This window comes from Pipra filicauda, unplaced genomic scaffold (assembly GCF_003945595.2).
Source record: "Pipra filicauda isolate LSUMZ 115617 unplaced genomic scaffold, ASM394559v2 scaffold22_size4397567_pilon, whole genome shotgun sequence".
Classification (NCBI taxonomy): domain Eukaryota; kingdom Metazoa; phylum Chordata; class Aves; order Passeriformes; family Pipridae; genus Pipra; species Pipra filicauda.
The window spans coordinates 2,872,123-2,944,211 of NW_024104343.1; the positions used below are offsets into that span (position 1 = coordinate 2,872,123).

At 38.4% G+C, this 72,089-nt stretch overlaps 2 protein-coding genes across 6 annotated transcripts; one reads left to right on the plus strand and one right to left on the minus strand.

The window, feature by feature from the left end:
* Window positions 1-2,529: 2,529 nt before the first annotated feature.
* TMEM144 (transmembrane protein 144) lies at window positions 2,530-17,968 on the minus strand. Of its 4 annotated transcripts, none has more exons than XM_039381534.1 (14): window positions 17,640-17,968; window positions 15,674-15,759; window positions 14,648-14,708; window positions 14,363-14,572; window positions 13,093-13,215; window positions 12,604-12,703; window positions 11,746-11,826; window positions 9,723-9,804; window positions 8,939-9,012; window positions 7,943-8,061; window positions 6,521-6,640; window positions 5,950-6,047; window positions 3,985-4,038; window positions 2,530-2,862 (listed from the first exon to the last, which is right to left on the minus strand). In XM_039381534.1, exons 4-14 carry the CDS (start codon window positions 14,499-14,501, stop codon window positions 2,779-2,781), a joined length of 1,074 nt encoding a protein of 357 aa, XP_039237468.1. In that variant the 5' UTR covers window positions 14,502-14,572; window positions 14,648-14,708; window positions 15,674-15,759; window positions 17,640-17,968; the 3' UTR covers window positions 2,530-2,778. The 4 variants fall into 4 exon arrangements, with proteins under 4 accessions (XP_039237468.1, XP_039237469.1, XP_027595345.1 ...); XM_039381535.1 differs by having other exon boundaries at window positions 14,363-14,559; window positions 14,644-14,708; XM_027739544.2 differs by having other exon boundaries at window positions 14,363-14,559; window positions 17,640-17,967.
* Window positions 17,969-19,151: 1,183 nt separating this feature from the next.
* GASK1B (golgi associated kinase 1B) lies at window positions 19,152-37,041 on the plus strand. Of its 2 annotated transcripts, none has more exons than XM_027739537.2 (5): window positions 19,152-22,368; window positions 22,964-24,242; window positions 31,203-31,417; window positions 35,215-35,441; window positions 35,732-37,041. In XM_027739537.2, exons 2-5 carry the CDS (start codon window positions 23,246-23,248, stop codon window positions 35,937-35,939), a joined length of 1,647 nt encoding a protein of 548 aa, XP_027595338.2. In that variant the 5' UTR covers window positions 19,152-22,368; window positions 22,964-23,245; the 3' UTR covers window positions 35,940-37,041. The 2 variants fall into 2 exon arrangements, with proteins under 2 accessions (XP_027595338.2, XP_039237484.1); XM_039381550.1 differs by having other exon boundaries at window positions 19,152-20,054; window positions 23,437-24,242.
* Window positions 37,042-72,089: the final 35,048 nt, after the last annotated feature.

Consider the following 72,089-nt stretch of genomic DNA (forward strand, 5'->3'; position numbering starts at 1 on the left):
AAGTGTTCATGGCCAGGTTGGGGCCTGAGCAACTCGGTCTACTGAAAGGTGTCTCTGTCCATGGCAGAGTGGTTGGAATTAGACAATCTTTAAGGTCCTTTCCAACCCAAACCATTCTACTATCAGGAAAGAAAGAGAAGTTTTAAGCATGTTACAAACAAAGGAAGACTGCAGGAGCTTGGGTTGTCTCATATACTGAAGAAAAGACTAAGGAGTCTAAGTCTTGCAGGAACTCAGGGAAAAAAAGAGGGTTTATCACATTTGCAAAAAAGGACAGGCAACTCAGGAAATGTTTAAGGATGTTGTTAGGTCATGCAGGAAGAAAATTAGAGAGGTGAGGGACAAGGAAAACCTCCTTTATTGGATGCAGGGGGAAATACAGTTACCAAATACAAGGAAAAGGCTGAGGTACTTAACACCCTCTTTGCCTCAGTTTTCAACAATAAGACAGGTCATCCCCAGGACAACTGGCCTCTGGAGCTGGTAGACAGGGACGGGGAGCCGAATAGCCCCCCCTGTAATTCAAGAGGAAGCAGTCAGTGACCTGCTGAGCCACTTGGATCCTCAGAAGTCTATGGGACCAGATGGGATCCATCCTAGGGTGATGATGGAGCTGGCAGAAGAGCTCCCCAAGCCGCTCTCCACCATTTATTGTCAGTCCTGGCTCACTGGGAGGTCCAAGATGACTGAAGTTGGCCAATGTGATGCTCACCCAAAAAAAGGGCTGGAAGGAGGATCCAGAAAACTACAGGCCTGTCAGCCTGACCTCGGTGCCTGGCAAGGTTATGGAACAGATCATCTTGGGTGCGGTAACACAGCACACCTACAGGACAGATGGGGGGTCAGACCCAGCCAGCATGGGTTTAGGAAGGGCAGGTCCTGTCTGACCAAGCTGATCTCCTTTTATGACCAGGTGACCCACTTGGGGTGGATGAGGGGAAGGCTGTGGATGTGTCTATCTGGGCTTCAGCAAAACCTTTGACACCGTCTCCCACAGCATACTCCCGGAAAAGCTGGCAGGCCACGGCTTGGACAGGGGCACTCTCTGCTGGGTTAGGAACTGGCTGGAGGGCCAAGCCCAGAGAGTGGTGGTGAACGGTGCTGCACCCAGTTGGCGGCCGGTCACTAGTGGTGTCCCCCAGGGATCAGTGTTGGGCCCAGTCCTGTTTAATATCTTTACTGATGATCTGGATAAGGGGATCGAGTGTACCATTAGCAAATTTGCAGATGACACCAAGTTGGGGGGGTGTGTTGATCTGCTGGAAGGCAGGAGGGCTCTTCAGAAGGACCTGGACAACCTGGAGAGATGGTCTGATTCCAACGGGATGAGGTTCAACAAGGCCAAGTGCTGGGTCTTGCACTTTGGCCACACCAACCCCACGCAGCGCTACAGGCTGGGGGCAGAGTGGCTGGAGAGCGGCCAAGCAGAAAGGGACCTGGGGGTACTGACTGACAGCAGCTGAACATGAGCCAGCAGTGGGCCCAAGCGGCCAAGAAGGCCAATGGCATCTTGACCTTATTAGGAATAGCGCAGCTAGCAGGACCAGGGAAGTGATTCTTCCCCTGAACTTGGCACTGGTGAGGCTGCACCTCGAGTACTGTGTCCAGTTCTGGGCCTCTCAATTTAGGAAGGATGTTGAGGTGCTGGAGAGCATCCAAAGAAGGTCAACAAGGCTGGTGAAGGGACTGTGGCACAAGTCCTATGACAAGCAGCTTAGGAAGCTGGGGGTGTTTTTTAGCCTGGAGAGGAAGAGGCTTGGGGGGACCTCATCACTCTCTACAACTCCCTGAAAGGAGGTTGTAGCCAGGTGGGCACTGGTCTCTTCTCTCAGGCAACCAGCAGTAGGACAAGAGGGCACAGTCTTAAGCTGCGTTGGGGAGGTTTAGGTTGGATATTAGGAAGAAGTTCTTCACAGAAAGAGTGATTTGGCATTGGAATGGGCTGCCCAGGGAGGTGGTGGAGTTACCGTCTCTGGAGGTGTTTAAGAACAGACTGGATGTAGCACTTAGTGCCATGGTCTAGTTGACAAGGGGGTTCGGTCGTAGGTTGGACTCAATGATCTCAGAGGTGTTTTCCAACCTGTCTGATCCTGTGATTCTGTAAGGAGAGGTTCAGACAACATGCTTTGCATACATAAAGGTTAGCTGCCACAAGTAAGAAAATAAACTGTTTTCCATGATAGTGGTGGTTATGGAAAATGTTGTGAAACAAAAGTAATTTATTTTCAAGCTCCTTCTATCTCCTCCACAATTCTAAACTGACTGGAAGACAACATTTTTACATAAACTGATGACTTTAAAGATTAATGCTTCTAAATAAAAGCTTTGTTAGCTTCATGTGTATGAGTTCCATAAAGAATATTTCAAGACATATTTTATATTTCAGTTAGTAGGACAAAATGTCAAAATGAATCAGCTTGCAAATACATACAGTATTACAGACTATGAATTAAACTCCCTTTATCCACCAACCTAACATTAAACTGCAATTTATAATGACATGAAGTTTAGTACCAGAAAAAACAATAATTTGTAATTATAAAATCATTTAGCTTTATTTAATAAAATCTTCTGATATTCTTACTATTCCAAGAAATGAAGAAACAAACATTTCCACATTTTCTTTCATACCAAATGGTTTTAATCTTCACTCGCCTGAAGCAAGTTAGGGTAAATGTTGGACATACGTGTTGAAAATTATTATGTATTGCAATCTACCAACATTGTCTTTCTATCTGTGTTAAACATTAGCACCATCTACTGGTCCAGAAGGTCCTTTCAAACTTTAGAAAAAGCTGTGGAAAGTGATCCAGCCAAAATGATGCAAAACGATATTGACAGTAACACGAAGTTTTTCAGTCCCTGTATAGGAAAAGGGAGAAAAAAAGAAAAATATCATCTTGTCATAATTGATACCCCTTAAAAAGTAAAATAAAGAACTTTTATGCTCATTTTATGACAAAATTAATAACTCTACTATATGACATGGTAAATTTTATACCATTTTATTTCATATATTTGTAACATTTGCTGCTGAGAAGTTTATTACAAGCAATCTACGATCCTATACACTTAGTAAAATATTCACAAAATTAATTCAGCAATTTTTGGAGGTATTTTTAAAGGTCTTTGTCTATTTTTCAGATTATTTACAGTAAGCACTTATGCAGAGACTATTCAAAAATGTGTGAAAGGAATGGAAGATTTAGAGAGTTACAAAGATTTAGATAATGAGCATGATGATCTTCTCATGTGGTGCAACACTAATCTGCAGTGGAAGGCACAGAACTTCTAGCTGTAGTTCCAATGAGGCCTAACTCTTTTTACACAGTCACCGAAAACACTGGGAAAGATGATCTCTAACAGCAAGTTAGGTACCCATGGATCCTGGATAGATTAGCTAAGAGAACCTGATATTACACTGCTAGCATTCAGTGCTTGAAATTCCACTAGCAAAATAACTTCTGTCCTGTATGTTAGTACCTAGCAGAGTAAATCAGCTTGTTCTAGGCAATCACTGCCATATCAGTTTAGGATCTTTACGTTATACTGTAATTATTAAGACCAACTAACCTCTGTTGTATTTTTTAGTCTTTTGTTGAGCCTGACTCTAAAAGTCTACTCTACCTGTCTACATGATTATTAGGACAACTGCTCATTCGCCCACCTCCACTGAAAGAATTGACTCAAGTGAAAACTGTCTCAGGCTGTGCCTGGCATCCTGCCTCCTGGTTACACTACAGTCCTCACATACATCCACTGCTGCTCATACAGTTATGGAATTAAAATCTTCATTCCCATAAAAACTGTTCACAGTTTTTCATGTTTATTGGAAAACTTAAGCAGTGCATGATAGGACTTTCAGCTTCATAGCACAATACTTGTAAGGAGGAGAAATCTGAGATACAGCTGTATACCAAGTCATACTATTTCCAGAACTAGAGACAAGCAAGAGAGATTGGGCAAGAGACTCAATAACATTACCTTGATTTCCTTAAATACAAGGACTCCCCACATTGCAGCAACCAGGCCAGGCCCCTAAAAAACAGGATTCATTTGTACATTACAGCACTTCATTGAAATTTACTGCCTTCTCATTACTGCTCTCAGGGTGGTTGAATTTTGTCTGGATAACACATTTAGGCCTTTCCATTTCATCTAAGTAAAGCACTCATGACTAAAGCATAAACATCACTGAAATCTTTACTAAGTAAGACACAGTAAAATCTTCAGAAAGGACTAAAGAGGCAAGAGATTGCCTTTTTTTTTGGAGTAGGCACAATTTCTTTTTAAATTACACTGTGGAGTCTGCCCTGGCTGTTCCATGTTCTTTCAGTGGGCTAAATAATATGCCTCACTTTAGTCCAAACTTCAGTTCACTATGTTATCTTGTTTCAGAAGACTTTTCAGGTTTATTGGCAACTACCATGGATATTCCTAACATTTCCTTTATTAGCATGACTAACTATTTGGACAAAGTTTGATTTTATCACTCACAAAGCCAGCCACAGAGACAGGTCAGAAAAACTACTGATTATTGGTGATGATGCTGTACAGATTTCCTGGCTAACAGCAAACAATGATACACAATGGCAACTTGCAGGCGCTCTTTTTTCACACTATTTTCCACACACTTTTTCTCCTGAGGGAGCAAGGATCTGAATTTTCACGTCTGTTGAGAAAATATCTGAATATGAAGCAAAACCTGGCTCTGTTAATGCTTCCCATTAGAGCTGCTCTGAGGAACACTTGACGGATGTTTGGACAAGGACCTTCTCTCCATCCTCAGTGCAGCTGATGGGACACAGATATAGACCAGCAGGAAATGGTGTCTCATGCTGAATGTATGGGTGGGTGCTGTTTTCTAGTGAAATTTGAGGTGTTATTTCACTTCCTAGGTAATGTACACTGCAAGAGGAATGCATTTTTAAAAATGAAACAAATTGTTAAACGGCTGTGATGAATAGCTCTTGAAATTCTCTCCAGGGTGAAGTAAAGCAGCAGTTCTGAACCTGTGGTCCAGATAGGCAGTTTCTCATCACTGCTGTCCTTATGTTTTTCATTTTGTGATTTTATATCTTTGCCCTTTAGGCATACTGATAACTGAGTTACTAAAGCTGCTTTCCATTAATCCTTCAATTTCTAATTAGAACGATCCCAAGTCTTTTTTTTTCCATTGCATACTGCAAAGTTTATTCGGATTTACTGCATCTTGAGGCAAAGTTTAATCCCTATTAAAGATGTTTCATTAGCTTGATTCCAAAATACTGTTGTTGAGCAAAACTTTGGTTTTGGTATTTATTAACTCATTTGCCACCTTTGCATCACCAACTAGCACACTGGCAAGAGAGTGAAGGCAAAGTTTACTTTTACCTGGTGATAAAATTTATGCTTTAAAGGTACAGTGTCATAAATAAGAATAAAACAGGCAGAACAGGCCAACCTATTTTCCTCTCATTTGCATAAGAACATTATTTTCAGCAGTACATAATCTGTTCTGTTTGTTCAAGAATGGCAAAAAGAAAAAATATCTGACTTAATTAAGTAAAATGACTGCTAGGGGATAAAACTCACAAATTAAAACATCCAGATCAAAATGTACTCCCTGGGATGAAAACATAAAATATTTCTTCCTTTAATCACTTTGGTTAAATAGTTAATGTTGATATAATTCTGGTTCCAGAGATTTGGCTTTTATGTAACCTAAAGATTCACACTCTTAATTCTTCTGCTTTTTCTTATGCTTGGCATTGACCAGGATAGTGCTTGTCATAGTCATTTATGTTCCTAAAAATCCAAAGACTAGCACAGACAAGCAGAAAGGTAATATATACTCTTGATTAAAAATGTTCTAGATCCATCATAATTTCAACTTAATTTCACAAAGAGAAGGGTAAAAAAAAATTCACTTTTCATTCTAGTTACATATTTTATTTTTTATATACTTACTGCAGTAATTATTGGAAAGCTGACGACAGCACTGAGATAGTGATTGGCTATGAACCAGCAGCAATTGGCTATCGCCCAAAGCACACCAGAAAGAAACCCTAGAAAAATAAATCCTAATCAAAAACATGCATAGCAAGGTATAGACTGCAATTTGTGGAAAATTTATACTTATAGCATAATACAGAAATTGTAGGTATGTATTTGAGTACGCTAACTCCTTTAACAAGCTGGTTCTGGTAATCTAAACCAAAGCTCAAAGGATAAAAATCAGCTACTCTGAAGCAGCAAATTAATTAAAGTTCACAATTTTTGGGGCAATGTGCTCTCCATTTTGGCAGTCCATTTTTTAAAATCTGCAATGTCATTTTGTTCTAGCATTAGATTAGAATAAAATTTATCATTGTTAATTAATTAACCTAATAGGAATGCTCTTTGTCTCAAAAGAGACAAAAAGTCAAATGGAGTCACTTGAAAGGCAAACTACAATTCCAACACATAGCTTGGACTAATTACTGCAAAATGGTCAGAAGTAGTAATTGAAATGCTTTGCTGATTTAAAAAACAGTCATACCTGGCAATATGGCTTGGGGATAAACATTAGGTTTATTTTTCCTGACTGCACAGTAGATCAAAAAGTAGATGGTACTAGTAAGAAATATTCCACTGAAGTGTGCAAAAACATAATCTAAATCTGAAAGAGAAATTACAAAATTATGTTAGTATAAAACATCAGTTATTAATTTTAACAAAATTAATTTCACTGATAGCATTCATATAGACAAAAATGCATAAGGTGCTACTCCTAATAACTCAAAATTCAAATCTGAATGTGATGAACTCAGCTGCCAGTCAGACTGGATATGGTCAATGACACATATTAAACATGAACTAACTGCCGTGTTGACTCCAGCATTTATTACAGGTTTTTATGCATTTCTGTGAGTTGTTATTTTTGGAACTCTACTATATATTACTGCATTCATTTAATAAAACCTTGGAAAAATCCTCAAGTAAGGCTACGAAACTTGGCTGGGAATTTTACATAATTACATCCTTTCCTGATCATCTACAATGTGTTCCTGTATATAGCCTTGTTTCTTTTCTGTACTTTTAAGGGCAAGAAAACTGCACATACTATGTAAGCTAAACATGGCTCAGTTTTGCCCCTTTTTAATCTAAAGGATGTATCAAAATTTTGATTACCATAATCACTAACAATAATAAATTTGTATGGACTTTGTATATACTAAAAAGAGTATTTCCAACATGGCAAAGCAGAAGCATGTAACAAGGCGATCCCTGTCTCCCTGGAGCTGTAAATTCTCAACAGGAAAGGCAGCTATATTAATGACAACATCTGTTTTGCCTAGGTGGGGAATATACAAACTGCAGTATTCAAGAGAAATTGTATGTGACAATGGCAACATTATGCACTCTCAGCAATACTTTGCTCGTAAGCTGCTGCTGGTATTACCTGACAGAGTACAATCTAAACCTTAAGGAAAATGTTTTCGGAGAAATGTTGTTTCAAATTGGCAATTAGGCTTGCATTAAAAGGTTTCAATTAAAAAACCTACACGGTTTTAATTACTTATGTTGTTATATTCTGCTCCACTCATAGCTTATTATCAACCTTCTCTTCCTTGATTGGTGTACTAATTTGGCAATTGGCAAGCTTGTGCCCTTCTTCACCTCATCCTCCATGCATATGAACTTCATATTTTGAGAGTGCTACTATTTAATGCCTTCTGGAACATAGCTATGAGTTAAGTGTGGTAGCCTTTGGGATGTTTCTCACTGGTTTTGATGGATTAGTTCACCTCTGAGAAAAAGGGAGTGCTAGAACTATGATTATGACAACATATAATGTAATGCAGAACCAATAAATTGTCATGGTATATTTTCAGGCATATGAAGAATTCCACCCTATGCCTTTAAAAAAGCAGGAAAACACAATGATTAAATAAAGTAGAAATGATCTATTAGCCTTTACCAAACTGACTTGCTCCTGTGTATATAGTTTCATTTCTTCTTCCATGGTCCTTGATGTAAAGTACTGGTACAAAACTGGAACCGTACAGTATTCCAGCTACTACAGCCAGGCTACAGCCTCTTTAAAAAGAGCAAATATTGGAGAACATAGCCTAGCATAAATTAATGAAGTAGACAACACACTTAAGCACCCAGTATTGCACTTAAACACTGTGTATCATGTGAAAATTGCTAGGTATAAAGATAATGCATTTTGGTACATGTTTATTTGCAGTGTAGTGTAGAAATGGTTCATTGAGTTTCCTTATACTTTGTGGCCAAGTAACATGGAAAATTCTTGCCCCAAAAGCGAGCAGTCTAGATTAATGACATGGGAAATTAACTAACTACAATTTCCTAAAAGGGAAAACCAAACAAATATGTAATTAAAAATGCTCACACCCTCAGCTTCATTGTTGCAGTCTATTCATTCTTTTATCACTATTCCCAGACTCATTGCTCTTTAGTCCCCTTCTTTATCTCTAGATCGTTGAGCTCTTGGCAGTCTCCCCTTGCTTGCTTCCACTTTGGAGCACTTCTACTGTCTCCTTACCATACTGCCATGCCTTCTCCAGATGTATTTAACCAGAAATCACACCTGGAAGCACATCATTAGCACAGGTTTCTTCTATGCTGGAGTGCTAATCAACCAGGTGACAAAAACCAGCTCTGTAATTAGTTGATATTGCTATTTAGTTTGCCAGTTTTTTCGTAGTAGTATCTAATACTTAATTGGTAAGGTTAAGCACACTCAACAGTGTCAAAGAAATAATCTAAATATTTGTGCAATTATTCATATATAGATTTGCACACTATACTAGTATACAAACCCCTGTTATTTATTATTGTGTGACTTCGCTAGGAAAACCACAGGACACAAATTCTGCTCTTATGCTGTGTTCAACTACTTTCTCTGGCTATTTGGTCTGTACCAGTAAAAGAACTGTTAATAACCTACATGAGTCTCTTTTTTGCTGGCGAAAGTCTGTTCACCCACGAGTCATCAGAGGTATCTTCAGAAACATTAATAGACTGCAAAAAAACAAGAGTTCTTCATGCAAGTTTAGTTTAGTTTGATTTCTTAAAATCTGTAATCAGACTGCCTTCTAAGATTTAATCTGGTAGACTGGAACCTCTAGTGTGCATTGAGCATAGTTAGAGAACTCGGGGTTCAGGTGGCAACTGAGCACTGACCTCTAAGAGTAAGATACAACAGTAGTAGGAGCCTATTGTTCTCTAGCTGTTGTTGAACACTTTGGGCTCCCAAAGGAGCGACAGCCAATCTGGCAGCCACCAACCCGTGCCATAGTTGATGATGAGATGACAGTCAGCAACTCTTGACAGTCTCCTGGCTCTGTAATGTGGCAAAAATCTGACCCTTCATCTAAGCACCCTCACAGCTTTATGGTTAACATTTAATGGAAATTGCTTCCTCTTCTCACGTAGGAAAGCAATACACTGTGTCTTTTATATCTCCATCATAATGAAAAAGGACTTTCTAAGCTATTTAAAGCTGACAATCAAGAAAGAACACTTGGGAAGAAACTCTTCTGTTGCTAATATTTAACTCGATATACAAGATCCACGAATTAAGATACAATCAATGATACAATCAATACATATTTATGTTGTTTCATGTAGTCTACCATAAATCCTAGCAAACCTGAGTAACAAACACAGTTTTTGTTTTTAAACGGATCTGTACTTTCACTGCTGTAAAATAACAACTGTAGAGGACTTACACTTTCTCTCAGTAAAGGTGTGCTTTCTAATGAAGCTGAAGAACTCTGGACTTCAGTTTTTATAAAAAGAAATATGACAGCACTCAGAAGAGAAAAATACACCAATAAATATCATGTCAGCTCATAAGGACGTAACATTTAGTAACAAAAGTTATAACTGGAGGCACTGCTTTCATTATTACCCTAGAGTCGCTTCAATATATTTAAAAAATGCAATTGCTTTAAACAGTCATAACTTATGATTATATATACACATTAAACATATATAACACATATATAAAATACAATAATTATAATTTATTAATTTAACTTAACTAACAAACAACCTAAGTAAGTAAATAAATCAGGTTTTGTATCACTTTATAGATCTCTCTTCTTATGCAATGGGATTGAAATGTCTCCTTTTTACAGTGTGTAGTTACAGCCACATTAACAACAGATGCCTTAGTTAAGAGTGCCCTTTTGTACCAAACCACAGATCCAATGGAACACTTGTTATTCTATATGGAACAGCTTAAACCTGCACAGAACTGGCTCTACGCTTAAGGAAAAATGTTAGTTTTTAGTCTTCTATTATATGTGAGGGATTGAATACTGCTGCTACCAGGCCTCACGCATATGTAGAAGGAGAAGAGGTATTGCTCAGAGGGGCTCCAGTGCACTAAGTGAATAAAATGATACATTACTACTTGTACCCCCAGCTCTAGGAAATGAGGTAAATACATGCAATCAGAACTGGAAGGATCTGTTTTTTATTTTTATGAAAAACATTTTAATGATTTAGGAATTTTTTCTCCAAACTCCAAACAGAATGTCTACATTTGAAGAACTGTTCATGCCTTACTGAATAAGTATAAAAGAATGTCAGCTTCCTCCAGAAGGACTTGACAAACATATACAGGTTCCACTCAGAAGGCTAAAATGAACTCGGCAGAGCAACTAACACAGGCTTTGTGCAGTTTGCCAGGAAAACATGTCTGGTCACAATCTTTTTCCCTGTTGATCTTTCCCCCGTGATATATCAGAAACAGGCAGGAAGCAAGTGGTGAGCTGCATGAATTCATCAGGAATGAATAGCAGTACGACTACTATTTTCTCAGTACCTCCCAAACTCATGTGCCCCACGTAACAGTAATGGGTACAAAGCTGCAGACTCTTAGGAAAGAGGGAAAGTGGAAACAAACATCATGAATCTAAGGCAGCAGCTCTCTCCTAGCAATCAAAAATGGTCCCTTATCTCCATGTTCTTAATTACCTTCATTTCTGAAAGGCATTATGTCCACCTGCTGCTTACTACACTTGTGGAACGCCCTTAGGATTTAGGGCTGCCTTCCGGGCAACCCAGCTGGAAAGCAAGATCACTGCTACTTAAGAAGGATCCTCTTTCCTCCATGTTTGGACCAAAGTGTATGCACTCATGCAAATAATAACCAACCAAAAAATAAAGAATAAAGCCCTTCTCAAGATCCCAAAGGAGGATACTGTTTGGAAATTTAAAGTGTGGCTTAAGAATTACAAGACAGGGAGTTATTACGGACAGGATAACATGCAAAGCCTCTTGCTTTTCATGGACCCCAAAGTATCAGGGAAAGGGTTCTGTGGCATTTCAGTGGTTTTTACCCTTGACTGAGTGAAATCAGATCATAAATCTGAGGTTTTCTCAACAAGATTCTTCTAGTCAGATTTGTCCTCTCTCACAGGATTTGCAGAAGTGAAACATTTCAACAACCTAGCTAGGGAGGCAATCAGGAAATCCCTGCTTTGCCTTGAACGTGCATACCAGCATAAAAATATATTTCTGTGTTTATGGATAACCATGCCACCACTGTACTGGGTATCATGTATGTTCCTACTCTGAAATACAGCACTGACCAGCTAGGTATGGATATGTCATGATTTTGGCACTAAACTGATTTGCAAAAAATATTTCAATACATTCACTCGCTAGTTAAATTGTCCTTGTGGTTGATTATTAAATATATATTTTACATTACAGAAATTCATTATAAGAATAAATTGTTACCTTAACAGTGAAAGTCCAGCTCCAATATAATTTAAGATCGGTCTTGATACCTCTTCTGGGTCAATTCCAAACCAACCAAACCTGGAACATTCAACCAGTTTCACTTAGTTGCACTGACGTTATATGAATAGTTAAGTTATAATCTAGTCTTTGAAATCTTGACTCATGTAAATAAACCTCTCAGATTAGCTCAGCTGGTTAGAGCATGGTGCTAATGATGCCAAGGTTGTAGGTCTGATCTTTACAAAGGCCATTAACCTAAGAGTTGGACTCAATAATCCTTGTGGGTCCCTTCCAACTCAGAATATTCTGTGACTTTTTATCTTATCTTAGAATTCTGTTTAAGTATATATTTGCGGCATTATATCAGTGCTTCAGTTGGCTTGCAAAAAGCTATGTCTACTCTACAAAAATAATCTTTACACTAATTTACTGTATATTGATTTTTTAAATCTGTTAAAATTCACTTAAAATTGAAGTTAACTTATTTTATCAGACCATGTTGCAAAAGAAAAAATACAGTGTGCTAGGTTTACACTAACAAATACATTATTTATCGACTCAAGATAATGACCATCATTAGGCACTCTTCTTGCTATTGAGACAAAGGAAATATAAAAAGGTAAAATAATTAACCTGAGTACTTTCCACTAAGAGGGAATAAGTCTTAATATATGTGATAAACTCTCTTTAGAGGTAGACTTGGTAGTGTTAGGTTAATGGCTAGACTTGATGATCTTAAAGGTCTTTTCCAGACTAAATGATTCTATGTTTCCACAGGTGATAGCTTTCGCTGCAGTTATTAACGAAGAATTGGCAACATTAATTATGTATGACTTAAGACTTAAGCATACTTACCTTGAACTTGCCCAACCTGTCAGCAAATTAAAAGAAGCCCATATCAAAAGGCCAAGAGCTAAGCCAATAGTTTTAACAATAGGAACAACTGTAATATTGCCTGAAATACAAAAAACAAAACTGAAATCAGTTAAAAAATAGAATGTGGTCTTGTATACATTTGCTTTAGATTTTGTGCCTGTTCAGAAGACAAAGAAATTTAGGAAACCACAAGGTGGGAAGAAGCAATGTTTTAAAAAATAAATACACTGAACATGGACTTTGCCTCCATACGATTTTAAAAGTTACTTCTAGTGTGAATTTGCCTCTTATAAAATAAGCATAATAAAATAACATTTACTGTAATGGTACAGCTCCATTAATCCCGAGACTTTAAAAAACCAAATAACTACTAAATTACTACCTTACATATGGAAAAGGTTTTATCACCTTTTTATGAAGCAAGAGGATTACTTTGTGTTTCAAGATATGAAATCTCTTTATCCTCACCTGTAGCCCACACAAAACCTCCAACCATAGCCAGAGGCCAAAACCGGGGACAATTCTGGATCAAATTGACCACCAAAGAAACCATCCATATGGAGGCACAGAGAATCCATTGGAAGAACATGCCTGTGGAAAAATCATGTGCACACAATAGAAAACTTGTAGAATACTGGATGTGTGAATCTCTTAACATAATAAGTAGCTCAGAAAAAATTCAAAAAGGTGTCCACCTCCTTTGTGAATTTCAGGGACCATGTTACAATATATTCAAAAGATAATTTTTTAAGGTGGGTTATAATTCTGTTAACTTTTCCTTATCATGCATTCGTTATACACAGCTGCAAAAGATACTTCGCTGCACAAAATTTACACAAGCCCTGATTCTCAAACACATGAAAATTTTGACAGAATTCTGACAAAGAGGGTATTCAGTTGCTGCAAACTTTTCCCACAACCCTAGGAGCTGCTAACATAGATGACTGCACAGGGAAACACTCCTTCAAAGCTCAAGCTTTTCCACTAATCCAGGACACTGATGATGGTCAGTGACACATTCCTTCTACCTCTGTAGATTCTAGAAGGGTCAACGCGGCAGACTGGTTAACTTTATGTCAGCTATGCTCAGACTTTCACTTTAAAGCCTCGCCTTGTCTTGTTAGGGCCATATATGTCATGAAGAGGAGAGGTTATATCCAGCCTGCAATGCAGACACCATGATTGCAATAACAGCTATTCATCTAGGGATCTTGTAATTCATTACATTTAATATAAACATGGAAATATAACATAAACCTACTAGAGTGATGAAATTCCAAGCATGAAATAGGAAGGTTCATTTCCTCTTACCAACTCACCAAATAAACGTATTAAAATCTCAATTTTTCTATTGTTTTTATGTTAGGTCCACAAATGAAAGGCAACTTCTCTGAAGTCCAACAACTTTAACCTCATAAATAACATTGTAGGTATCTGAGAATCCCCACAAGGATAGAAGAAAGGACATTTCATTTTCCATTGTGAAATGCTCATGAAATGTACAACATCACTGTTAGAGTGCACAACAACAGTTAAGAAAGCTCTTCTAAAGATCTGTCACATCCTGAAGCAGTACTACTGCTTTTTACCCTAACAACAGCAAAGAAAATTAAACACACTCTATTGGATTAAAACTGTGATGATATTTACAACTCTAGCACAGAAACTCTTGTATTTGCTGGTAAAATATTATTCCTATTAGCAAAAACAGAAAACCAGACAAAATAAGAAAGTTTACCATCACCAGTATCAAACTTCTTAACAGGGACAAAATTTGTCCCAAACAGAAGGACAGCTACTGCAGAAGAAGTAAAGCCAATAGTTAGATCTGTTCCATTGCTGGTGTTAGTAGCACTGTAAGCTTTTCCGATATTCATCTTTGTTCTCTAGGTGCCTCTTTTTGTGGAGTTGTTTTGCTGCAGGTCCTGACAGATTCTGAAATAAAAGACTGGAATTAAATATGGGGAGTATTAAATAATACCAGTGTAGTTCAGCAATCTGAAACTTAAAGGACCTTACTTACTAATCTCTCAAAAGCTGGAATGAACTGCAAAGTATACTGTAGAATCTCATGAGATGCGAAGCTGACATAAAATATGAATAAAGTGATTTAAGAACAGATGCACTACTGTTTCATAACCAGCTTCAGACAGAAAAACATGTCTGAACACATAAAAAGAAAACGTAGAGGTGCACTCAAAGGTTATGAGGACTTCAATCCATGGGAAGCCTGATGCTTTAGTGAGATGTTCTATCAGACTATTCCTTATTCCTGTAGCCAAAGGGCAGGCCATATCGGGATGTATAAAAAAGCAGGGGTTAGACAAAATCTTAATTGGCAGAAGAAGCTATAGCAATCTGCAGACCCACTCTCTAGAAGTTGCGAACAGCTAAAGAGATTCTATATATGTCACAGTGGGATCAATACAAGATCATAAAGCAACCAAAGGGATTGCTCTAGCTGATAAAAACCATGAAAGGTTCATTTTTTCTCTGGGGAACAAGGTTTCTTCATTCATTCCACATAACTATAATAAGAAAAGCAAAGATATTTTTAATCCCATAATACCTCTCTTTTTTTTTAAGTGGGAGATTCATCTTGAGGTTACACTCAACAGATGTGCCATACTTTTGATATGGATTATGATATAGATTATAACTTTGGTAGAATGATTGTCTCTGAGGACGATCATAATTATGTGAACTTTGCAAACATAATCTTACCACTACACTTGAAAGACTACAGGTAGGAAAAGTGTTTGGAAATTTAACTTGAAATGGTAACAGGATACTTAATATGTTGCTATAGCGATATTCATCCAATTCTCTTGTCAAAGTAATGCTATTTGTATTGAATCAAATGACATCCCAATACAGTTTGCCATTCCCCAGTGTAGGTGGACTAGCTACTGCCTGGAGAAAAAAAGCTGAATTAGGATGGTGGAAATTTTGCCAAGTCTTGTAAGAGATGTTGTGACTACACTCTCTGCACAAAATAAGAGCTGAGCTGCTGAACATTCTTTCATATTATTTCACCCTCCAGTCTTACCTTCTCCACAGTCCTTAGGACACCAAGAACTGTATCTCCTGAGGTTATGCTTTTATCTGCATCTTCAACAGGGTCATCAGTGCTTGCTGAAATTAATTATCTGTATTAGCAGATGAAAAACTCAATTCCACAACTATATAACCATTTAATTTCTGTAATTTTTCCCCTCAAAAGATATCAGTATAGCTCTAACTTAAGAAAAACACAGATAACACTTAAAAGACACATCATGAAAGTACAATGGCTGTTTCAATTTATATTGACTTTTCTGTCCCTCCTCATCTTTCTTTCCTGCTTAGCATATAAGCTTCTCCAGGAACTTTTCACTGTATTTAAGACTCTTCTACAAAGTGTGTTTTACCCAGGACCTGTAGACACTGATCAGTGCAAATAATAATTCTGAGATTTCTTAAAAAACTCGACTTCACAGGATACACTGTGACATGACAAGAAAAGATCAATATAGATAAAGGCTGGCATCAGCTACCTTCATTCCATTAACCTCAACTCACTAAGTGAATACATTTATTCATTTAGTGCACAACTAAGACACAAGAGCTGGGTTTTGCACATTAAGAACACCATGCTGTTAAGGACACAGAATTAAAGCTGATTACACTGCACCTCTCTGAATGCAAGAATCACACCTTTTGCCTTTAAATAAATGAGTCATTATGCAGGTAAGATACTATGAACCTTTCAAATTTGAAGTAGCTTATCTGTCTTTTGGTTTTGTACAGAAAATTGTTACTTTAAAAATATATCAGTTTTGTATCTACTAAGAGAAAATCTGTGCTGCAGGGCAATACACTCTTCTGCTTGCTTCGTATCTTCCAAACATCTCTGTATTGTACACATTGAAGACTGTTGCACAGTTGGAGAACCAGAATCGTAATACCCAAACCAGAAAGACAACTCTACTTAACTAAGGAAAAGTGTCCTTCATTCAGACTGCTTAAAACTCTGTTACTTTCCAAAGTTTGTGACACTTTGTTCCAACTTTGGCTAAATTTCAGACTCAGCTTTCAACTCCATTTTAAGTCCTTCAAGAGAAAGCTCAACTAGACAAGGCCTGGAGCAACATTCTCTAACTTCAACGGCAGCACTGCTTTAAGCAGGGAGTTGAACCAGATGATCTCTGGAGGTTCCTTCCAAGCTAAATAATTCTACTATTGTATGATCCAATGTCAAGAGCAAATAACGATCTGGCACACAGCATTAAGCTGACTATACTTTTTGCACATACAGAGCTTCAGAGAATTCCCTAAAAGCCTCTTCTCTTCAATCCTGTGTTATTGCCACATGGATTGCTTATATGCCTCCATTATAGATACCAAATGCCAAATCAGGATCACTTGCTAAAGCTGCCATATTAGAGCACAGTGGTTGCATCTGAAAATCAAGCAGAGACAACTGGAATTGTTGCTGTTATTGAAGGCTTTTTTTCCCCCTAAATAGCCCTTACTGAAGGGTGCTTCAGGGTTCCCAAGCTGTAGAAGAAATATAATGGGCTTCTGTTGGCACATATTCCGCTTATCCTACTAACTTCACTGGTTCACCTCACCCGAATGTTGTGCTATTTTCACTGTTTTCTCAGAAATTTGCCACTATTTGCTTCCTTCACAGAGATACACAACAAATTATGATGCTCACTTAATGCAACAGCAACACATTGCTGTGGTTTCCACAGAGAGGTATGAAATCAAGAAGCCTGCCTTTGGGAGCTTTCACCCCAAAAGAGACCCGAGCTGCTGTTAAGATCCCGAATAAACTGCTTGCGCTAACGGAATGGGTAATTTTAGAGGTTGCTAATGGAATGGGTAATTCCACGTTGACTGTTTATTTGCCCCTTTGTCCTATCATGTACTTGCCATTTAAGAATGGATACTTTCACCCCGAATTTAGGAGATTGCTACCAGTCTAAACGTGGCTCAGAGCAACGTCCCCAGGTGACACCGCAACTTACGACTGGAGTTGCTCAGGAAATGTATGTTCACGACCCCGAAACGAACGCTTTTAAAAGACGTTCTTCCGGCAGTGTTTTCAGCAAGCGCTATCACGGAACACGGAAATTGCTCAGCTGAGCGCTCCACACAGGCCCGTGTGGCTGCACTGACGGGGCAGCGGCGGGGCGGGCCCGGCCGTCTCGCCAGACGCGGCTGCTCGGCCCCGCACGCCGCGGGGACACTCGAGGCCCGGCTCCAACCGGACGCCTTCCGTCCCCCAGCGCCCCGCGCCCGGCTCACCGCCGCGGCCGGTTTTACAGGTCTGCGCTGCGGGCCGGAAGGCGGCCGTGGACGAGCTCGCACCGGCTGATTCCTCGCCCGGGCCCTACGTGCAGCCTCGGCCCTCCACTCCCGCCGCCCGCACCCCTCCGCGCCCGCCCCCACCACGCTACAGCCGGGGCCGCGTACATGCCTCGCCACCGCTCCCAGCGGCTCCCGCCCGCGCCAGCACCGCCCCGCGCCTCGGCCCGCCCCGGCCCGCCCCTGTCCGCCCCTGTCCGCCTCCACCGCCCCCATCCACCCCCATCCGCCCCCCGCCCTCAGCCTGCCCGCCGGCCGGAAGTGCGAGGAAGAGCGGCAGGGGTGGCACGCGTCCGCCTTTCCCTTGCTGCCCTAGCGGAGGAGACTTCCTGGGGCGTCGGCTTCCCGTCTAGCGGGGGACAAACACTGAGAGAAACCTTAAATTAAGGCACTGACGTTGTGACTAAAGCGCCCTTGCCCCTCCCGGCCGTAAGCGGCAGTTGATGAGACAGTTCTCACCGTGGTGAAGTGCACCCGTGTACTTCAGAGGCCGATGCTGTGCTGTAACTGCACATGAAAGAATCACAAAATCAGTCAGGTTGGAAGAGACCTCTGAGATCCTAGAGTCCAACCTATGACACCACCACTGTGTCAACTAGACCATGGCACTGAGTGACACGCCCAGTCTTTACTTAAACAGCTCCAGGGACAGTGACTCCACCACCTTCCCGGGCAGTCCATTCCAATGTCTAATGACCCCTTCTGTGAAGAAATTCTTTCTAATGTCCAACCTAAACCTCCTCTGTTGCAGTTTAAGGCTATGTCCTCTCATCCTGTCACTAGTTAGAGAAGTGAGTGACCCCCACCTGGCTACAACATCCTTTCAGGTGATTGTAGAGAACCATAAGCTCACCCCTGAGCCTTCTCTGCTCCAGGCTAAACAACCCCAGCTCCTCCTTCAGCTCCTGCACTTAAGCCCTGTGCTCCAGAAAAGGCGCCCAAGTTTTGGCAGCACTTGCCCAGCAACACAGCCGTGGTTCAAAGATGGGACTGTTCCCACAGGGGATAGTGTGGTCTCCTTAAAGGGCCTCTCTTGCTCCTAAGGCCTCCCTGACTGCTGGGGGGCTTCACGGGGCTGGGGGGGTCACAGGCACCTGCTGAGGGGGGCAGGCATGTCAGGGAAGGCAGGGACATTTCAAGGCCATGCAGCAGCCTGTGGTGCACAGCAAGGCAAGGAAAGCCCCCAGGCTGGTCAGAGCATCCAGGGTTTGTTCTCTTAAGCACAAAAATTACCACCAGTTGCTCTGGAAGCCCCTGTGTTATTTGGCAAACAAAATCAAGTAGGGAAAAAAACTTTTATATGCTGTCAAGAAGAGATTTTTGCAGATTTCCCTGTAAGGATTTGATCCAAACCAGCTAAAGCACAGACTATTAGTCAGCATGTTTAGTCATGAAGCAAACATTTCTCTCTGTACTGTTGAAGTACAGTTACCAGATGGCAGCCCAAATTGATCCCCTTACAAACACAGCACGAGCCTTCTAAAGTAATGCTTCATATTTTGCAAATCAAATCTGCATTTTCCATAATAAGAATTTATGGTTTTTCTCTGGAGAATAAGCTCTCATTCCCTTGGATCCAGTAAAGCTAGGAATGCACCATTTATCAATCAATTTAACATAAATGTCTGTACATGTGTCATTTAGAGCTGAACTGCAGAACGTCTCTATGGAAACAGTTTAGCTATAGTGCATCCAAGAGGAACAAATGTAGCCCGGAAAAAAAAGAATTCTAAAGGCAGTGCAAATATATGTGTTATATTATGTTATTTAGAAGAAAAGTATTAAGAACAATATTAATCTTTCATGTTGAATTGCCTGCACATAGAAAGCAAGAGCACATTAAGGAGCCTAGTCTGTGACTGCATCATTTCAGGTATCCAGGGATAAAGACAAGTCAAGATGCAGGAGCTTGTGCCTGGTGGTCATTGATACAGTCCACCTGTCTCCTGCAGATTGGCCACAGGCTGTCGGCTAGGAAGACTGGCAGCAGTGCAGGCCACCAGCTGTTTCAGAGTCTGTAGCTTGTCCAGCATGATCAGCAGCACCCTGGGTCACAGTTCTTCCCATCAATACAGGTTGATCTGGTTTCCTCTACAAATGCATTTATAGGTGGGGATGAATTTCCGAGGTTAAATCAAAACCGAACCAAAAAAACAAAACAAAAAAAAGGGGGAGGGGGAGAAAATAATTGCAAATATTCAGTTCTTTTATTCATTTACATTTGCAAACTATATCTAGGACTGTGAAGGACTAGAAAATACTTCTTAAATTCCCCTCTTCCATATATTGCTATTTTCCTATATTAGTTCTTATATTCCTGTGTTCCTAACCTTAGGAAGGGATAACACTGACCATGAAATATGGGTATATGAAAAAATTACATAAAAAGCTGAGTTTAATGGATGCAAATGACAGTATCTCAGATACAGTTTAGAGCAAAGAACAAATATAGAATTTAATGGACATTACAGGCTAAACATAGGAAGGCAAAGTGAAATAAGAGGCTGGAATTTGGTCAGACAATAACCATGTTCAGTCTATTCTATCTAAAAATTTGTCTTGCATATTTTATGACCACAGAGGAAGTACCATTTTAGCTCAGTAGTGCCATTTAGTGACTTGTTCCAGCTTTGGTCTAGAATAATTCCAGAAAGAAGAATATGACCCACCTGAATAATGAACATTATTTTTTTTGTTTTTCTTGAAACACGAAGAAATGTTTGTTTTCCAAACAACTCCATAGTCATTCTAGCCTTAATTATTTCGTGGTATCTAGTAGTGTGCTGAAGCTGTACACCACAAGACCTGAAAAAAACCAAAAAAAAGTCACTTGATATTTTAGCTTTTAAATGTCCAAAATTAGAGCAAACATCTGCTAAATTAACAAGATACTGTATTCCATTTTGTTGAATTTCTACCACCATCTATTCCAAAGAATGTGCTGGTGCATGAGAAAGCCTCAAAAAACCCCTCAGCAGTCAATACTGTACATCAGTGGTTACAGCACGTTATGATTTCAAGGTTGCAAATGAAACGAGGAAGGAAGAACAATTCTCCATATCCATTTATAATTTCTTCCAGATAATCTTTAAAGAATTGCAGTAGGAAGATTTTACAGATTCCAAAATTTCAATTTCAGAGAAATATTATAGCATAGGAAAGCTGTTAGTAACTGAGAATGTACTGTGTTTTGGCGCTGCTTGGTTGTAATGGACAGGCCACAGTGCTGAGTACATGCAAGAACAGGGCATTTGGAAACAATTGTTGCAGTGTGATGCATTTCTGACTCAAGCAACTTGTCTGGAGCTTTTTGAATTGATTTTCTTTGCTTGGGATATGTCCCATCAGTCACATTTGAACTAAAAAATAAGAAAAGGGAGAAAAACTGAAGTGATGGAGAGATTTCTTACAACCCTAATTCCTCCAAAAACTCAGATTTGGATAAAGGAGATGATATGAAGGCTCTTTCACTGGTAATGGGCGTGGATAATGGAATTTTAACTTGATAGTACATATTTAGACAAAAACGTAAGGAAAAGTTATGGCTTATGAAAAAATCCACTCACAAAGTTTTATAAATTCAGATTGGACCAATATGAAACATAAACTAATTCCTTAATTGTCTATTCCCCTTTCCTATTAATTGTGGAGAAGAGAATATCTCCATTAGCTTGAATTACAGTGAACATATAAATTTTATTATTTTGTATTTTGACTAGGCAAGGAGACAGAAGTCAGAGCTTTGCCAGTGTCTCGCTGCTTAAGGGGGCACAGGCTTTTAACTTCTGTCTGCCTCAACTTTCCCAGCTGTGTAGTGATTAGGCTACGCCACGCTTTGGAAAGCACAAATAGGAAACTGCTGAGCTGTTTAGTAGCATATAAATAGAATTTTAAAATTCCCTATGTGTTTTTAATTTCTCATCACAAGAATATATGATTCCCAAAAGTTCTAAAATCCAGGGGGCAGGGGATATTTTAAATTAAAAAGTTCAGTAAACAAACCTAAACGTGGAAGAGAGAATTTTTTCAGTACATTTGCATGCAGTGCACTAGAGGGCCCTCAGGAGTTAGAAATGGATGGAATGCACTTTTGGAAGGCATATGCTTCACAGAACTTTTCATTACAGAATTTAAAATAGAAGTTGCTGTGGTTTTGTGTGTGTGGGTTGTTTTTTTTTTTTTTTTAATAACGTGAGGTTCATGTAAGTTTATAGCAGTTCATATGCAAACCACCTCTCAGTAAAGTTAGCTTCCAAATTGTAGTTAGCTTGCAATGAAATATCTAAATGTGAACCATACTTAAAACTGAAATATGTGCTAGACGCCAGCTCAGTTACTTTTATTGACCTAAGGAGTTTACCAGAACAAAGGATGTGTCAAGCTGAATAGGTAAGAAATTTTATTTTTATAGCAATATACATACAATGTGCACTTATTCTATCTTTGTTTCTTTGGAAAGAGGTATCAGCCACTGTCATTTCATTTTAAAACTATAGCTAGATACTTTTTATAGCTTCAGAAGTGTGAAGAGAATTAACCATCTTCAATTTTTAATGTGTGTTTATGAATTATGTGAATTATATTCATGTCAACTAGGGAAATTTGGCAATGCTAATATATTTTTATATTAATGAATATGTGCATATTTAACTACTACAGTTACTGGTGTTAATATTTGGATAATTTACAGCATTTCCATGACCTAAGGTTTAGTGAAAACTTTATCTCATAAGAAAAAGATAATGATCTGAGTTTGACAAGCTTTTCTTCTAATGCTGTAATACAGCCAGCTGAGATTACAAATTGAGCCTATATTTAATGATTTTTGTGTTTGATTTATACTGTCATGAGAAAGTGAAAGATGTATCTTGACAAATTTCTACATACATACTGTCTCATCTGGAACTTTTTTCCCTGGAAAATATAGAACTACAGATGCCACATGTGAGTAATGAAATGAAATGTTACTGTTTTCTTTTCGCAGTTTGTAAAGGAGATACATCAGATCTTTTAGACTACAAGTCAGTAAACTGCTTACGCAGCTGGCTCCATTCATTCTCTGAAACCAATCACTTTCCCTGTGGTGGCTGATAAGAATTTAACAGCTTGAGAAGGTGGAGTGCATCCTTAGTGCTAACCACTTTCCCAGGCATATCAGTAGCCTCTGTCCATCACCCATGCTGGAAGCTAGTTGGAAAACAAGAAATAGAAATTGGGGAAGGAAAATCATGCATCATCATCCTGGTTGTAATGCACTGAAGACTTTATGCTGTTTTCATCATATGGATTCACCAGAGAAATGACCACCTTTGATCAGCAAAGTAAAATCAAAAACTTGTTTATTTGCTGCCTGTGCCCCTCGCGGGTGTTGAGGCTCTGGACTTGCAGGCGCCCAAGGACAAGGAGGAATCTGCTTGTGGGCACCGCCTGTGTGATCTACCTGGGATTCCTTGTCAGTCAGGTTGGTCATGTTTTACCCCAGCACAAAGGAGGACATCAAAAGATCAGTTCCAGAAGTCTCCAAGATGCATCCCAAACTCCTTTTCTGGGCATCCCACTGGATGGCACCCTGTCACCACCCAATTTCCAGGAACCCCAGCTGGGTAGCAATGGGACCTTGCTGCCACCCAATGTAGTTTATATCACCCTGCGGTCCAAGCGCAGCAAGCCTGCCAATATCAGAGGCACAGTGAAGCCAAAGCGCAGGAAGAAAAATGCAACGCCTTTGTCCTACGGGCAGCATTTTCCAAAAGCCACTTTTATGGGCCTGGAAGAGGCCTTTGCCCAACAGCCAGGGAGGGCCATGCATGCCACGGGCACAATGGGAGCAGCAGTAGCTCTGGAGGCGAGAAAGTACCAGCTGGATGAACATAGAAATAGAGGAATGGCAATCGAGGAGAGGGGTCACCGGAGACCCGGGATGATTTCTGGAGCTGTGAAGGCACAGCCCCAGCCTAAGGAAAGCAATATCAGGATTTACAGTGAGAGCGCTCCCTCGTGGATGAGCAAAACTGACATCTTAAACATGCGAATGCTGGCAGATTCTCCGATAGAGAGCATCCAAGAAGTACCTTCACACAAAGCAGTCCTGGTAGTGTTTGCAGGAGGTCCCAGCACCACAGGAACTGCTTGTGATCAAGGACACTGTGGGATCGTCAAAAGACCCCTCGACATGAGCGAAGTGTTTGCCTTTCATTTGGATAGGATCTTGGGGCTAAACAGGAGCTTACCTTCTGTAAGCAGGAGATCAGAGTTCTTCCAAGGTAACACATTCCTATGGTTTTCAGCTTGCAGGTGGGGTGCAGATGTTTCCTTTCCCCTCCCATGCAGCCATGGGGCAGCAGCCACCACCTTTAACTCCTGAGAGCCCAAGAGCTAACCCTATTGGTAGAGGGAAATAAAGCTGGTATAACTTCTGCAGTGCAGTTATCCTGTCCAAGGGATGCAGTACCCCAAAGTTTAGGTCAAATACCATTGAGTTGTTGAGGGCAGTTTCTCTTACATGAGAATCTGGAATGAGAAAAAAGAGAGAGTGTAATCCGTAGGTTGCATGAAATTGTAGAAACTGCCTGAAATGAAACTGGCGAAAGAGGTTCCGGAATACTCCATGATTCAATGGGTATTTCTGATGTTTTTTTAAAAAAGTTTTCTCATGTTTTAGAGTTGATTTCAATCAAATACTGTTGAAACTGGGCACAAAAATTCATCTCTTAGGTGGTAGGAAAGGGGGGTTGTATTTAGACAGGTAATCTACTCAGAGAGGTAGGGAACTTTCCTGCAGAAGCTTGAATCTACTTCTATGGTACTAATCCCCTTGGGAACTGAAAATTTTTTTAAAAGTGCTTCCCTCTCCTCTGGTACTTAAAAACCAAACAAACTACATGTCAGTGGATCTCGCTGTACATTTTGAGGTTAACTACACACATCTATATATTATCCAAAGAAACGTACACAGTAAATATCTCAATATGGCTGTTACATGATTGGCATAGAGTTTTCAATTAAAAATTTGATTTCTAACCTTTAGTGAAATTAAAGGTAAGTTTCAGACATGTAATGTGAGTTTTAACATTGCTACCTTCTTAAATATGTCTTCAGCATAACTGCTATTTTTGTACAGTCACAAATCACAATCCAGAAGGACTATGTTGCATTTTAATGAATCACTGCAAAAGTAGCTAGCTATGTTTTTGCTGTTCATTTCTTGCTGCTGAAGTTAGCTTATACTAAATACTTTTATATCAGTCTGCATTTCTTAAAAAGAAAAGTAATGCAAGAATGACTTTGTAAAGTCTGTCAGCAGGAAGACAATCCAGTGATGTCCAGTTTCTTCCTGCTTTGTAAACCTTCCCTTTGGCAGCCTGTACAACAATGTGAATGAATCTCTAGGAACAACAGTTTAGAGGCTTCTGAATATTATTCGTAGTTGCAGAGCATGGAAGATACATTATGCCTATTTTATTTTTAGGAACAACATCTATTGCTATAGAGCTGTCCTAAGGCATTAAGGTAGCTCGGTTGGAGGAACTCTGCATAGTGTGGCTGTGGAGATGACAGACTGCAAAGCTTGGAAAACTGCTGTTAGGCTAATTGTGCATTGTGTTGCTCATTGTCTGTCGCCTTACAGTATGTTTTAGACTGTCTGTGACAGAGTGTATTGTTCTGCCCTCTTTAATTTTCTCTTCCTCATAACTGGCTATGTTCCTATTGCAAGAGGAGGGTTGCTAGGTGATGAGAAGAGAAATAACGTTATTTTGGTCTCACTTCATTTTTTCCAGCTAAAAGCTGAACAGAGCATTTGGAACAGTGATTGTACCTTGTCTCTCACCATTTCTTTGGCCTGGAAATATGCTGGAGCTCAGATGCCTAATAACTACTTGAGCTCTTTACTGCTGATGTGCTTGTGTTGGGCATAATCTGAGAACATCTGTGTTGAGCAAATGAGCAAAAATATATTCTTAAAAATAATATGAACAATTAGCTCATTTCTATGACCCATATGCATTTCAGTTAAGATTAGGTGGGCATTGTAAAGTTTTTTACAAGGTAGCTTTTGTAAAATAGTTATTTACATGGGAAAGCAAGCAATGCAGGATTAAAGGCTGTGCATGTGTGTATGAATGTACACTATTTCTGGGCTGACACATCTCTCTCCCTGACACATCCCTTTTGCTTGCCCCAGTTGTGATGTGATCTAACAAGACATGTTTGATGTAGCATTAAAATCTTAAAAAATGGGCTTTTCAAAACTGTCATTCATTTTGTCAAAAGCAGTTTCAAAGAACTGCTTAGTGAATCCCTCTACAGGTTCTGTCTCCCTTATTCTCATAAATCTGCCTCTGATTTTTTGTCTAAAGTCTGTCAAAACACTGTACTCAAGTCCCCTGTCTGCTACCCTCACCTACCCTACTTAGTTGTCAGAGCTTTTAAGTGTTAACTGAATGTTTTTATCATTTGTCTAATTTTTCTATCATGGATGGAAAAATCAGGTATGATAACTGTCTCATATTTTTGCGATGCATTTTCTGAACATAAATGCCTGGGAAGTACAGGTAGGAAAAGCCCCTTTGAGTTTAGCGTAACAGACTAAAAGAGCATGATTTTGGGCATACGCAAGCAGTCATTCTTTCCTCCCATTGCTACCTACAAGTTGTGAAAAATGTCAAGAGCTCCAAAACATCTATAAACAGAGAAGGACAAGCCTGTAAAACAACAAGAAATAATCATAAAATTGTGTCTATTGGAGACAATGGAAGCTGAATCTTATGTGTCTGAGTTTTGAGATGATCACATTAATACCACAGTAATGAAAATCTTCATTATTTCATAACCCTAACCTGAGGAACAGAGGAGACATAAGGGACCTTGCTTGGTGTTGCAGCCCTATGTTAATTACCTTTGCACAGAAGCTAAGTAAAATGACTGCACGTGTTGCCTCTAGCTTCGAATTTTCAGGGTAGGACGATGGCAATGCTTGTTAGGGCTTCAGCTATGAGCTGGAGCAGGGTTGCTTCTCTGTTGCAGCTGACAGCTGTAAGGATAGCACTCTGGTTCCTTGGATTATAGCAACAAGGCTGAGCTCTTGGTACTATATATAATTATTGCTATGCAATTTTGTTGCACCACTTGCTGAGGGACTGAACTACTGCATGCTGTCGACTACCTCTATTCCTCTCTGACTTTCTGATAACCTAAGTTTGGTTAAATATGTTTTATACTGTGCTGACAAGAACAGAAACAGGTGTACTCAATTCAGCTTAATTTTTTTTTTAGCTCAAGGTCAAATCCACTATTTGCCCAGAACCTCTTTCTTTTTGTCACCCCCAAACATGCAAGCAACTCTTCCTTTGAATAACACCTTTCATGTTTGCATGATTTAGTGCAAATAGCTGAATGATGTGATAGATAGCTCCACTGGTTGCACTTGTCATTTTGCTTTACTGGCCTCTACATGATGATAAATGGAGCCATAAGCTTTTCCTTGTTGTACCCTGTGTTATCAGACTGTCCTTGCCATCTCATCAAAAGTTATGCAAAAGCATAACATATTATGAATCACTTATGTCAGGGCGAAGAATAAAACTCCAACCCAAGACTGCTTTATGCATGCAGGGTACTCTAAAATACTTCCCTATAGTGCTGTACCTCTCAGAGGGGTAAGAGAATATTTCCAATATTCTGTTGGGTAGAGAAGTTTGTGAATAAGCAACAATGCAGTCCATAGTCTAGAGAGCAACTAATGCACATTTCATGCATTCCTTAATACTGACATCTATATGAGCACAGGACAAAAACATTACAATGAGTTGCACAGGGAAGAAAGAAAAATAAATGGCCTAAATTCTCTCTGCTTTCTGCTTCTGTCCCTTATATTTTCCCTCAGAATTTAAACTCCCAAAATCAAGTAATGATCTGTATGTCAGTCCCTCTCATTTTCTACACTAAATTGCCCTCTCCTTCAAATATGTGAGCAGCTAAACTGCTCCTTGCAAAAGTGGCAGTGGTAAGCTGTACTGCAAAACAATGATGAGTTTGAGAAAGGGCTTTAGCTACCTCATGAATGGTTTTCTGTTTTTAGTGTTGCTGTTATGGGGCATGTTTGAAATTATTTTCTTTTAAGAAAGTTAGAAAAAATGCTGTAGCTGCAAGTTAGAGCACGAGATGAGAGTGATATTTGCAAGAGCAAAATGTGATGAAGAAGAATGCAGAGTATTTTTGAAGTGATATGGAGTGTGGATATCTAAGATGATGCCTGTGTTGAAGAAGGCATGCAGTGATACATTACTTAGCTGCACGTGAAGCAGTTTGAGTACCTTGAGGTAGTCTAGTCTCAGTAGCCTGAGGTTTCATCTGTGTTAGCTTATTCAACTTAGCAAAGACATTTTAGAAATATTTTGATATTCAAAGATGTGTATGATTTACTAGGAAGCTGGTTTCAACATGAGTTCTGAAAAATCTTTCCTATAGAATTTTGCAAATTGCCTTTGGATGGTTAGGTAGATATACAGATCTAAAGTGGCAGATGAAAGTTAAATGAAGCCATTGAGCTTTGGGGGAGATTCAGTGCAATGCAGCTGCAGCAAAAGAAAAGCAGCAGCCCTTGGTGTTAATATATAAAGCTGACTAGGAAAGAAGGACATACAGAATACACTGGACTTATTCTGAAGTGTACTCAACCTTCTCAGTTTTGGCTGTAGGTCTCTTCACTATTCAGGTGACTTTAGCCCTATCCTCACATGGTTTGAATCAGAAGAGCTCCACTTATTTCCTTAAGGTCATGCCAATTCATCCAGCTGTGAATCAGACCCCTTATCTGCTTTAATTCGGAATCTTCATGTTTTTCCCGCAAGTGTCAAAAATCTGAATCACAGCTCTTTACTGAAGCTGCTGTTTCACATTCCTGTAATTCAATTTATATTACAGAGTTGAAGGATTTTATTTTGGCTCATCTTTTCTACCCCCATTTCCTCTGAAATGCAAACATTTCCTGCATTTAACCTTAGTCTTTTAAAAATGTTTTTGTATCTTAGTGGAAACTGGCAAGATATTATTAATATTTTTCAAGTATTTATATTACTATTGTTTATCATGTCCTTTTTGGGTAGACAGGAGATGTTTGTTTTGTTAGAAGACTGTTTATGTATTTGGTTTGTGGAAAAATTCATGAATAGTTACATAAGCTGTAACTGGAGATATAAAAATAATAGATCAAGCTTGGTCCTGAAGAAAGCAATCCTTTTTTTGTGACAATTTCCAATGCTTATATAGACTTTCTCCAACTCTCTGGGAAAAGAAGCCTAGCCAATAGTTGACCTAACTTGGCTAAAGTCATCTTCAATGTAGGTAATGGAGCCAGAGCAAGAGAGATGGAGGAATGGGTAAGATTTCCCAAATTAGTTACCTAAATACTTATTCAGGAACCTCAGTAGAAGAGAAACCTGATTTTCAGGAGTGCTCAGCACTTTTTTTCAATGGAGGAAAGAGTATGGAGCATGCTGCTGATAAAGGTAATACTGATAATGAAAGAGAGATTGATGTTCCTAATAGAAGAACACGCTCTGTGTTCTAAGAAAGCATTGGACAACTGGGAAGGAAGTTAAAGAGGTGCTGAAGCTGCATGTTGGTTTAGGTTGGCTTGTCTTGGCTTGGGAAGGACTACCTTGTATGTGGAAGCCGCGGCAGAGAGAAGATCAAGTACATCTTGGTTTTGGAAAGGAATTAGTTTTTCTCTCGGGCTTGATTGCATGCAGGGCCTCTCTTGCTTTTTTGGTGAACACAAGATGGAACTTTACATATGTTTCAGTGCTAGGTATGGGCAAAGATAGTTTCTTACTTGTTGTTTTAGACCAGTCAGCATCCTTTGAACAAGTTGCTTTGTGATTCAGCTGTATGGAGATAGTTTTTCACAGTCCTGGCTGCTTACAAGTGGAACATTCACATCAGCAGCTTTTACCTTGCTGTTGGCATTGATACCTGCTTTCCCTGTGCTATTCTCTGTCTGGTTTGCTTCTAGAGAAGGTGCCTTGGACCTTTTGCCTCCATGTGAGTTTCTGAAAGCTTTTTTTCAAATCTGTCTCTGTCTCCATGGGCATGTGGAAGACAAAGAGACAGTTTAGGCTGCCTTTAACTATGCAGTAAATTGTGCAATAGTGTAGACTTTAAGTTCGTTGACCTTCAAGATGAATATGAATAATTTTTAAAGCTTTATATGTGTTCGAACACTTGTTATTTAGTAAACAGCAGCTTTGCAGATAAATGGTTCTTCCTCTCTGTACCAAGACATATTTTGGTCTTTTGTCTACACACCCAAAAATGTAAAGAATTTCTTTGTTTTAATGTGTGTACAAGCCACAGTCAGTCATGGGTCCTTGACAGTTTAAGGCAGCAGTAGCATTGCATCAACCATAAAAGGAGAGTTCCACTTTCCCAAGAAGATAGATACATTTGTTACTTGACATTTCATGAAATATATTTGCCAGTTCTTATACGGAGAAAGCTCATTTTAAATTCTTTGATGAGATTTCTTCTCACTGAGAATTCTGAACACCTGAGTTCACCAAAGAGAAGTTCCTTTTCTCTGTTTCAGGGAAGAGCAGAATATTCTTTACACAGAGGAACTAAAGAATTTGGCCAAAATATCTGCTATACAAACCAGATTTCATCTCTAGGTAAAAACTCCAAACTTGTCCGGGTGTTTATTCTTGCTAAACTCACACATTCTAGTATTCTCATGTATCTTTTCAGAGCTCTGAAGGCATAAATACTTAAGTTCTAAAATACTAAAGATAATAAAATAAACCCACCTTGAGTATAGAATTTGCAGTGTTTCTATATCCATTATGCAGAAAGAAACCCCTTTGACATGTTTTCAACTCTTGAAAATCAGTTCACTGGAATCAGATGGAAATTACATTGTTGATTCAGAGTGTAGGCTCTTAATTTACCTAGAAACTTCATAATAGTTTAGTTTAGTATACGATTTTGTACATTAATCTCTTGCTTCAAACAGGAAAAGCCTTCTGTCCACTGAAGGCATTTATGCCTATGCTTTTGTTCCTATGGTGGCTGGTGTTGGATGTAGAATAAGACCATGTTGACCAAAGGATGTCAAGTTATTAGTCCCTGGCTGTTTTTCCTGCCAGATCTGTAAAATGTCTAAAGAAAAGTCAAATAAGACTGACAGTATTGTACTATACTAATGATGTTTTTTTTCTTTTTTTCAGGTGGTCAAGCCTGTCCTGTTATTCTCTGGGATTCCTCACTGAGTCCAACAGATAATAGTACCCATTCTTCAGTGAGGTTAACATGGGGACAATATCAGCAGCTGTTGAAGCAGAAATGCTGGCAGAATGGTAAAGTTCCCAAAGCTGAGTGGGGCTGTACTGAAATCCACCATCATGAGTGGTCCAAGATGGCACTTTTCGATTTTCTTCTGCAGGTAAATCGCTTACTGAGCACAACTATCTGCTTCAAAAATCATGTGAGCAAACACAGGACTCTTAGAAAACGTAATTTTAGTCTATTTCATTTTTTTTAATGGGAAAGAGATGTATCTGCATAGTTTGAATTTATTTCTGTTTTTTTCTTATGATTAAAATATCCAAAATGCAGTTTATAATCAGGGAAAGAGATCAGGAACATAACTGACTAATTTCCTTTTAAAGAGGAAGCAAAGGCTTTTGACTTGTTTTATTTCACCTTGAGACAGGCATACTGTTTCTCCTTCACTCCTTTTTTCTCCAAAAGAAAAAGATCTTGACTATGTTCACAACTGTAAATCTCTGTTTACTGTGTGGTCCTTCTTGCACCTCCCCAGCCCCCAGAGGTAGCTGAAGTGGTTTTGGTGAGCTGCAATCTGGATCAATATAGCTGTAGTTGCTAGTTTTCCTTTTTTTAAAAAGTGTAGCCAGTGACTTAGCCAGGAAGGAGTAGAGCAGCAACTGATGAATGATATAGCTGCTGCTCCTTGATTAAGTACTTCGCATGAGCATTAGCTCTCCAATTAACACCAAACGAGGGCGCTGCCCAGTGGTATAGTGTGTGGCTACACTTTTACAGCAATTATGTAGTAGAATATTAATACAGTACCTGCATTAACAAGACCTGAACTGAATCTCATACCTGGAAGATGATTTTATGGCTTCCTGAGATATGGCGCTGCTTTAAGTTGTCCTTACCTGACAGATAAATACAGGTGACTGAGCCTCCTGCAGCACTTACTGGTGTGTTTAAAACTGCATCAAGCGCTAATTTTAAGCACTGTGTTTGGTTTTTCACACAATTTAGTTTTTAAGAGGGTGAAATTTCTTGAAATTTAAAAATCATGACTTGGCTTATGCATAGCCTATCCCTGTTCTTCTTAGTCCTGTTAGAGAATGAACTCATGTCTCCAGTTTTTTTAGTTATATTTTTGCATATTTGTTACGTTAAACAGAGCATTCAATTATTCTCCAAAAATAGATTGCCACTTGTCTAATAACTCCATCTTTAGTCCCATTATGAGGAAGTAATGCTTAAAAATGGGTATAAAGTCATACGTGGATTAGTCTGTTGCTAAACAGTAAGGGTCCTATAGGAATAGTACAGATTGTGTCAGAGTTAATGTTTTCATGCCATTATATTCTCATTTAACAGTTTAAAAATTCTAATGAGTTCTGTGTTGATTTCTAATTTTAGGGTCTTCTAAGAAAAGTTTGTGATATTCATAGTAGAGCTCCTATTATCCAGAAGGAGCTGGATCTTAAAATAAGATACAAAAGGATTGAACTTTACATGACAAGAAACAAATTACTGTTGTACTAGTAGCTGGTATCAGAGTGATTTATGCCTCCGGTTCCCTACCAGACAAGAACACGCATGCCAGATAGTGAGTGAAAGTGAGCCTTATGGTTATTAAAAACAAAATTTTGTCTGGGTGCTCTCATACTTAACTTTAAAATTTTTCATCAGTAGAAGAAGACTCTAAAAAAAAAAAAAAAAGCTAAGGGGGGGTTCTGCATTTAAAAAAAAAAAATCTCTGCTTCATGAGTCATTCAGAAATAGAGAATAATGGTGAAAAGTATTTTCTGTTAAACATACTTCCCTCAGAAGAATGGGTTTGGTTCCTGTAATAGGTGTTCCTAATCTCTGGTTTCAAATGCTATAAGACATAGGAGCAGGGTGAAAAATGCTTATAGTTGACCTTTATTTGCCTTCTGCAAGAACTCAAGCAAAATAAGGACATAAACGTAAAGTTGCTTCTTTAATTTTGGGGGTTTGGACCTCTTATGTACATAAATGTATAACAAAAAACATGCTAAACTATTAAGGTTGAAGCATCAATTCCAGAGTGTCCCATCATAATGGCACTGAAATGAGGGAAGATATTATGAAAAGGCTGTCTGTAAAACATGATCTCCTTGTCTATTTAATGCACATAGTGAAGTGTGGTGCAGATGAATTAGGTCTATACATCAAAAGAGTCTGTCTAGAACAACTCTGCTTCACTTTTTTACCTTTGGATGAGTTGAATAAGAGATCCCATGACCTAAACAGTGGAAGCCAGAGAGACTCTACCACCTGCAGATGCTGAATGCTGCTCATGAAAGGAGAAAGAGGCAGAGAAATCTCTTCCTCAGGATTTTCACATTTGAAAACGAACACTTTCAGCAATACTGCTAGCAATAGAACTACATGTAAAAAAAACAACCAACCAAAATTAAACCCAAACAAATTCTCAGACTTTCATTTGATGAAATAGGAGACCTTTTCATTTCAACATGCAACCTAGTTCTACATCAGGTGAAAAGTCCTAACAGTCCATTTCACTGGGATGTCACAAAAATAAAGTAATTTTGGAAGGCTTATGTGAACATTAATGCTTTTGTGCTTAGAGCAGTGTAAAGACTTAGCAGTAAACGAGAAGGAAGGACAGAAGATTGCTTTACCTTTGATAATCTACTCATTCAGCCTTAGATGCTCCAGACCAGACTTCTACTCTCTAATTACCTGTTAGCAGGGACAACTCTACTCTCTGGGAAGATGAGCTGGAGCCAAGGGCAGCTCTAGGGCAGGTAGGACAGGCAGGGCCAGCAGCAGGAGAGGCAGCCCAGCAGGATGGATAGTGAAAACCATGCGTCTGATTTATAGTCCAGTGAGCATCAGGCACAGACAAGGCTGCAAGGCAATTCGAAGACCAACAAGCATGAACCCCAAGAAGCAACCCAGAAACATCAGGTAGCAGGACAAGCAGCAGATAACCACCCCTCCCTTCAAAGGGCTCAGAAGAGGGCTGAGGTGCCAGGCCTGAGTTTAAAGGGGGTTCCTGTGCCCAGACACAGAGGTGAGGTATGTGGAAGTCCCAGATGAGACTTCTCAGGGCAATTCAGGTTGATTTGTGTGCTCAGGGCCCTGGCAATGTTGAGTATTTATTCTCATCTAGTCAACAGGGGTAGAAGCACTTTCAAGGAGTGATTTATCCTTCCTGTATTAGATGATTATCCAAAAATGGCATCCATTGCTCTGGATGTGCCTCATTCCCTTCATTGTTTATGAAAGGGAAAAGAAATGACTAAGTCAAAAGAGATGCTTAACATTTACACCACTAAAGTTAGACCAGATGTGTGTATTCCTTCCAGCTAAGAGCTGTGTGATGAATAATCGAGGGTTTGCATGGGAAAAAATAACCTAGACCATCATGTCATTAAAGTTTATTCTACAGTGCAACTCAGGGAGGCTGCTCTATGATTATAAGTTCACTATTCTTGCATTTTATAGCTTTAGATGATTTGTTGTGCCCCTTCCTAGTCTTTTCAGTTATTTTGTGTACTGTTAGTCTAAGAGATTCCACAAAATGAAGATCCTCTGTGTGTGTCAGACTGTGCTATTTCTATTGTTCTCCAACAGAGAAAATGTAAAAAAAAAACCTACAGCCTTCTGAAAAAAAAAGAATTGTATTCACCATCCTGTTATTTCAGTTACACAGTGGTATTGTTCCGTTATTTTCAAAGAATTTCTACTGACATAACAAATCATGGCTATAAAATGGATAAAATACACAGTCTGAGACATTGCTTCTAGCAGTACATGAAGTATGGGGACCAGGTCTTCAATGCCATTTCACTGCTGACTTTAATTATACTTGTCCTGGGCTTGCTTTCCTGTCAACTCTGTTAGTGAGTGATGCCTTACAGTGGCACTTTGCCCCAAGTACTTTGGTATTGTTTTCACTTGGCACTCTGCTGTACTTTGTTTTAGATCTATAATCGACTAGACAGAAACTGCTGTGGATTCAAACCTCTCAAGGAGGATTCCTGCGTGCAGCAAGGACTGAAGCTGAAATGTAATGATCAGGATGCTGTTGACCTGACACACATAGTTCAGAGAAGGCATGACCAAAGGCACTTGGCCTTTGTAGACAATAAGGGTTTCTTTGACAGAAATGAGGACAATCTTGACTTCAAAATACTACAAGGAATCAACGAGTAAGTTTTAAGTTAATAATTTTGTAAAAAGATTGATAATTTCTTCCCAGTTTGAGTATGAGACTCTTAAGTTACTAGAATGGATTTCATTGGTCAAGACATTGACGGGATGTGCCTAAAATGAGTAATCCCACTGCTGTAAAAGATAAGTTAACATGCATATGGTTAAGCATGCATGGAATATTTGCTGAGTCGCAGGGTACAGTCATAGAATTGATTGCTAAAGCACAACATAAATATTGCAGTTCAGAGTAATGGCAAAGCTGATGAATTTCTTTGTTCTTTTCCAGATTCCCTGAATCTGCAGTTTCAGTGCTGAGGAGCCAACGTTTACGTGAGAAGTTGCTCCAGTCTTTGTTCCTTGACAAAATATACTGGGAGAGCCAAGGAGGCAGAAAAGGAATTGAAAAGCTTATTGATGTAATAGAAAGGAGGTCCAAGATTCTTCTTACTTATATAAATGCACATGGAGCCAAAGTATTGCCCATGAATGAATGAAACAGTCTTGTTTCCATTTGAGAGACAGTCTTTAAAAAATTTTGTATGGGGCAAAAATTGACAGTAAAATTGATTTAATTCATAGAATTATTTAATTTTTTCCCCCAAACTTTCAAGGTTATTTTTAAATAAGAAATCTTACATGGTTTAAAAGCAATACTTAAATGTCAGCTTCAGCTCAACACAGTGAAGTCTCTTCTGTCACCAGTGGCATGAAAAATAACCAAATGGTGCAATAAATAATATGCAGTAATATATAGATATCATGAACACTCCTTCTGTTAAACTGTTTGAAAATTAGTAACAGGATTTTCAGTACATTAGTCTGGATTACTCTTACTTCCCCCATTCAGGTCAGTATAAGTTTTTCTCACAAGTTTAAATAGGACCAGAGATATATAAGCTTGATGACAACCGTCATCGCGTCTACTTCCTGAAACATATATACAGAAATTGGTCTTTTTATTAGGAATATTAAAATCCCAACATTTCCAAGGCTTGTTTTATTTTATTTTGATCTTTTGAAACCTGAGAACTAAATTCAGCTCTTTTAAAGACAGGAGTGCTTGCACTGGACATGAAAGAATTTTAAAAACAGACAAAAGAGAACATAACTTTAACAATAATAATTATTTTGACAAATACCTGTCCAGTATGGAGTACAATTCATCATGAGTCACTCATTACAATGTACTATTTTCAATGCAAGTTGTTCTGATGTGTAGGTGGATAATCTGATATTTTCTGTCTATTGATTAACTGGGTATTTCTCACAGAGTTGTCCTTTGCTACCACTATTTTTAAAAGTGGCTTTAGCTTTTTGTGAATATGCTGCTGCTACATGTTTTGTTTTTGCAAAATTCTTGACAATATTTTTTGAGAATTATTAAAAAGCAGACATGAGTGTTGTTAAACCCAGCACCCAGGAAATGTTTATTCTGTGTGCTCAGCTCTGGCCAGCAGTTCAGGCTTTGGTTTTCCATTAAGGTTGACCACTATGGAGTGACTTGCCCTAAGTGTTCCCAAAGGTAAGGCTGTTAGAGAAAGTTGGATAAGCGCTTCAGATTTCTATCCTCCAGAAATAAAATATCAATTGATTCTACCTGTTTGTTTGGAAAGACTTTTATCATCTTTCTAGAGAAATATCTATCATCTACTTGCCATGAGATAATGGTAGAAGTTGGATACTTTTGTAGCTACTCTTGTCTTTATGTATAGTAAAAAAATATATGGTGTATAAGATTTTAAAATATTGTTGAAAGTGCTTGTTTAATGTCATTAATGAGAAACTAAAATGTCTCATCACTGTTAGTGTGGATGGGTGAATATAATGTTTTAAATAACTACAATTCCACTAAAACCAGCTAAAACCAGTTTTCTTCCTTAGTATCGGAAAACCTATTAACAATAATTGCATTACTAGGAGAAATAGATCTCATTATAGACAGACTTAAAAATACTTAGTAAAATTTAAAGGGCTTAGCCAGCTAAATAATATTTTATTTTATTTTGTCGGCAAAGGACAGATAAATCTGTTAAAACTTACTAGAACTTAACTATTGCCTTGAAAGCACATGTTTTAGAGTGCCTTGGACTTTTTAATAGCACCAAAGTAGAATTTTATAGGATTTTCTTCTTACTCCTTTCTTAAAAATGTTGTAACTTATCAGCCAGATAATTTTTTTCACAGAAACAAAAATGTTAATTTGTCTTGCACTGTGAACAGAGTCTAGAGAAAGAAGTAATCCTAAGGATCCATTTCACATGGAATTCCTGTTGCAGTGAATTTCACTCTTTGATGACCATCATGATCAATTTGTCTCATTTTCTAGCGTATCTCACAGTTTTCTTCCTGCTAGATATCTGTTCAAATGGATTATCAAACACTGCTGGGAGTGGGAGAAAGGCATGAATCTCAGCTGCACTAAACTTAGTAGAGGGCCAAGTGGAGATATGCATGTACCTGATTATGAAAAAAGTCCTATGGGAACTCTGTCTTCTATCTTTTAGACTGCACATCCTGATGCCAAGTCACTTCCTCACTTTGCCCAGTTGTTTTTTTTTTCCGGAATTGGGTCATTTTCCAAGAAAAGAGGAAATTGAAAGTAAGGATTTTTTACCTTTTTCAGGTTGGGTCATTTATTTATATGGTCATAACTCGATGCATTCTTCTCCGTTTCTTCTGGATATGGACTAGTGTTTCCCTGAGCATGACACATGCTCTTTTATTTGCCTGGCAGTTCAGTGCCAGCTCTTAAAGCAGCAATGTAATTGCCTACTAGTAAGAAATTGCCCTGAGGCTGATCTGGACCACTGCCTCTCAGTTGTCATGAGTTTAAGAGGTCTGAGCAGCCATGATGCTGTGCAGTACTTGAAAATTTGACCAAGCATGAAAAGCATAACTGTAAAAAGCAGAACTTCTGGAGACTTTCCAAGGGCAAAGAAATACTTCTTTCTCTGAAAGTCTGAATTTGTGTGTAGGACAAGGCATTCTGCATGCTGCTCTCATCTTACAATGGTGCATTATTATTGCGCTATGCATAGCTGGAGGCTTTGCTGTGTTAACATGCCATATTTCTTATGTGTGCAAACACTTTCATAAGTCTTCAGGTAAGTCAGGAGAGGCTTTGTGAAATTGGACAGTGGGATTGGACTGTAAATTTCTTCTAATTCTCTAATGTTCATAACAAACTCCAGAAAGTGCTTTTTCTCCATAATGTTTATCCTGTTGCTCCGGAGCTTGGTATTTGAATCCAGTATTGTTAACAATGCAAATTATGATTGCAATAGCGCTTGTGAGTACATACAAGCCAAGGTCTAGGGGGTTGTTTTATGATAATGAAGAATTCTGTATTTTTTGAGTGCATTTGCATAAAAGTTACAGTAAGAAATACAAAAAAAGCACTTTATTGAGTTTGTTCATTCTCTGCTACTGCATTCAAGATACCTACTGTCCCTTCAGTAACAGGGGTAAAGTTTATTGGGAAATCGGTTCACTTCCTTTGAAAGCAGCATGACGCTGGACTGACAGGAAGCGCACTGTGGCCTAAATAATATTAACTGACAGGGCAAATCCCGAAGAAGTCTTACTCAGCCTGTGGTGATCAATAGAAAGCCAAGAGTCTGTGCTTTAGTCATCTTTGCTGGGCTGTCTTCCATTTCTGGGCATATGGGATCACACAAATGTTGGTGTTGCATATTACTTGGAAGGGTGTAACCAACAGCAACAGTGCAAAACCTGTGGGTAGGAAAAGGCGATTATGTCATTCTTGAATCTGCTTGAAAGCCAGAACCACATGAAATGGAATTACTAAGAAAGTCAAAAGAGTCTGCTAATTTCATAACACTGGGAGACAGAGCTTAAAATAAGTAGCACAGGCACAGATGCCTTAAAATTCCTCGGGAGCCTGCCAGCAAGTTAATACTCTTAAATGTTTCAGAAGCTGAGGACATGAAAACTTCTGTGGAGCACTGTGAGAGCAGTTTCCTTCTTTTTTTTGTGTGTGTACTCCATAACATGCTATATTAAAATAATAATAATAAAAAAGATAAATTCCATGGTTTCAAATGAGCAAATACAGATTTAGGATACGTTAAGGGACAAGGTTCCACTAGCAATTCTGGGAACACTTTCATGTGCATGCCTGTGTATGGAAACACAAACATACATGTATATATTTATATACTTAGGCTTGTTCCTATAAAATGGTCAATTTGGCTAATAAAGAGTGAGCTGTTTATGTAATTTACTGTTTACATGTAGAATTGTATTTGTGAATGTAAGTCAAATTTTGGGTATACACAAGTTGAAGTTTAAACAAAACATTATTATAGATGAAACTTTTGTTCTCAAAGGATTAACTCTTCCCTTGCCAACACATTTATATAATCTTATAAGTTTTTCATTTGTAGGGAAAAACAGCAATATGTTTGTGTCTGAGCTAAACTGCCAGAGTGATATCAATTCAGAGGTTTTTTAAAGTTTTGTACTAGATATTGAATTTCCATTTTATTTTGGAATTTGTGAATTTTAAAAGTCAATTTGTTTATACTTTAATTAATACCAGTAAAAGCGTGTTCACAAGAAATGAATCATTTGAATCTCTACTGCTATTTTCATATAGTGTCTAGGAATATACAAAATAAAAGAATAACTGTCAGATTTTCAGTTCAGCTCTCTAAGTTGCAATAACAAAACCATAACACAATAATTATTGTAATATGTGGATCATTAGTTACTGTTCAGAAAGAATTATGGCCTTGAAGCTGCTTCTTCACAGAAACAATCCAAAACAGATTATAGGGCTCTTTCTGTCGAAATATTTTCTAGCTGTTTACTCATGAGAGTTGCAACTCTTTCTTACTAAGCTGATGCAGTGTATCTGTGAAGCTTCTGGTTACTGAAGCACTGGTATTTACTACCTTCTTTAGCCATTCTGACAGTACCTACTTACATAAACATTGAGCAGAAAAGGCCATGGCCATTTATGATGCCAGAACAGAAGTATTGGTCGGTGACTCGTAAACTTTCTAACACACCATGAGCAAACACAGGAATAGAAGAGAGATACTGAACTGCATGTGGAATAGAGACTCACACAGAGTTAAAGTACCCTAAGAACTTTTGGCCTCTCAAGTTTACATTATTTGCCATGATCCAAGAGAGGCTGATGGGAAACACAAAGATGCTGAAACATTTTCAAACCTTCTCTTTCCCACACAAAGTAATTTGCTTTGTTTTATTAAAAATATTACTTATTTTTGCATGTTATTGTGTGCTTCAGGCTAAGTTCTATCAGATACATTTGTGTGAATTAATTTCAATTTCAGTGAATTATCCCATTTCCAGATAAAACAATTTAAGTCAGTTAGGTTAATCCATGTTCTCAGAGATTGGAGAACTGAACCCTAAGGTCAAAAGGAGACCTTAGGAGACTACCAGACAAATAAGGAGAGTTGCCTGAAATATAGCATGGATATAGAACCTGGAATGTAAGTGCTCTAAACAATATCTGTGGGCTCCAAGCGGGATCTACAAGTGTTCTTTGAAGACTATCAGCTTGTTCCATCTGTATTTCTGTGTGTCAGGACATTCAAAGGGGACAAGTTCAAGGACAGCATATTTATATATATGGACTTCGTAAAAATTAGGCAAGCTTTTATCCTCTAACATTCCTAATAGAACAATTCTGGATACTGGGGAATATAGGGGAAAGGGGCCACAGATAATGCCCCAAGCTCACGTACTCACCTCACAGTGCCACAGTCCAAGAGTACTATTTGGCTGGGTGGCCCCACTGGTGGTTTTCCAAAAGCAGTTCCATGGATTTTGTTCTTTTGGAAAAGATGAAATGCACAAAAAAATGCAGAAACCTTTTTTCCCACTGTGATGCATTGTTTTATCTGGGTATACCAATGCTGTTACTTATTTGACTGAAATAAGTAGCTTTCTCTAAAAATTAGTTCAGTTTCAGTAGTTATTTCCTTTTTAGTCTTTTGCAGTACGTTTACTTCTTATTTAATCATTTGGTTTCAGCATTCACTGTTCAAGAACATTATCTCTATTTCCTTCAATGGAAAAACTGGCATGGCATTCCATAGAGGTCTGCTAAGCTGTACAAGCACGCCTTATCAGAGGTATTCTTCAGCTGGCTATGTGAAACACTTTGAGATTTGGATGGAATTTATTAACTGTGTAAAAGCCAGCCTTATGAAGTGTGAGAATTATGTCTGACAGATGGTAAAAGCTGGTAGTCCAGTGTGCTGCTACGCTCTGGGAATTCTGAAACAACTGCAGGTCAAACATCCTAATTTTCAGATATATGAGGATGTATCACATACCTAAGACAGGGTCTTTTATGGTCACCTGGGGTTTTTTCCTACCTCAGGTCTCCTGAAATAGAAATATGCAATCAAAAAGTAAAAGTGAAAAGTTACTGAAGCATACTCTAAATACAGCTGGGGCATAGTTGCAGTAAACTGGTGATACCCAAACAAAAGCTAGACCTGCCTAATAAAAATATCATCCTGAAGGAAGATGAAAGGAATCATACTGTTAAATATGACAAGACCTAACTTGAAAAAACCTCATTATGTGAGGAAAATATCTGAGGCTCTTTGTCTGACTTATGCTCAGGACCACATGGTTGTAGCAGATCTTTCCCCAAACTCCCATTCACTCATTCTGCTACTTCTTTTCATGACCACATGGACAATTCTTCCATCACAGCTCATATAGGTCAGCATCATGGCCTATACCATGAAGGTTTTTGACTGTTCTGTAAGTTTCAATACCCAGTATACTCCTAAATCTTGCTGATTCTTTCAATGTAATAGGTTTAATTTTTTCTCCCTCTGGGGCTGAACCACTTAAATGAAAAACTCTGAACCCTACCCCTGCAGTTTTTATTTTGCGCCTGATCCCTACAGGATTCAAGTCTTTTATGCAGCCGATCAATACCCGTGTGTTTTTCTCTTAGTGATCTCCTACAATGTGAAGCATCAATACCAGTAATTTCTCAGATTTCAAATAAAAAAGTAACATTTTTTTTTCTTACCAGATATTTTTCTTCCATATAATATTCCTGTTATAGCAGATATCACTGCTACTATTCAGGATTGCAGTTGCAACTTGGATAGAAAAATGCTTGAAAAGCATCTCCCAGTTTATTTCATGTGTATCATTATTAGAGCATATCCAGCTGAATTTTAGAAAAGGGGGCACAGGTGAGACATAGACTGTTATGAGAAATCTCATAAGCCTAGTTGTTGGCTCTTTTTAATTTATTTTTTTAAGAGTTTGATGTGAAAGAATATGAGATCTGTTATCACGTAGGTAATCCACAGATTACTACTGGCTCCATCTTGACTGATCACTCCTGTGGTCCTCATTCCTCCTGCTGTGGGTTCCTTTTCTCGTGTGGATTCCTTTTGCAGTTATTCAGGTCCTGCTGCACTTTTAATTAGGAGACTTCCACTACAGGGTTGCTGGTTGAGAAGGCTTTGTAGCTCAAAAGGGAAGGGGAAATAAAAAACCCTATTACATACACTAAAAATGCAGTATGATGTTTGCTTAATAATCTTAATAAAAGACTTGGAAAAGTTGTGTTATGTTATATACATATACATATACATATACATATACATATACATATACATATACATATACATATACATATATGTATTATGTTTCGGTGCTGTTCTGCCTTTTTCCGACCTTCGGCAGGGAAGATACTTCCCTCAGACTCAGTGCGCTGCCTGAGCCATTGCTTCTAAAGTTACTTTCTAACTGAGGTATGAGGCTTTTTCTGTCCAGCTGTAGGAGTCACTGTGCTTAGGATTGCAGCTGAAGCCTGGGCTGATTCACAGGATTTATACCCCATTGGGTAGTGCTGATAGTACTGTCGTACTTGCTGCTAGAAAGTGCAATATACCATCACACCCTGCACTTCTAGTCTCACTTGAATGCTTGCTTGGCTGTATCAGCATGAACTAAGCCAATAAGGCAACTCATGCGACAGAAGCGTTGATGTATTCTGAGAGCCGCAAAAGGTCAAAGAACAAAAGAGATTAAATCCCCATTAAAATCACAGCTTTCCACTTCATTTTGCTTTGCGTGCTTGTATGTCCAAACTTGAACTTGAAATGCTAGTTTGCAAGTAGCTATAATGTGCAAACACAGCTTTTGTCAATTTGTTAGTGTTTGTGTTGCGAAGCAAGAGATCCGAGAGCCAAAGAACAACAGATTAAAGCTTATGCAGTGTCAACACCATACTGGGAAAGAATTCTTACCCTTTATCACAGTCTTATCTGAGTGATAATCTGCATGGCCATGAAGAGCTGACTCCTATTTTTTGTTACACTGTTGCCTTAGTGCTAAGATTTCTTTGATTTTCTGCTGTTAGCTTTACCACCCAGTGTATGTATCCTCAGGCTTTCACAATTGCTGTCTTTCCTGCTAAGAAAACAGAACTTACATGTGTTTCAGTACTTCTTGGCACCTAGCCTCCCACATATAGTTAGGGTCAAATTTTCAGCCTATTTGCTTTCCCTGATTTTAAGTATAGGTAATAGTATAATTAGCAAAGAAAAATAAGTAATTTTTTCTCTTTGGTGGGCGATAAGTCCTGCCAAAACCTATATAAATATGTCTTGTAAGGAAGGACTACAGATGATTAGAGAAAAGTGTACTTCAGAAGTGTAGATCTGAGAATGTGGTTGGATATTCATTCAGTTTTGCAAAAACAACTTGTGGAGCTCAATATCATGGCTATTCTACTTTTTAAGGAGTGGATGAACATTAAAGAAAATGAAGAGATTTTCCTTGACCAAAATTTTTTATAAATTGCCACCCTCCCTGTCACTATATTGATGACTAAAGCCTGGAAAAGTCCTGCACTTTGGATGACTTTCACTGCGGAATCCAGATAAAAGGAGGCTGTATTTTCTCACGTAGCTGTTTGCAATCTGCTCTCCTCCCATCTCCATCCCTGGAGGCCACTCTTACAACCTCGTCTTGGAGCCACAATAGGACTGTGTTGCAACCCAGTGTATGGTCAGCTTTGCTAGATTTCTTCCCACTCTTGCATATGTTTCAAGTCCATAATGAAGTCCTCATTGGCGTTAGTGGAAGCAAAGGCTGCATTCTTTAAGACTCAAAACTGAACCTCCAGTTTCAGGGAAACTTCTGCAATTGTTTCCCATTTCTTGCTTGGCATACAGATGTCACTACGATCTGTTCAAGCATTCTGGACTGAAATGAAGTATGCATTATGCAACTTTCATATTTTTCAGTGGAAAAAAACTTTTCCTTTTTACAGACATTTCTGTAGACCTAAGCCTTTGGTCTTCATATTGAGTTGTGCTTGAAGCCCAGTGGAAGTGGTGTGTCTTTTTTCTAGGGTTGGTGAGCATAATAGAGACCAGAGCTTGATTCCTCTGTGTGTCAGAGATCTACTCTGACGTGAATGTGCTGAGAGCCAGTTGGAATGGGTTCCACAAAAGAAATTCAGAAATTCCATTTCAGAAAACTGTTGTAATGGTTCCTTTACAACTGTAATGGTTCTTTCCCCAGTAGAGAGGTGGGTTACCTACATTTGAATACTATTTAACTTTGGAGAATTTCAATCCAGGTACTTTTCAATTCCCAAGTGGGCTCTAACCATTAGGATGATCTGGAAAAGGACCACTTTGGCCAAGTTTGCAGGTGTTAATTCCCAATGAAAATGGGTGATTTCCTCCAGTTTGCATGTAGACATCCAGCTTTCACCATATACTTCTGGCTAAATTAGGAGATTGCCCAGTCAGAGTGCTGTGTTTTGTGGTATGTCTCTCTCAGCATGAATCACAGGCAAAGAAGGCGCTAATAATACAATTTGGAAAGAAGACAGCTAATGGAAGATTAGGTAATGGTAGGTTGTATCTAGGTACTCTCTCAGTTTACCCAGCTCCTCCCTAAACATTAACAATGTTTAAATACACCCCTGAGCATGATTTCACAAAAATGGAAAATTTGAATTATCCACATTAGTTCTTTATGTGTTCCTAATGTGGTTCCGATTCTCATTTATACTGGTGGTTTTTTAAATAGAGAATTCCTTACAGTAACTTCAGTGTAAGGCTCTTCAGAATGTTTAATGATCCCAAAATATATTCTATACTTGCTAAAATAAGTGCTAACTCCTCAGAAACACAGTGGATAACAGTGAATTGCTAGATTGGAGATGGTGTGATACATCTTTCCATTAACTCCATACAGAAAATCTACCCCTCAGAGACATCCTGTGAATGCTTTACAAGGGTCTTGCAAGAGCACATGCAAATTAACACCTTGCATTCTTATCTGCACATGAAGTTTTCACCTGTGAGACATTTCTTACAAAAGCATGTAGTGATAGAACAAGGGGAAAGGGCTTTAACCTGAAAGATAATAGTTTTGAATTAGATATTAGGAAGAAATTCTTCACTGTGAGGGTGGTGAGACACTGGACCGGGTTGTCCAGAGGAATTGTGGATGCCCCATCCCTGGAAGTATTCAAAGCTAGGTTGGATGGGGCTTTGATCAGTTTGGTCTAGTGCAAGATGTCCCTGCTTATAGCAGGAGGGTTGGAACTACATGACCTTTAAAGTCCCTTCCCAAGTCATTCTATGATTCTCTGAATCCAAGCATTCTATACATTTTGCAAATACAGTTCAGAGTTGCTTTTCATTTAAACAAATTTGGCAGCCTCCTTTGTAGAAGGATATGATAAATTAGAAATTGCAAATGTGGTTCATGAGGAAGGACATTAGTGCTTTCTGGCAATTCATTCACCTTTGAATTAATACAAATATGTAATACCATGAGTTTTCGTCTGAGGAAAGCTCTCTACCTGTTCAGTTTTCATAATCAGTTCAAAAGCTGCTAAACTGTGCATAATGCTGCAGTTTCAAGGTGGAAAGTAACATGGATCAAGTATAGCAGAATTACATAAAAAAACCCCAAGCCCTTAAAACAATTTCAGCTCAAAATACATTTCCAGCTAAAACAGGATATCTAAACTGTTTGGATATGGCCATTTTATCTAGAGGTCATTCCTCATTTAAAATCTGGTAGAACATTCCCTGACGACCTAATGGCAGCAGTCCCAGGGAATATGGTAATCATTGGCTCAGGCTTCTGATAATGATTATACATGTTCACTTAAAAGTCAGGCTACTCTGTGCTTCCCAGAATGGTGTGTTACATCTATGATTTCCAAAGTAGAGTAAGATCATTAAGCAGTTTGCTCCAAGGAGACAATCAAAATCAAAACCAGAGAAGTTTAAGATATAGCAGCAAACTGAGTCTAAATATAATAATGTAAAAGATGAATGATGAAACAGAAACTAGGCAGTTTTCTCAAAGAAAGCTCAGTTTTGTGTGGGTGAGTTTTCTTACAACATCCTGGGATGTTGGAAAACGTTGAACATTTAACATTTTTCAGAGTGGCCATATGAAAAACTATCTTCCTGCGTGTTACAAAATCTATGCTGACAATGTATGTGCAAGCATCTCAATGAATCCTGAGAGCAGAACTTTTTTTAATACCAAAATGGGAGTAATTTCTGCCTGACACCACAGGGGAAAAACATAGCCAAGTACAGAATTGTGCATTGATTCTGATGCTGCCTCCTCATAATACCTTTTTCTGGGCCAATTCATATGGTTTCTTTGATTTCTCTTTCATTAAAGACATAGTCTTAGATGCCACGTCAAATTAATTAATTAGTTACAAAATTATGCAAATAGTTCTTAAATGGACATTCATTACTTACTATCTTAGATATATTCTAATAGAAGTATGGCACACTGAAACGGTTGACTTCCCTCTCAGTGTGTTTTTAAACTCTAATTAGAAATTTTCACACAAAAATGATGTTATTATTGAAAAATATTTCCTGAAACGCTATAAGTTACAGCTGACTTAGGATCTGATAACAGCTTTGAAAGCCGATCAATTGGGTGATGACAGTAGCCCCATGCATGACAATACAGCTGCAAATCAGCTTTAAAACTATCATTGGAGGATGTCCAGGTGAATACCTGCAATCCAATTAGACTGTTTTAATTTTCTTGTAAAAATATGAAGCATGTGAAGCAGTTACTAAATTTTGGCAAAGAGCATTATTTTTTAATTAGGGCATTCTGACTGGGAGCCAAGTTCTGGAAGGAGTGACACTTTCCATCTGGTTGTTTCAGGTGGGGGATATTGGCTTGTGAAGCAAAGCCCCCAAGGGACCAGAAAGCTGTTAATGAAGCCCTGTGTGCTTCCACTGGCTCTTGTTAACACATATTTCCCTTTCATCTCTTACTTTTCTGTGAGTTTCTTCTGTATCTCTGCAGGCAGCTGCTTTCTTGTAGTGATAATTTTTTTCTTGTAGCTCTGAGAGCAGACAAAAGTGTGTTTCAGGAATTAGCAATATAGGTGTTAGGGCCTCGCATCAGAGTTGCAGGCATTTTGTCTGTCAGGTAGTTTATCTACAGTTACACAGATCTATCTCCTTTTAAATGGGCCTGTTTCCTGGAGCTTTGATATAGTTCAGAACTTCAAATGGATGAAATTTCTCACGCATCCAAGACATTTCAGTTGCATATAAAAGAGCATTTGGGAAATATGATGGACTAAAAAAAACAGAGCACTCTAAAAATACATACATTCAGATGTTTTTTATTAAAATCTTGGAAACACTTGTTAACATGAAGAATTCAAAGGATTGGGAAAGGGTGTTCAGTTCAGCTATAACTTGTCAGGTCTCTTGCACTTCATATGCATATGCACTTGGATTCACGTGGTAAAATGGTGACTCTTGCCTAATGTACTGACCCATGATAATAACCACATTAAAAATTGAAACAGGGGTATCATTGAAATACAATTGATTAGGATTCTGCACCTGAAAACTTGCCTATTTTTTTCAAGTGTGTAAAATAATTTCTCAGAAACTATAACCATTTCTTTAAATTGCATTGCTCAAAAATGAAGATGCCTAGGACAATAAAGGGAGGCATACATCAGATATGCAGGTGTCTTTCAACATTCTAGTTGAATGTTTCCTTAGCTTCTTCTCAATTCCTTAATCCGGGTTTGATCACACTTTCAACAAATAAAGGGAGAGCTGGTGGAGTGTTGAAATATATGTAATTTTGAGAATAAAAAAGTCCTTAAAAATCAGATGTTTGATAAATATATTTCAAATTCAATTGCTCAAAAGCAAGAGGTAAGATCCAAAATAGAGCAATACTTTGAACACTTTGAAGGCTTTAAAAAAAGAAAAAAGGACTCCAAACAACAAGACCCCATAGAAAAAGAAAAACCCAAAAGGACAGCTAGACAGTTACAGTACTAGAATTATAGTTTTGTTTATTTTTCCATAATTCAGCCATGCAGAACTCACTGTTTGAGCTTTACAAGCTTGCTTTATAAACATTTTTAAGCTAATCTCACTGAAAGAAAACCAGGATGAAAGCATTAATTGAAAATTAAATAAATCCTTAAATGTCTTTTGACTGCTCCACACAGGGTGAGTTTCAAAGATAATTGTTGGTGTAGAATAAAACCTTCATGCCAGATGAGGATCTCCATTTAGTGCACCACCTTACTTGTGTTCTAACATTTGCAAAAACAGTGTGATGATGCTGGAAACCTAACGCTGCATCCCAGAAAGCCATGCAAATAGTTGGTTTTAGTAGTTCCACAACATGAAACTGGAGTATATTAGGAAATCTGTGTCTGGTTTGATACTATTGTGCGATGGTTGCACATAGAAAACTTCTAGAGAACTCCCCAGGAATCAGAATGGATGACAGCCACAAAATGGATGGTAATTTAACAGCATTTTTGAGGCGCTCTTTGCCTTCCCAAATAATTTTTTACAAAGTTTTTGTGATGAACTTTGAGAGCATAAGTTAAAGAGGTTTCATAACTAAATGAGCTTTTTATGTTTCCTCCAGATCAGGTCAGGGAAAGCTCAATTGCTTCTATTTTCAAGATAACACAGGCAATTTTTATAAAGAGGAACAAAACGTCACCAGAATCTATTAAAGAAAAAAAGGCTGCTTTGTGTGAGCCCAGCTGCTTGGAAATGTGCCAGAATATATCCTATAGGATTTAATCTTGGTTTTTTTGGGGATGGCGTCTAATTTACTGTAAGACATAATTTTCCATTTCTGAGGCTTGCTTAGTACACAAAGCTGTCTTAATGGAACATGGTGAGTCAAGTCACCACTGGAGAATGAATACTATAAAGCATCTCCTTAAAAACTTTTGCTCACTTTGGTAGACGTGATCAGTAAAGTTTCTCCTGAGCCTCTTGCTCTTCTGGGAAGTGAAGGAGACACCGAATCCAAGACTTTGTGAGTCCTCAGAACAATTTAGTGTGACTGAAGGAGACATCATGGGGCAGGATGTGTTCAGTTGTGAGACAAACAATGCCAGAGCCAAAATCTTCATGCAGAAGGATGTTCACAGTATTTGTGTAACCATCCAGCCACACAGGAACTGGGAAACAATTGTCTTTTTTAGGATGAGAATGATGTATGGGATTGTTTATAAGCTGAGCTACTTGTCATATAGTTAGTTCAAAAATGGAATGAAGCAGAAAAGATAAGAGCAAGAGTAAGAGCATCTCAGCACAACTCAGCTGAAGGCCTCATGTTGAAAAGCAAGTTCCCAGTACCTGCCACAGAGAAAGAATTACTTCCCTAAGAGTGGGAAGAGAAAGGAGGAGGAACACTGCCAGATGAGGTTGTCTTCAGCCATTTATCTCAGGGACCCCTGGCAGTGGAGTCAAATTGGCAGCTGAGGCGGCCCCAGGGGCAAATGCTATCCCCCCATCCCTAGCCAGGAGAGACAGAGTTGGTCCAGTGAAACCAAGTTCAGCCAACACTGTGGTGACCACCAGGAAAGTCCACATAGTCACAAGCAGGCGCAAGGGCAGGCACAGCATATATGCAATATAGCATTATAACATTCATACAGTATAGCTCAGACAAGGTCAGATTTTCTCCAGTGGAAGGTAGAAAATGAAAATATGTAAATTTTTGCTGGGAGATGATATTGAAATGAACAGCTGCTAAGGATCACTTAGGAGGAGTGGAGGGCAGTTTGCACCAAATGTATATGAATTCAGAATTCTTTTATGTTCTTTGAAAATGCAAAAATGTATGAATTTTTCTCTTTTGCATGCCATTTTTTACACCAAGATAGTATTCTTTTGGGAAAAAATCAAGACAAACTATAAAAAGGACTCGAAAGTTCACCATTGTTTCAAACAGTTCCTCATTGTCTATATTTTTTTAAACTGGCTTGAAATACCAAACCTCCAGTTTGTTTTGACTGGCCTCTGCCTGATATCTTGTGTGTTTCTTGCCAGCTGCTAAAGTTTAATGGAGATTTTAATCTTTTTTTCCTCAGATCCTCACAGACAGCTCCCCTGTCACTGTGGACAACATCACTAGCCAGCTTGTCATTCGGACTTGCAACTTTGCTGTCAAATTCAACTTTGCAGTTCTGCTGCATAGTTTCTACAGGATACAGCCTTCTTTTGTCCACCTACAGCTAAGAGTTTTGTCCATGCTCTCATGTTGAGACTGGAGTCATGCCTTGTATCTGGAGTGTGCTTGCTGATTGCAAGGTTCACAGAATCACAGAATCACAGAATATGCTGAGTTGGAAGAGACCTACAAGGATCATTGAGTCCAACTCTTAACCCTGCACAGGACCATCCCCAAGAGTCACACCATGTGCCTGAGAGTATCATCCAAACGCTTCTTGAACTCTGGCAGGCTTGGTGCTGTGACCACTTTCCTGGGGAGCCCATTCCAATGTCCAACCCTCTAGGTGAAGAACCTCTTTCTAATATCCAGCCTAAACCTCCCCTGACACAACTTCAGGCCATTCCCTTGGGTGCTGTCACTGGTCACCACAGAGGAGAGATCAGTGCTTGCCCCAGTTCCCCTCATGAGGAAGTTGTAGACTGCAATGAGATCTCCCTTCAGTCTCCTCCAGGCTGAACAAGCCAAGTGACCCCAGCTGCTCCTCATACGGCTTCCCCTCAAGGCCCTTCACCATCATTGTTGCCCTCCTTTGGATGCTCTCTAAGAGCTCAATATCTTTCTTATATTGCAGTGACCAAAATGTTACCATATATGCAGCCATTCATAACATCATGGAACAACTCTGGATGTACAGACAGACTGGGGAACGAAAGCCCAGAGAGTACTGCCACGGAAAGGGACCTGGGTGTCCTGACTGATGGCGAGTTGAATATGAGTCAGCAGTGCCCTGGCAACCAGGAGGGCCAACCGTGTCCTGGGGGGCATCAGGCAAAGCATCGCCAGCCAGTCAAGGGAGGGGATTGTCCCGCTCTGCTCTGCACTGGGGTGGCCTCACCTTGAGTGTTGTGTGCAGTTTTGAGCACCACGGTATAAGAAAGACATAAGCTATCAGAAAGCATCCAAAAGAGAGGTATGACGATGGGATAAGAGGGGAAGCCATATGAAGAGCGGCTGAGGTCACTTGGCTTGTTCAACCTGGAGGAGACTGCAGGGAGACATTGCAATCGACAGCTTTCTCTCAAGGGGAAGCAGAGGGACAGGCTCTGTTTTCTTCTCTCTGATGACCAGCAACAGGATCCAAGGGAACAGCATGAAGCTCTGTCAGGGGAGGTTTAGTTGTTACGAAAAGGTTCTGCACCCAGAGGGTGGTCAGGCACTGGAACAGGCTCCCCAGGGAAGTGGTCACAGCATCAAGCCTGACAGAGTTCAAAGAAGCTTTTTGACAACGCCCTCAGGCACATGGTGTCATTCTTGGGGTGTCCTGTGCAAGGCCAGGAGTTGGACTTCGATGATCCTCGTGGGTCCCCTGCAGTGTAGGATATTCTATAATTCTGTGATTCTATGAAGCTAGCAAAGGTCATGACCACAGCAGCTCCCTTTCTAGTAGCTTTCAGTTCCCTAATGCACCAAATGCAAACATTGTCACTCCTTTCAAGAACTTTGTGGCATGTCTCTATGGCAAATCCTATCACATGTTGGTGCCATAACCAACAGGCTCTGAGCTGCTCATTGACGGACTAGAAATGGTGTCACTAGCACTGTGCTATTGTTTTCACTGAGGATTGCCTTTTATATATGTCCACAGATCTGTACAAAAAGGAAAATATATTCGACACTTAGTAGGAGGTACAGAAAGAACAAGGCCCAGTGTGGTAAAAAAGAAGGTGGGATTAGTGTATTCAGTGTTCTGTTTGGAAGGCGTTGCACACCTGAGAATAATTCTTCACAAGATGTAACAGAATGACAGTGATTTTTTGCTGTAAGGCTAATTCAGAAATGTTTGTCCTTTGCCAGTGGAAATTGAAGTTAACTTTTTGAGTAATACCTAATTTCTTTACTATGACTGAAAAGATATGAAGGAGTGTACAACTGACAACCTCTGTTTTGGTTTTTTTTAACTCTAACTGTACAAGCTGGTCAAAACAAACTGTTGGCTTGGTATTTCAAGCCAGTTTAAAAAACGAGTTAAAATATAAAATATAAAAAGCTCACAAAGTATGTGAAATCCAGTCCATAATATGCATTAAAACCTGGATGGAATGTGAAAATATAAATTAATGCATTTTTGTGATTAATGAATGCTAATTATAACTTGCTAGAATATACCCACAGTTTATGATAAATGTTCAGCTAAATCTCTAAGATATGGTTATCAGTCTTTTCTCTGTACTCAATGTTGAGACAACTACTGACAGATTTGCTCCTTATGTATTTTGAAGTAGCCCCCAGACACCAGATTCCTGAGACAAAAAAAAAATAATGTTTTGAGTTTGCAAGATTAATTGCTTAATTTTGCAAACAAACTGTGAAAGTTAAGATCTCTGTGGTAGTACAGTGATATGTTGGGACTAAAGATCATTATATCCAAAGAGGAATTTTACAAATAAGCAAATAGCAGCATTGTTTGAAGCAAAGGGAAAAGGTGACTGAGATTTATAAAGTTAACTTGTTCTTGTGATGCCTTGGTATTTTGCTGCATGTGGAGGAGGATTTGCAAATTCAGTGAACAACACCCCTTATGGCAGAGTCTTGACCAGAGCTGAATGAACCATTGAGAACATTCCTTTGAATAATAGCATTTTAATACAACATGAAATTCAGTAAACATATTTGCTGAATGCCTTTAACAGACTGTCTGGTTCTAGAGGGAGTAAAATCTAAAATGCATTAACAGTGCAACAAGTAATTTTAAAGAAATTTGCCAGAAAGGTTATCCTACACATATTAATCAATAAACTCTCAGCCTGATGTCAGATGGAGGCTGTTTTCACAAGCACCAGTAGAGCATTTTCTGGGGGAAAAAACCCCATAATCTTTACATACTGCCAGTCCTGCTTCATACATTTCCTGCTCACCAGATCAAATTCTCCCAGCATCTTCATGTCCTTGTGCATATCAGTTGTTTGAATTTGCTCATATGCACGAATCTTCTTCTTGATGTGGTTTAAGCTCTGTAGCATCTAATGGCAGTGAGTTTCACAGCTGATCAGTTCATGAAAATTTTTAAGTGTGCAGCCTTTTAAAGAGCAATGTTTCCTTAGTCTCCTGTGAGCTCCAAGTAGGAATTTGTGCCTGACAGGCATTTTCATTTGCAACGTACCTTTCTCCCCTTAGAATGAGCAGTCCTAATCTTCTTTCTGCCCTTTCTTATTGTCTTGGTTTTGGTCATGGTAAGGTCACAGCAGCTACGCTGTTCTTGTCAAGCCACCGCAAAGGCTGAGAGCTCAGAGACAGAGTTGTCAGCTTTAAGTGTGCAGAGGGACTGCAAGGAGCATTTGCAGTTTCAGTAACTCAGGTGTCTAAACCCTATGTTTTTGTCAGTGAAAATGAGTTCAGAGGAAAAATAATGAATTCGAAAATATGACAAATAAACTTTAGTTTCCTTGTTTTAGCCCCCCATTTTCTGTGCCCCAACGAATGTATATGTTTCATTGTTTTCAAGAGTTTTCTTTTGGCCTAGCCAAAAGGTATAGAAATAGGCTTTAGAAAGAGGAAAAAAAGTGTCTCCCTTCCCTGAGATTCTGTTGTTGGTCAGCAAGTTGGAAAATACAATCCAAAAGGGCAAAACTAATACTAAACCTGTCAGCTTTGGCAACAGCTTTGGTGCATATGACTGGTAAATTTGTCTATTCCGCTGAAATGTAGGGTATTGAGATGTCAGTGTTCTCATGGCACCTGTGGGGCCAGAGAGGGAGTGCAGCCCCAGGGATTTTAACAGCAAATTGTGACAGTCAGTGCAGCTGTTATACTGCACAGTGAGGAGAAAAATTTCCATCAAATTTCTGCTGTGTGGGGTGTGAGTGGGAACATTTAAACCTTGTGTTTAGCTCCCAGATGCACAAACCACATGTCTGAGCTGACACACAGGGAAGTATTGTTCATCAGTTAAAAATTGGCATCTATTACTTCCTCCCTTTGGGCCAAACCGGGAACCATATTGTGACTGCTTAGGTGCTCTGGCAACAAATTACGTACTGCCCCACGCTGAAGAAGTAGTTATTAGCACAAAGAGAAGAACTGTGCAATATAACAGAAACCTGGAGTACAAAATGTGATAGGATGAAACAGGTGGAAGGAGACTTATGTAGAGGTGTGGCTTTGTCAGATTAAGGGAATTAATGCATGTACCACTGCACTTACTGCTGCTGTATACATTTGTGTCTTCTTCCCCCCCCCCCCGATATTTAATAAATATTGGAAAAAGTACAGAACAAAATGAAAAAGTCCAACTCCAAGAGATATGTTGATGTTTACAAGACCTCAGCTGGACTGTGGTCAGAGCAGTTGCTTCGCTTTTGCTGATGTTATTTCCCAGGCTGAGTGTCCCACGTAAACCACAGCTGCGAGCAGGTGGCAGTGCATGTTCATGTGTGCTTCATGTAGGGGAATGGCCCCTCTACATATCTTGTGCCTTTTTTCATGTTATACTGAAAACATAATTTACAATGACAGGCAGGTATAAACAAGAATTTCACAAGACAAAAGCAAAATACTTACTGAAAACTAGTGTTTTGGTATCTTTCCATGGTTATACTTGATATTTAAGTGTACTTTACAATGAAATACATCTTTAGAAAAGAGGTCAGACTGGGTGAATACATAGGCTAATTTCTTCTTCTTCAGATGAAAGCGGATTTTTTTCTTTTTTTCTTTTTTTTTTTTTTAAGTTTGAAAAAAGGTCAAGCCTCTCCCCCGTTGCTACATTTTTTTTTCCAATGAGAATAGACTTGATTGTTCTCCAAACATTGTTTCCTGTTCTGCACAGAGGGGAAATGTTTATTCCTTGTTCCTAATAATCAGACATACTGTAATGACTGGCTCACAGGAAGAAAAAAATACAGGAAAGTTAAGACCGATGATTAATGTTTTCTTTTTCTGAAATTTTGAAAGCAGTAGAGCAGTGGCTGGTGTAGTAAAATATGTGTAATACATTGGAAAGTGTGGATAAGCTGAAGGATGTATATCAAATGCATAGGAAGAGTATACAGAGGCATTTATTTGCCAGAGAAAATGGAAAAGAAGTGTTTTCTCTGTCATTGCTTATCCAAGCAGGCACAAATCTTTCGGTGTGGTAAGAAGGGTACAAATATAAAATTGGAAGACCATCATATCAATGCCATTCACTTAATTGCTTTAGGTTGGTTTGATTGAAATGATCACAGTGTGTCATTCAAATGGTAGTTTAATGTGTCCCAGCAGATAGTTTAAAGTGCTGTTTAGGCAAGATCTGTTGGAGTGACTGTTTCAGGATGTTCCTGAAGGCATAGCTATTCCCCACACATCAAACCTAGGAAAACCAAGGTTTTGCCTGCAAGAGAGACTTTGTCAGTTATACTAGCATAATTACCACTGGAGCCAAGGTGCACAGCTGTGCATACTAAAACTGCTCTTGAAATTACATAGGGTTAGCCAAAGCAAAATATAGCAGTTAAAGCCACAAGCCACATAGTTTTCCTGGCTTAATTTTTTGACATAAAGTTATATGCTGAAAAAACTTTCCCACACAGTCAGGACCAAATATGTTCTCTTAACTTTTCCACCTCTATAGATCCTGATGGGATAAGCAACCTATTAGTTTTTTTCTAATTAAAATAAATGTGTTAGCATTTATAAATGCCTTCAGTGACCTACAGTTTTTCACAATATGTTCAGTTCAGCATAGATTAATTTTTGTAGTGCAAATGGTTGAGTTGGTGGGATATCTCAGAATCAGTTCCCCATCTTTGAACACCCTATTGAGTCAGGGAAACAATAGATATATATGAATCTCCACCATTATTCTACTCAACTTCTTATTTCCTACTGTCAGTACTTACATGGAGCAGTGCTTCTCCAAAGTTTAAAAAAGGTCTCTTTTTCTGAATCTCATTCTCATTCTAGCTGCTCATCTGGAACATTCACTTTCCTTTTCATCTATGTGTTTAGAGTAAGTGTTGTTACTATCCTAAAAACCAGCTCCTCAGTTACTATTAGAGTATAGGATAAAAGTGATAATTCTATTGTTTAACCTTTTGAAATTTTTTTCACAAATCCTAAATACCTCAAGAACAAATTCAGAGATAATACATTTAGAGTGAAGTGTAATCCTGCTCTTAAAAGTCCTTGTTTTGAGAATTTCTCTGCAGTTTTTCTCTTTTGAAAACTGTAAGGCAAATTAGGACATAATTTATATATGCTTTATATTCTTCCCAGATGTTTCTATTCCGTTCTATTAATTTAACATTAATTCTCAAATGTAATGGATTTTTAATGGGTAATCTAAATTAAGATATAAAATAAAACTAATTAATTAAAATGTAAATTACTATTGGAAGCAATGAAAACAGCAATGAAGAAAGGAAAATGAACAGAGAATCTAAAACTAACAAGCATCAACAGAAAATAATGTTACTACGTGGCAAAGAATTAGGTTGATGTATTTCTAAAAGTTATCAATCTTAAAAGTCAAATCTCTGGAGGAAAGGGGAGTTTTGTAAGGATTTTATCCCTATATATAGCAAGAAAACAATTACATTTATGAGAACTGATGGAAAAAGCTTAAATCTGAGGGAGAACACCAAACTGAATTTGCAGAACACTATAGCTGCTACAAAATATAGTTGCAAATCTTTTCTGAGGTGCTTATATCAGAAATCCAGCTGATAAAGCAAGATAGGGGTCTGTGTTTCTTCATGTTGATCTAATGCCACTAAATTTAAAGAATCACACTAAATTTGGTGTACTACATCATAGGGAAGGCACAAGCTGAAAGGCTTCAGAAAAAAAGCAGCAAAATGAGCAGAGAGCTTGGGTGTGAAGTAAGGGGAAGAAAAAAAAAAAAAAAAAAAAAAGCCCAGAGCAGCATTTCTTAATATTCCATAATGAAAACAAGATAAGTGGTCTCAGCTTGTGAACTCTGGGAGACAGTGAACCTATATGGTAGTAAGAATGTAACTAGGAAGAACAGGATGGCACCAATGGTGGTTGTGGAGCAAATAAAAAAATACCTAACAGTGAAAGTCAGTGCTTCTTGTCATGGCACACCTACCACATGAACTTGGTATGTGACAGAAACTAGTCCCACATCCCAGTTTCTGCCACTGCCTAACCCAAGCTGAGGCATGAGCCAGCACTTGTTTCTGCCCAAGTGCCAAACCTGTGGCTGGAAGCTAATTCACATTTCCAGACTCTATCAGACCTGGCTCTTGGGTCCCAAGGTGCAGGCAGGCAGCACCCCTGTGGCACACAGGATCAATGCCATCCCCCTGTCTTCTTCCAACACAGGATGCCCAGACAGGAAACTTGTGTTTAGAGCAAAACTTTCATTAAAGGAGGACATGGAGCAGCAACCTAATCAGTGGATGCTTATTGCAGTATTGGATCTTACCTCTAGATTGTACAGCAGAGGAGGGGAAAATAGACACTGTTTTTCTTCCTGCACAAGGGCATGATCAGGCACAGAGCCAGGAGGGGCTATACAGGCTGCTGCAGCTGTGGACACCATTTCTGGCAACAGCTGTAGATCGTGTGAGCAAACAATAAGCCCTAAATTTTCATAAAACAAATCTAATTCTGTCACAGAGACAACAGATGAACTATGTATATATTTAATCTCTAACTGTTATGATTGTATAATATAAACATAGAAGATTTTACACATCAATATTTGCTATTATTTAATGTTTCAGGATTACATCAAGTAGTAAAAGAAAAGCCGGTTGTAATTAGAGACATCTGATGGATGTACTGAACATAGAGTTGGATATGATTTGAGCCTTAGGGAGAACAACAACATAAATTTTAAAAGCAGTGATTAGGATGAGGAGGACAGGAACACACAAGAGTTAAGTAAATTGCAATTATGTGACCAGTCTTAAAACAGCAACATTTCAACCTGAGATGAAATAGTCATGTGAAATTTTAGCAACGTGTTTTCTCATTCTAAAAGGTGATGCTTTGTGTAAGCAGCTGTGAATGTCTGTAATCCCTTCTAAGCCATGAGAAATAATTAGATCAGTTGACTCAGATACAACAGTGCTATTATTCACTGACTGGACTTACTTGTGACACTGGAAAGGTCTCAGTTTTTTTAGGTTTATGGGGCTGAAAATGAGACTGTTGTAGAAGCCAAAGCCCTGAAAATGATAAGTAATGGATCAGAATCAAGTGATAAAATGTAATGTAAGGATTTGGTGATAAACTAGCACAAGCATCCTATTCCTTTAGGATTTTGCTTCCTGCATGCTTCCATCTGGCCTGTGTGCACCTCAGCAGGGAGCCCTAAATCCTGCTGGTTTTGTGTTTATAGCAGCATAACCCTTGATTCAGTGGCCTTTGATAGCTCCCCTCTGGCTACCACACACTGCACATGTGCAGGAGATACACCAGCTGTGAAGTCAAACTGGCAGGGACTAAAGGCTAATGAGACTTTGTGTAGCTCCCAATTCTCACATCAGTGACGTGCTCCAGCAGCTCCTGCCAGCTTCAGCTCTGTCTTACTGTGAAGTACTCCTTTATTGCACTCACCTTCCCTTTCAGTGTCCTCTGCCTTTTCTGTGCCCAGATAGTCAACACAAGCAGCTAAAAGATTAGAAGCACTTATATGGGGTGGGATCTTTGGGAAACTGTGTTCAGGATGATATCCCTCACTCAGGAAGCCTGTAAATCACTGGCATTTGGAAAACAGAAGAGTATACCAAGATTGTTTTAGATACAACTGGTTTCTATCTTTTCTCCTAAGTATCAACTACAAGCAAGTGAATTTATGGGATTGCATTAAGTGGATCTATTTTATGGAGCAGTAAGGCAGTTTTTAAAGGGAATATATTTTAAAGAACTTCTGAAATGGTAGCAACTCCCTTTAATTTCTTGGAATAGTTGATGGAAAAATGTAACAATCTTGTAAAGAAGTTTTTAAGGGATTATCATTACAGGGCTGAATTTGGCAAACATATATTTCTGTATACCATCAGCTCAGAAATCTGTTTCTCATTTTGCATGTGTTGTATATGGCTGATGGATATTTTTTTATTTTCTCTGATATGAATTTATATTGAATAAATGGTGTTTGTAGCAAGTGTGCTATGTAACATTGTAGCAACTTCAAATTTATCTAGTGGAAGAATTTTTTTTGGGATTCACTGTGAGGTGCTCTGAGAAATTGGAATACAAACCTTTTCTTCATGGTAAGAACTTCCATAAGAATACTCTTTTGACCTTGTACAATTCATATAAAGGTATAGCTTTCAACCTGTAGATGTAGGTGGTTTCTGGTGATACCTGCCTGTCTGCTGACAATGTTTTGTACCCGTGCAATGCAAATGAGAACTTTTCCCAGAGTCTGCTGGGAACTAAGAACAGAAAATAATGAAGGACCTGTTGTGTATGCCAAAGAAAACTACAAGAACACTAGTAGCTGGGGGAAGAGGTGAAAGAGGCAGAAGTGACACATAAGAGCTGAGTGTTGTCATTGTTGTAATTTGCTTCTGATTTTAGAGCTTCTTGTCATGACCAATCATTTACAAGAGGTTCAAACAAGTGGCCATCAGAGAATACTTCACTAGAACAGCAGCAACGAGGTTTTGAAGGCAAATGTGCATTTTACCTATCCTACCACAGCTGCTGGAAAATTAATGTCAGTGCTAATAAAGAAAAAGTTCCTTGGAATATTGGGAAGCTGCAGAGTTAGAAATGTGGGTTTTCTTTATTCTCTATAGAGAAAAGATCTCTCAATGCTTTTTCTATCATTACTGCTTTTAAGATACTTGGATTTATAAGTCCCTAAGTTCTGAATACCACATATGTAAAATAACTCCCAATCATTGCCGCATAAAGCAGAGCTGGAATATATTTGCTGATGATTTATTATACTACATGCACAAGACCTCAGGCTAGTGCAGTCTTCTTACTAGGTAGGTTGCATACCATCCTGCAGTGGTTCTTTATGAAGTTTAAAGTCCATTGCCTTAGAAGTGAGATGGCTGGTGGAAGCATATCACAAAAAGTTATTTAAAGCAACAATGTCAAGCACCTAAAATAAACTGCAAAAATAGAGGGGTCTAAATTAGCCTCCTAAATTTTTTTCGAACACCTAGCTACGTGACTTCTGTCTCCTTTTCTCTAAGCACTCTACAGCTCCCACTGAGCCTTCTTTCATTTGTTCACTTGAATTTAAAAGTTTCTACATATTTCAATGTTTCCAAAATCTGACATTAAATTAGAATATTAAATGTAGAGTTATTATTTCAGTCATAACTGGATATTAAATACTAACAAAAGAGGAAAGCTGGCTCAACTTCATATCCATATCCATATCCATATCCATATCCATATCCATATCCATATCCATATCCATATCCATATCCAAGAAAACATTATATAGTAATTATGGCAGAGAAGCATTTGAAAATATATTGAGAGGGATTTATAATTTTTTGATAGCAAGGTCAAATACTGTCAACCCTTTGCAACTATGAAGACATAGAATTTCTTAAAAAATATTAGAAATATGCAAAAATCATAAGGAATCTTCATAACTGCAGAACAGTTTCAAAAATCATGGTATCAAGTGAACTTTTCCAGAACTGAAATGTCTTCTGCTCAAACTATGAACTGGGTGGTTGCATAGTAAACACAACAGCTTTGTTAGTTGCTGTAATTAAAATAGCTAGAGTATTACAATAGAAGCATTTGTGTTTAGAAGTGTTTTTTCAAAGCTATTAGCTAAAAGGTTGCTGAAGTCTTCTGTCACACACAGAAATGAGACCCTATTAGGTCAGTATACCAATTCCCTTTTAACTCTTGATTCCTTCATGGAAAATGCTAGTATTTGCTGAATTCATCAGCTAACTGCAAATAAGAATTCCATTTTCGAAATACTTATTTTTGAGTTTACTGCTGTAAACATTGGACAAAAGGTAGTCTTTTCAAGTTAACCAAGTGTTATCATATTCTAGGAAAGACCTCTGGAAATTTAACTATATTGAACTATGAAATGTTCTTGCATTGGATTGAGAAAGGTTATAAAGTGAGATGAATTGAAAGATCTGCTGTGGGATTGGATGGTGGATGCTGGAGGTGGTGTTTTGTCTGTCAGACAGCTCTGGCTACAGTGGGAACAGCCCTAGGCAGAGAAGTCCCAGGAGAAAGTGAGAAGAACCACTTGTTTTTTACCTGTGTCTACAACTATCAGTGAAGAAAGACTGGAGAGATGGGGGAAAATGGAGCTAACAGGGTTCTCCAAAATCTTAGGGGATTTAGTACCCCTTGCCTTTATTATGAAAAGGCATTCCTCCCCCATTCACTTCTGCATATAGCTCAACAAAGTAGCTACTTCCCCTGCTCTGCTCCTAGGAATAGCAAGTTATTTTTATTACCCTGAGTTGTCTATTTACAAAAGTGGAAATTCCTTTTAATGTTAGCATATATTTTTAGAGCAGGTCAAGTGAGAATTAAGTGATTTTATAAGCATTTATTAGTAGTTCCTTACCTAGATCCACTCGAGCAGCATGCTTCCTATTTTTCTTACTTGCGTTATAAAAACCACCTAGACATTCTGTTATCGCCCTGATGTCATGGCTGGGCTTCACGAAGATTTTGGAAGGGCTCTACCCATGTTTGCTGCAAGCACGTTGGTGGCTAAAAAGGCCAATATGAGATAGGCATGTCCTGTTGCAAAAGGCACAGCAGAAAGACTCCTTAGCTGGTATATTCTGCAAGGCACGATTCTTTCTGCATTGTCTTTTCTCCTCAAGGGTGATCCTGCGTGTGTTCTCAAAAGCATCAGCAGCGTTATAGATGGTGTGTCTCCAGGCCTCCCGATTGGATACCAGAGTAGACCAGTTATGATGATCAAATTGCCCTGATGTAACCCCCAGGTAATCTGCAGGAAGAATGGCAAAATGATGCCATTTTTGAGGAATGACTACAGAGTACCAGTTTCAAGTTGAAAAAAATCTTTTAGATTTCAATAACAGAGAATTCAGTGTATGAGATAAAAATGTATAAGGCTTTCAGAGGGTGATTGGATGTTGCTCTTCATTAGCCTTTATAAGGCTAAAATCACATATTTATATAAGCATTGCATTGGTTGCAGCATGTGAAAGGAATGACTGGTGCACAAAACACATTTTGGTGTATCACTTCTACCAATGAGAAAATGAAGGCAGGGGTAGGAATTTGCCTAGTATTTGTTAAATCCGTACTGAGTTCAGTAAGAGTACTGAAATTCAGTTTAAGAGTTATACCTGTTCAAGTGAACCTGGAGGTTACTATGAACTGACCACTTCTCATCCTTCTCTCTCTCCATCTTGCAAAGTACAGTACACAGCTGCAGAGAACTGGCTAAATGAAGCTTTCTGTTTTTGTTGTTTTTATTTCCCTGTTTGTACATTTCATTTGCTACATGTGCTACATTGCTTGATTTACCATAACAGTTTTGAAGATCACTTCCACCTAGACAAGGAGTATCTAGATTTCTCTGACAACCAGGACACATACTAAGGTAGAACTACTTTGCTCGCATTTCCATAATTAAAGATAGATCAAGTCAAGAAAAGAACAGAAAAATTAAGGCACCGAATTATTGTCTCTGACTCATAAAAATTAGAAATAATTTTGGTGAATTAGTTGTACTTATGTCATTTTCATAATGTCACAGACTCGGTATGTAGGAATGGACAATTTGGCATAGGATTTGTCAGCAGATATGTCCCCTCATGAAGGTTAAAAACTCCTCTACTTGACAGAGGTAAAGTTAAGGAATGGGCCATTTTCCATGGTAGAATGTGCCACAATAGAAGGATAGAATGGGCGATTCCAATGCAGAAGAAATAAACAAACACCTGAAATAAGTTGTGCAGTATAAATTTATTGTAATTTTCAGACCTGTGTGGGGTGAAAATGAAATTTTTCAAACATCTATCAAAGGTTCATCTTGAAAATACAGATCAGAGACAAACCTTATTAGTCCACTCTGTTCTCATTTCAATTTTTCTTGTGAATGTGCCCATCAGATTGTCTCATTGGTTTTGAGATTTTATAAGTTTAATATTTGTCTGAATAGGTTCTAAATACTCTGGTCTATTTTTATTGGACTCACATGAATGCTCCAGAACTTCTGTCAAGGAGACATGAAAACAATGTGTCTCCGCTTTACTTTTTGTTCCCTCCATTTGATTATCTAAGACCCTGTGTCTAAAGAATAAATGGTATAGGGTAGCATAGTGCCATGTAAAATAAAAAGTGGTGGCCAGTATTCACATTCACTGTTAGAATTAGTATGAAATTATTAAGCTGTATGCTGAAAAAACCCCTATCTACTACCTTAAACATACCATTATGGTTCACAGTGCATTTTTCTATTAAAACTGGTTCAGTAAAGACCGTGAAAATTTTTGAGTAGAATCACTTTTGCACTTGTACCATCCTTTCTTCTTGTTGCTTCTATCATATCTTAGGTATTCAACTTCTACACCAGTAGCTTGTTCATGCTCCATAATGTTCCTGTTCTCACCCAGGAAAGGTGTTGAGGATGGGAGATTCTTTTCTAACTATCTTTAGATCCACACAAAATTGCAGGGACCCTATGATAGCTGGAAGGGTTTCTTCATGTATTAAATGCCCTGGATTTCAGGTCTCATGCAGTGTGGGTCTCTGGTCTAGTTGCTTCTGTGTGTTGCCGTTGTTAACACAAGATCAAGGCTTTTGTGATTTCACCTTTGAACTTTACTTATGTTTCAACGGTTGTCAAAATCTAGCATCCGTTTTTTGCTCTCTATATATCTAGCTTGAAAATGCTGATTTAAAGAAAAACAGAGAAAAGAAATTTACAACATTTGGAAATAACTGCTATGTGTGCTGCTAATTATGCTGAGGTCAGACTGGGCTGAGTATACTGAATAACTCTGAAAAGGTGACATCATATAAAATATATGCACTTCTCTGCCCCTGCCACTGTTATTGCAGGTAATGTTTTGGGACTGAAAAGTCATTACAGTCGTGCTGAATAATCTTGCTAGAGGACTGCCTTGGGCCAGTTTCACCTTGATCATTTCTCATGTGTAAATGCACAGAGCTTTTTAATTCCAACACTATCATGGATTAGTTGTAAGACTTATGCAGGTACAGGCCTATAGTTACAAACCTAGCTAATTCTTTAATTTCAAGCTCTTCAGCTGAGCAAACATCACACAGAAACCAGAAAAGTTTTATTAGTTTCCTGATCTGACATATTTTATGTTCCAGATGGTGAATAAGTTCAACTTTGAGTGATGTTCCCCAAGTGTATCTCTATCATTTATATCAGTGGTCTTCTGAAGATTTCCAATTGGAAACCTTTTAGATACTTAGCTAGTTTACAACCATTTGGTAAATGTCAAAGGATGAAGGCTGCAACCAGGTCAGCAGGTCAGAGAGCCAACAGGGTAGAACAGAAAACAATGTAAAACTTGTGACTTGTAACCCCTGAGTACCCTCTCCAAACAGACTTTTTTTTCTTTGAAATGCCTGCCTCAAATTCAGTAATTCCTTTCGTGTTCTTGTGTTCTACCAAAATGTATAATGGCTTGTGGTGTTGAAAACTCCAATCAAAATTGCGTTTAAAAGAAAAATATAAGCAATTCTTCATACACAGGTCACATTCTGTATGCAAAAGTATAGAGCATTAAGTAAAGTTCAAATTACAAATGTGTTTCACAAGTCAAACTTCTCCTGTGTGTAGCTGGACACATCTGCTATGAATAACAAGTTTTGTAAATCACTGAAGATGGAAAAAAAAATGACCATTCTCAGATCTCTCAAAAAATGCATTTAATCTCTTTACATTCAGTGAATTATGTTAGTTTTCAAAATTCAGTGTTTCTATTGCTGCATTGGTCCATACAAAAATCTATAGTGGTGCCTTGTGTTTGTGGCTTTCACATCTCTGTTTAGCTCCTGGCACTCAATAATTAGTTGGTAGAAAAAATTAAACAAGAGGGAAGATAAGAATAAGACAAAAATGACACGGGGGAGTCTTTCTGATGTTGGTAATGTGCTGTCATCTGCTTATACCTTTTATTTAAAAAGTGGAAAACAAATATCCCAACAACTTGAGATATATACTTGAGTTTATAGAAATTATACAGACTGAAAATTTAGTTATTACAATGCATATCTTGTGTACTACTTAGAGAAGAGTTTTTGTGACCATCTTGACATGACATACTTAAAGGTAGCTGTGAACTCCCTATTTATTACAATTCATGGGGTACTTATGGTCCCTTCTTTATCTTATCACAGTTCTTGTGGCTATCTTTCCCAGCAGCTAGAAGAAACTACTAGGCCAGGTTGAAATTTTTGAGGGTAACACAGCTTTTTCTGAAATCTGTCTTACTATAGCTTATAAGCAGTATCATAGATGATATGGATGACATAGGAAATTTTGCTGCAGCAGCACACTGTCATACTGAGTAGCAGCAATTTTTAAGGCACTGAGACCAGTGTGATCAGGCAGAACATAATTAAATCAATTCTCTGCAATGAATCCTAGGTACAAACAAAGTTGTTCCATGAAGATCTTGAAAACCAGTCAACAGAAAGAGTTAGGCATTCAACAAGCGCTGATGAGGGCCATGGAGGGCACACAAAATCTTCCCTTGCTTTTGCTATGAGCAATTCTGCAGAATGTATCCTGGCCTGTGAAAAAAGTCTGGTGTTTTCACAGGCCATCAGCTCTGTATCTAGTCAGACTACTGTCAGCACTACAGGGTCTCCACAAGTGGTGTCCTTAAACAGCATTGCTAATGTTCTCAAAACCCATTTTGTGAAACCAAGCCTATCTAAAAATGAGAATTTCTTCTTCCCACTTTTTCATCAATTCATTCAATTAGCATTAGAGAAAGTTCTAAAAGAACTGTGTTTCATTCACGCATCCCATAATTGTGCAGAAGCATAAAGCTATGAAATTTTTGGTTAAATCATGACATGCTGTAGAATTCACAAACAACTCTACCTTGTAACAGTCTGTTTATCCTGAGATAGTACTGACTTACTGAGATAGTACTGAAATAAAAAACCCTGGATGTGTCTCCTTGCTTTAAAGTGGCTTCTAAAAACACATCGATCTCTTTCTTTATATCTATAGCTCTGTTAAGGAAACAACAGACAATCAGGAAAACATTTGGAAAAGTTCATTATCCAAAATTCTGGCTTAATAGAGATATTTCTACATTTTATTATAACAATTTTGTGCATATGACCCACAGAGTAGGCTTCAAATATTACAAGCAATCATATTTATTTCAGGCATGGCAAGATCAATGTAGAGGTGTTACCTGGTTGCATTTATCCAGGTTCAGCAGTTCATATACTGAGTAGTACTCCAGTTCCACAGGACCTAAAAATAACAAATTGGTGCAATCAGTGCTGTCAAGAGATTTGTAAAAAGAAAGTCTCAGAGCTTGGTGACCAAAACAGGTGCTTAGGACAAGGCTGTTATAAAAATGGTGGAGAAGAAATTAGGAGGAATTCAATATATTTAGTATATTTAAGTCCCACCCCCTTTCCCCATTTTTCCAGCAATGAAAACCCAAACCAGTCACTCAGAGGTAGAGACTACCCCCACATGCAATGTTAGCACTGTATTTAAAGGCTGAAGAACATGGGCACAGAGCACACAGAAGGACCAAGCAAGGTACTGGCTCTTCCAGGCTCGTGTCTAAGCGAGTGAAACTGAGCTATTTACTACAGGCTGTTTAATATTTCCCTAAACTATCTTCTCATTCCAACACTAGTCCTATGTACTTGACCTCTGTAGTTTACTTGGATGTTGAAGGCAAATATACTTTGTCAGACATGATTCAAAAAGATCAGAAGTCATCACTGAAACACTTAATTCAGTAATCACTTCAGTCTACATATGGAGTATGCAGTAAACTTCATGTTCAATATTTCATATCTTTTGGTAGGTAAGGATGATTTTTAAAATCATATTTTGATCCTGAACTAAATGTTTTTAAAAGATGTGTTGTCTCAGAATCAGCTCTACCTGGACTTTGCATATGTCATCAACTAGTCCAAGTACAGCCTTTGACTGGAGGACAGAGACGTGTTCCAGAAAATGAGTGAATTTACATTCAGTAGCAATGTTAGTTACTACTGATAGTTCTTTGACTTCTGAGGATGTTCTCTAGTTGCTAACAGTAAATTGTGAACACAACACACCATTCAGAAGATGTAGGTATTGGAGAACATTTTACAACTGCTTCAAAAGTAAAACTTTTTTAATGCATTCTTTTTAGATAAATGTGAAAATACAGAAAATGACAAGGTGGCCTCTGAAGAAGTAATCAAAGGATACCGGTGTTATCAACAGGTAATTTACAGGTAATTTTAAAGTACATGTTTTTATTTCCCAAGATTCCATAAATGACTTGATACATCTAGTTTGAGATGCATGTAATGCCAATAACACACTAGTTTATCCCTCAGCTGAAGAAACAAAAATTGGCAGCTAAAGATGTTTTACTTCGTGGCTGTTGGCATCTTTAGTCAAATATATGTCAAACGTTTCTCAGCTTTCTGACTGCACAACAGAGAATGGAAACTTCTATTATTCTAAAGACAGCAGTGAAGGTACAGTAGCAACATTTGACAAATTTAGGAAAAGAACTACACCACATTTATTGAATTCTCAAATGTAAGCTCTTGGACACCAATTAGTTTAGAAATGAATGGAAAATTAAGATTACTACCTGTCCATACTATTAATGTGCTGCATTTTGAATTGCCCATGTTAAATAATAGAACAAAAAAAAAAATAACCCCTCCTTATGAATTGTATTTTAAAACCTTACCTGCCTTTGAAAGCTACTTTTGTTTTATCAGTGCGTTTATGAAGTTTTGATGATACTGCCTTGTTGGGTCAGAACACTGCCTAAGAAACAAATGATAATGGGCTAAACTATGTAGGTATTTACATATGTCCAACTTGCATACAAGTTGTTAGTAAATGTAGGATATTCCTGATACTTACTAGTTATATTGCAATTGCCTTTAGAGGTCTCTTCAAGGCCTGCTAATGCACCTGTGAGGAAGGAATAGGGAAACTGTCATGCTGTGTGAGCACTGCCTTGGTTCTACTCACGGTATTTGCAGCAACAAACTGAGCATTTGCCCAGGGCAATAAGCTGTTGTAGCCTTTCTGGCTGTTCTGCTTTCCCGAAGCTATGGGGAATCATGAGGCTGGAGAATCCCGGATTTTGGAGTGCTTGTATTTTGATGGATAAGGTTCTTGTCCAAGGAATTCAAAAAAGCAATGACTTTGCAAAAAGGGAAAAAACATCTTGACAGAGTCCTACTCTGGGAAAAACTATACCAAGAACGAAATGCTAAAAATGAATGGATGAAGAAAGATTTTTTTCGCATTCAGCATATGTGCCTTGTTGAGCTGAATCCATGGCCCTGCTTCCCAGACACACATAAATTTATACGGCTGCCAACAGTGTGCTACTTTTCTGTCAGCCAGTTCCCAGGGTGTGGCACAACCTTAATACAGGGCACAGCTTTCAGATCTCAGCTCTGTGGGCTGATGTAGCCCATGTAGGCACGCACAGGGAAGAGCAGATTTAATTTTGCAAGATCTCAAGGCCATCTATATTTAGTCACTGAATGATGGCTGTTGTCACAGAACTTATTCATTGACTGTGAACGATGACTGGGAAGACAAATTTGGAAATAATAACTTACCCTTGGAAACACAGAATCAGCTTCTAAAAAAGGTATTCTGGTGTGGTGGTGGCAATTTAAGCCTTCAATTAAAGCCTATACTCAGTAGTGGTCAGAATGACAAGTGTCAAAAGCCCTCGCATATTGAAGGCAATTTACAAACTAACTGTGGTAATTCTTAGATTGATTTAGCAGCTTGACAAGTGCTTCTGTTCTTTACTCTTCATAAATGTGTGTATGTACAGAAGTTGTTAATAGTCACTGAACAGCCATCCGAAGAGATGTTCTGGATTTGTAATAGGGTTGTTGTTCCATCCAAATTAGTTTAATTTGTATTTCCAGTGGCAATCCATCAATTTGCATTAATTTCCTCTGAAGACAAGGGAATTTTCAATCAGTTTCATTTTCCCCCCTATTTTCTGCTTACTGGCACAAAAAAAGAACTTCGGGTGGGTTGGTTTTGTTTGTTTTTTAAAGTAAACACAAGCCATTTTCGATAAAAAATTTTGCACCTTGAATTTACCAGAAGAAGAGACTTATCTCTTAGTAAACATGACTGTTCCATGAGCTCTATTACCCAGGATTTTTTACTGGGAACAGAAGCTGAAGGAGATGAAGAAATCATATTTTTTTTTCCTCTGAAAAATGGATTAACATATTTGGTCATTTTGCTATCCATACTTATTAGATGAATTTGGCTATTAGAAACCAGGCTTCAGGTCTGACATGAATGTTGCTAAAAACGATGAAAAATGTTTTTTCTCATGGCTGTTGCAAGATATCTTTAGTCGTTGTTACTTGGACAACTTGTGCAGTTGTAAATGCTTTACATATTATCACTGAGGACTTAATCTTGAAACTGCTGTATGGAACTAGAGCAGTATGAATTGAATTATAATTTTTATTTGTCAAGCTAGTAAGCAGGAATTGGAATCAGCTTGTCATATAAAAACAAAAATTGTAAGCTAAACCCTTGTTCAATAAATAGTAATTATTAAGAAAGCAAAGACCTTACTCCTGTCACCAGCGGTGACACAGAACCATTTTTTTCATGGAATTAAGTCTGTGAGCTAAAGAGGAAAAATGCTGAAATTCTCTAATAGCAAAAAAATATTGTGTCCTTAACATATACAAAATTACCATGATACTTAGGAGAATATTAAACTTAAGGAAAAGGAAACCGTGTTCATAATTCATATCCCTCCTAAGGAAGCTGTGCTATAATTGCCGTTTGTACTAGAGTTAAGCCCAAAATAGTACTAACAATGGAAGTGGATACGAGTGTCACTTTTTCCCTTGAGCATACAAAGGCTCTAAATGCCACATAAAGCAGGGCACTGAAAATGTAAACTTTAACCACGGGATTTTTTGACCTTTTCTCTATTCTTGTTTTGCTCTTGGCAAAGCTTTAAAGAATGGCTAACTTATATCTACATTTAAATGTGGGTTAATAGGAAAAATGTGCAAGGACATTGATAGCATAATTGAAATAAATTGAAGTGCATCTTATCTGTAAAATACTCTTGTTTGTGCTTATTTTGGAGTGGAGAAGGTACAGGCACTTCCTGCTGGTGCTTTAATCTTTTCCAATAGCCGGTATGAAGTCCTATTTGAAAAGTGTTAAAGTCTTGCCTAAGTTTTGTACTTGTGTGTGCACATTTCTATCACCCTGCATTGCATTATCTATTCACTATACAGAATGAATAGATAAGGAAGTTCAGCTCTAATGGAATATGTGCTGTGATCCATAGGAATTTAATGGTCAAAAGCATTTCTCAGATCAGCATTTCTTGGGGCAGCAAAAATATAGGCAGTCTCCAAGAGTTCTCAAACATATTGTTGGAATCTCCTTTGTTGGATGGATTCTTGCAGTTGCCCTGGGAGCAAACTGTAACATACAATTCACCAAACTATTCTCTTCATTCTCCAAACATTACTGTGCAAAGAGTTATTGCTACCCCATTGGTACCAATAAATGAACCTAAAGTTCCAAGGGCACTTGAAATTTTATTTTCTTTCTGATGTAAGCTTTCAGGTCTTGAAAAACACTGATGATACTGAAGAGGTGTCATGAGCAACTGAATGTTATGGAAGTTATCTGTGAGCCAATACAGGCTTTCATTCATCCCTGAGCTTTATCTCAAGTATACCCCGTTGTCAGCAAGATGGCAGAAGGATACTGCAGTTAGGAATATTATTAGTATATCCCACTCAGTTGGAAATTTGTTGTGTGTGTGGTCTCCCCACTGAGCAAATAGCAGTAAGCGGGAGAAAGAACAAGTTCATTGCTGAGAACTAATCTGAATTAGGTCAGAAAAAAGAATTTTTACCATCTAAATTTAAACCGATGTTTTATAATGAGTACTGAAAGTTGGAGAACTATAAAGGAG

Excerpts from the sequence above, each read along its gene's own strand:
- TMEM144 (XM_039381534.1), bottom strand. The coding sequence starts at position 14,501 with ATGAATATCGGAAAAGCTTACAGTGCTACTAACACCAGCAATGGAACA. Across the intron at positions 9,013-9,722 it reads CACCTTTACTGAGAGAAAGT|TCTATTAATGTTTCTGAAGA; the intron begins GTAAGTCCTCTA and ends GTTTTTTTGCAG. Across the intron at positions 8,062-8,938 it reads CCAGCAAAAAAGAGACTCAT|AGGCTGTAGCCTGGCTGTAG; the intron begins GTAGGTTATTAA and ends CTCTTTTTAAAG.
- GASK1B (XM_027739537.2), top strand. The coding sequence starts at position 23,246 with ATGCTGTTTTCATCATATGGATTCACCAGAGAAATGACCACCTTTGAT. Across the intron at positions 31,418-35,214 it reads TTTTCGATTTTCTTCTGCAG|ATCTATAATCGACTAGACAG; the intron begins GTAAATCGCTTA and ends ACTTTGTTTTAG. Across the intron at positions 35,442-35,731 it reads ATACTACAAGGAATCAACGA|ATTCCCTGAATCTGCAGTTT; the intron begins GTAAGTTTTAAG and ends GTTCTTTTCCAG.